The sequence below is a fragment of the Alligator mississippiensis genome, chromosome 2 (genome assembly GCF_030867095.1).
Source record: "Alligator mississippiensis isolate rAllMis1 chromosome 2, rAllMis1, whole genome shotgun sequence".
NCBI lineage: Eukaryota > Metazoa > Chordata > Crocodylia > Alligatoridae > Alligator > Alligator mississippiensis.
In genome coordinates, this window is record NC_081825.1 from 9,105,559 (window position 1) to 9,177,647 (window position 72,089).

Here is a 72,089-nt window from a genome sequence, read left to right on the forward strand (position 1 = left end):
ATTTGTTTCGTGCCATTCCCGGGTGAGGAAGAAAGCCTTCACATGTTGCGAATCGATTCCACTGCTGTCAGCATAATTTCTTCCTATTGATTTCCCTTCCTAGTTTCAGCCCTGCTCTTGAAAATCTGGGCTTTCTAGGACTGTTCACTATAGTGACAACTTGGAAAGACCAAAAACGAGAGTTACAATATGCCCATTTACAATTACGTTGTACCCCAGAAAATGCTTTCTTTCCTCCCCATCCCCCAATCTCATTCAAGCTGAAAATCTAAAATAATGTAAACTTTCTTACATGGTTGATTTTTCTTTTCCCCTTATCTGCAGTGAAAGCTCAAGGTTTATCACCTGGCCAAGAAATTCCTCAGCTGAGAAAAGCAAATATCTATTTTTGGTTTTGTTTACATGGCTACCATTGCAACCAGGGGGCGTTGAGGATAAAATGGGCACACGTTTGCTGCTGAACAAATAAGAGTGGCACATATTTGTACTGCTGCATTCTGCACTCCAGCACATGCAAATTGTCCCAGGTGGGGTAGGGGAGGCTGGAGCCAGCACCTTTGCTGGCTCTATAAGCCTTACGTGGGATTCTGGGGGCCTCCCAAGGAAATAGTGGCACCCATCTGGCTGCACAGAACCTCACCAGCATCCAGAGCATGGCTCTGGATGGCCAAGCTCTGTTTCTGGCAGCACACAGTACTGCCACATGCATGGCACTGCTTATTCTCATGGCATTTTTATTCTTCTTTGACATGGCAAATTAGCAGAGGGTGAATGGGTGCATGCATGTCATGTGTGGTTTACGTCACCTCAAACAGCTTTGAGGCACTGCAAACTTCATGCGCGTGCTCAACTGGATGCGCCCAGTGAGGTCCCTAATATGTGCCACGTGGCACAGATTTTTTGGGGATACTGGTCAAATTCTGAATTTATCTGCATTCCTGTAATTTGGTTACTTCAGGTTTCACTGGAAGGCAGATTTTATTGTAACCCAGTGAAAACAATTCAGATTTTCAAATTTCCTAATCAAGAAAGTGGAAAGATGTTTTGTGAAAAGCTTTACAAAAAAAAAAAACCCAACCCATTTTTTCCACCAGCTCAAATTAAATTATTTTTGCAACATAAACCTTTCCAAGAGAACCACAGAAAAAAAAAATCTCTCTCCTCAAACTTATGTTATTGTCCCAAACACTCTGGATGCTATCTGAAGTCTTAGAGCCAGATCATAGTCTACCTATTAGGTACTTAACCCTTTTCAAACCTGCTTGAGTCCCTGAAAAACTGTTTTTACAGAAGGTAGCTGAGTTCTCCTCATTAACACCACTGGGTTTTTTGGGGAGGCAGCAGGGTGGGTTTTGTTGGGTTTTTTGGTGACCTAATGTAAAGGCTAAGATGACAGCATGCTATAAATGTAGACTCATTAATGGATATTCAGGGGTTTGAATAGGTTGGAATAAGTTGCCCATTAGGTACCTAAATCCATGTAGACAAATTAAGTTCACATAAGGACCTATATAGGGACAATAGGATCTAGCTCTTAGTTCGTGTCTAAACTAAAAATGTGTTTCTTAGGGCTGGGCTTATGTGTGTGTGCTTGTTTGTACGTGCAGACAGTCAAGTGCTGGCACACACTAAATCAAGAGGAGGATGAGGAAGAAGAGCAATCTACTGAGCACCAGACATGTTTCTGCTTGTCACTAAACAGGGTTTTCAAGTTGGGCAAAGGTCTAGCGGGGGGAGGGGGAAATAATACTGTGCAAATAGGTTTGAAAAGTGTTGGAGAAGCAATATGGTTAATTTCTGATAAGATTTGTGTCACATGACATAGCTGTTGCCACTGTTGCTATGGTACCCAGCCATGACAATGTGTCAGACAAGTTAATTTTAGATAAAATAAACTCTTTCTGAAAAGTGTTGGATAAACAGATGGATTTTGTCTTAAAATGGACTCTTAAACATTTGCTTTTTGGAACAACTTACACATTGAAATAAAGTAAATACACATTTGCTTCACAGTAGCTTGTTCAAACAAAGGACTTGCTGCAGGTTCCTCTGGCATCTGAATTCCCCTGTCCTCTTCCAGTCAAGCACTTGCCTGCTCCCCTGAAAAGGTGCATTGCAGCCATTTACAAGGGATAAGATTGTAGAAAGATATGAATTCTGTGCCTTCCTGTTGCATTTCTTTCCTCTAAATCAGGGATGGTCAACTCCTGGCCTGCGGCCCAGATCCAGGATCATATCATCCAGCCTGCAGAGCTCCCTCCAGGTCCGTTGGGTGCCATGTAGGCTATGACCCTATGCTCTAGATCAGGTGTGCAGGGAAGCTCAGAGCCCAGTCCCAGCATGCAGGGCTGGGTAGAGGTGGTGCAGGGCCCCATACTGCCTTTTCCCAGTCCTGTGCACTGGGATCTGAGCCAATGCTACCCATGGGGCCCAATCGCAGCAGATGAGGGCCATCTGAGACTGCATGGGGCACATTCTAGACATCCAAATGCAATCTTGGTGCAAGGGGTCCAGTGTGGCCTGTGAACCAGCCCCATATCACTTCTCTAGCCCACAGGGGCAAAAGGTTGAGCACCACTGCTCTAAATGATCCATTTTGGTTGCTTTCATAGAAAGTTAAATTATCATAAAAAATTAGGGTTGTAAGGGACCTCGTAAGGTCATCTAGTCCAATGCCCTTTCAAACTAGCCTCCTAGTTACAAACAATAAATGTGGAAAAACAGCTGGAATCATAGCTACCTGATTTGCTCTGATATTCATTGGCACAAGCTGCTGTGGGATTATTTGTAAATATGGCCTACAACACTAGCCCTTGCTCATATCTTTAATCACTGGTGTTACTATTCCTGGAGTGGGCTGAAAACCTTGGTCTTATGTACACAACTGAAAAAAATTGTTCCCTCATGTTCTTTGACATATAAGTTCAATCTGTTTGTGACCCGTTACGTTTGAGCTTGCACTGGGTTACCTTCTTAGTACCGCCCCTTTGCTGTTATTTTATTGCCCTCCTGGCTTCTCCCACAAACTCAAGCATTAGCTGCCAAGCTTTTTCCTAATGCAACACACTTTTCACCCAGCAGGCTGTATTTTGGACCAAGCCGTGATGGATAACAATGAATTCATCACTCGACTGAATTCATTATATGATTTCCAATTGTTCCACTCTAAGGGAAGCTGCGGATACAGCTTTCCTAGGTAGCAGCATTCTGAACAGTCTTGTGACTGTTTCTAGAGTATGATGACTCGGAGTAATACAAGTGCTGCCTTTGAGAAACTCATCTCAATATGGATATCTAATACCATCAGAACGGGTAATAGGCTGGGTCTCTTAAATATCGATATACACAAGACACAGTCCTGTATTGATTGGAATTGGGGAAAAATTAACCTCTCTTCAAAAGAAGTGAAAACACTTTTAACGTGCACGCTTGGGTCAGATATTCAAAGTAAAATCGTCAGATAAGATTGGAGTCAGCACAGTTACCAACAGCTGTTTAGTACAGGCAAGAAGTAGCTCACCGTGGTTATATTCTCAGAAGGCCAGGAAGCCTTGTTTTCACAGCCCCAAGCAAAAGGAAGACAGATGGACCCAAAGGGACTCTTCACAACTTGTTAAGGAGTGAAGCAGCAACTCTGCAGGTTAAAAACTAGAGCAGAATAAGGGAACTGATCCAGGATGGGATGGAATGTGACAATTGACCTCTGCTTTATATATTTAATGATGTGAGAAGTGGATTGGTTTGGCCTGGATTGAAATCACTGTACTGAAAGTTGATGGTTGCCTAGGGACCAGCAATCATGACCTGCTTACATTCATTATGGACAAAGAGCAAACAGTCCCAACCAGTAATACACACACACACACACCCTATACATATATCCCTATACATATATACATATATATGTATATACACATATATATACACATATACACACACATATATATATGTATGTGTGTGTGTGTGTGTGTGTGTGTGTGTGTGTATATATATATATATGTATATATATATATATATATATATATATATATACACACACACACACTGGTTGGGACTGTTTGCTCTGTGTCCATAATGAATATATATATATATATATATATATATTGCTTCAAAAAGGCTAATTTCCGAAATCTGCAGAAACCAATGAAGGCAACTGATAGGAAGCAAAATATTAGACGGAAAAATGTGAATGCAAATTGGGAATTCCTTTAGACTTGTTCCCACAGTTGGAGAGGGAGGCAACTTTGGCTAAAAACTCCTGCTTCAATTGCAAAATGATACACAAAATAGTCATAAAATGTAACACAGAAAAAATGGAAGGGAGGAATAAAATAACAGTCTTATATTAATTAAAAGGTATGAAACGCAGGTAACTTATATGGGCAGCTAAAAACTTAAATGAAAAATTAATGGCTGCCAGGGTTTCAGAAAATAGGAAGTAATGTTTTACACATAGTAGCTACAAAATAATCCTAGTGATGTGACAGTCCCACTAATGAATGGAGAAAGTAAAATGGTAAATAATTATGCTAAAAGGGCAGCAGCATTCAATAAATATTAATATCCTGCATTTGGAAGGAAGCAGAATGAACCTCTAATGAACTCATTTGAAGTCCATTAGTAAATGGAAAGAATGTTCAACAAAATTTACCAAAGAGAAATACTTTTAAATCCAGCAGGCCTAGTGAACGTTCATTGAATCCTAAAAGACTTGGATGTGGAGATTTCAGGGCTACTGAAATTAATTTTAATAAATCTTGGCAAACGCAAAATCTAGAAGGCTGGAAGAGTGCTCCCCAGGGGTCTTTCCTGCCACATCTTTGATGGTAAGTAGTTTCCTATTGGGAGGACGATGTCTGGTCCTGCCTGGTACTTTCCCTCGGTCGTCCTTGCAGTTATTTCTTCTCGGAGCTCCACCCTGCCTAATGCCAACCGTGATGTTGTCTGTCAGGGCCGATGCTCTGACCCGCCGTGGCACTCGGTTCCTTAGGGGCTGTGGTCATTGGCTACTGGTGATACTCAAACTGTGCATCCCCCGCAGCCTCTCTTTACCATCAACTTACATGGCATCTGATTCCGCCTGGGCTTCAACCCCCCTTGACGTGTTGTTTCTTCCCCGGGTTTGGTACCTGCCACCTATTGTCCCTGTCAGGGTTCCTGCCGGGCCTTTTATCTCAGTGGTGGGCATCCGCCCAGGGAATCATCCCAGGCACACATTTGTAAAGTGCACCCAGGCAGACGCGGGTGCTGTTCCTGGCTCCTCCCAGCTCCACCATGGGTTTTTCCTTTGATCTTCGCCTGCGGCAGCTCCAGCCACTGCGGTTTCATTTTCTCTGTGATTGGCTGCTGGCGTGGCATCCTGCTATCTCTCCCCTGACTCAGGTCATTTTTCTCCAGATACTCCCCTGTTTAAGTTGCCTTGGGGCATCTCGTCATCAGTCCTTTTTCTCTCGGTACACCTTGACAGGAAATCAGCAATGCGGTTAGTCGTCCCTGGTTGATATTTCACGCTAACCTTAAATGGCTGTAGTGACAATGCCCACCACATTATTCAGGTGTTATTGTGTCTAAATTTATTTAGCCATTGTAAAGGGGCATGATCAGTAACTAGATCGAACTCTCGCCCCATTAAATAATATCTAAAATAGTTTACCGTCCACTTTATGGCCAGGCACTCCCTTTCCATGGTGGAATATCTGGTTTCCACGTCATTTAATTCCTGGCTAGCGTAGGCAAGGGGGCGGTCTATGCCCCCTTGCTCCTGGGAAACTACCATGCCTATGGTCATCTCGGAGGCATCTGTCTGCAGGATGAAGGTTTTAGAAAAATCGGGCATTACAAAGACTACCTCACTACACAAATCTCTTTTGATGTCTTCAAAACCTTGTTCCATCTCAGGAGTCCATCCAATTGGGCCCTGTACTTTCCCTCTTACAGCATCTGTTAGTGCTGCATTTTTTTTCTGTGAAGCGGGGGATGAACCTCCTATAATAATATACCAGTCCTAGAAAAGCCCGCATCTGTCACTTTGTCTGTGGAGGCGGATATCTTTTTGTTATGTCTATTTTACTAACTAGAATGCTTATTCTACCTTGCCCTAATCTAAACCCCAAATAATTAGTCTCTTGCACCCCTAAAGTGCATTTTTTTGGGTCGATCGTCATGCCCATCTGGTGTATTTCTTGTAACACCACCCCTACATGACATAAATGCTGCTCCCATGTCTGCGAGTAAATTACTACATCATTGATATATGTGACTGCATACATCATGTGTGGGGCTAGAAGGCAGTCCATCAACTGTTAAAAGGTCTCTGCTGCCCTGTGCAGGCCAAAAGGCATTCTCGTAAACTCGAACAGTCCCCAGGGGGTGCCAAAGGCCATTTTCTGCCGGTCCTTTTATACTACGGGGATCTGCCAATACCCCTTTGCCATGTCAGTAGCGGAGATACACCAAGCCTGTTCTAGCTGCTCTAGCAACTCCTCCACATGTGACGTGGGGAAGGCATTGAATCTGGCGACTTCATTAATCTTCCAAAAATCAATACATATTTTGAGTGTACCATCATTCTTCGGCACTATTACCATTGGGCTTCGCCAGGAACTGCACAAAGGCACAATGATCCCTTGAGCTAACATCTTTCATAGTTTGCCTCAGACCTTCTCTCACCAGTGATGGGGGATGGGCCTCCACCTTTCTCACACGACGGTCCCTTCTGGTGTATGGATCTCATGCTGTATCCTTTGGGCCCAGCCGGGCTTTTGGCCAACACTTCACCTAACCTTGCCACCTCCTCAACTGGTTTCATTGTCGGGTGTCAAGTTCTGGCCCATATTCTGGTTGGCCACCTGGTTCCTGTCCTTCCAGTGACTCCCCTACCTTGGGTCCTAATTCCTCCCACAGGTCTTCTGGGATCAACAGTCAACCCTTTGGTTCTCACCACACCTTCAATAAGTTGACGTGATAAATTTGTCACTCTTTTCTATGCCCAGGGCAATGTACTTCATAGTCCACAGGCCCAGCTTGCGCACAATCTTGAACAGGCCTTGCCATCGCGTCAACAACTTGTCACCTGTAGTGGGGAGTAGTACGAGGACCTTATCTCCAACATGAAAATCTTTAGTGCAGGTCCCTTTGTCATACGTCCACTGTTGCTTCTGCTGGGCCTCGGCCAGTTCTCCTGAGCAAGCTGCATAGTTTTTGCCAGTTGCTCTATCATTTCCTGTTGGTAGTGTTGTACCCCGACTTCTGGTCATCCTGTGTTTTTCCATTCCTCTCTTATCCCTTGTAACAGCCCTCGCGGCTTATGGCCATATATTAATTCAAATGGGGACAGCCTCATGGACGCCTGTGGGGTGTCTCTCAGCACGAAGAGGAGAGGTATTAGGATCAAATCCCACCTCCTCAGTTCATCCTGGGTACATCGCCGCAATAGTCATTTAATCATACCATTCAGGCATTCTACCAGCCCGTTAGTCTGCGGGTGGTACACCGAGATATGGAGTTGACAGATCCTCAACAGTTGACAAATGGCCTGGATAACTCTGGACATAAAATTCGTCCCTGATCTGCAGTTATTTCCCTTGGAACTCCCACCCAGGACACCCATTTTAATCATTCCTCCGCAATTCGTGGGGCCATTGCCAATCTCAGTGGTATTGCATCTGGGTAGCGCGTAACGTAGTCAATGATGACTAATATATATTGGTGTCTGGCACTACTCTTTGTTAAGGGCCCCACTACATCTAGCACTATTCAATTGAAGGGTACCTCAATGAGTGGCATCAGTTGTAATGGTGCCCGTGGAGGCCGTCTCTGTTGGACCCTCTGATATTCTGGACAGGCCTCGCAATGCCATGTAATGTCATCCCTCATCCCCGGCCAAAAAAACCACTGCCTAATCCTGGTCACCATCTTGTCTGCCCCAAAGTGGCTGCCCATAGGGCTAGCATGTGCCAACCTCCATACCCTCTTGTGGAGCCTTCTAGGGACTACTAGCTGTCAGGTCCACTCTTCTCGGAGTGGATGCTTCTTTACTCAGTATAACAAACCCCTATGCACCCAAAAATAAGCGTCACTTACATCCATTTCAGGCCATACGGTCTCTTCCTCTACCCAAGGAACCTCTGTCTCCTGGATCCTCTGTAGCTCATTGTCCTCCTCTTGGGCTGTTCAAAAGTGCACGCCCTCAGCACCTGTCCTGAGGCTAACCCACTCTTCCTCACTGTATGAAGCTGTATCCTCTTCCGCTATTGAACCTTCCCCCCCAGGGCCGTCTTCTACATCTTATCTCCTCTGTGCACACTTATTCTAATACCTCATAGAGTGGTGACAAACCGCACCCCACAATCATCTGGTCATCTAACTGTGGGGCAACTCCGACGCATAATTTGCCCTTGCAACTGGTGATTCTCACGTCCATGAAGCCCCTTTCATATTTTTCCATCTCACCACATATGCAGCGCATTCTAACTGGGGGACACCATTTGAAAACACTCTCAGGAATTGCCCCCACCGTATTAGTGTCTGGGAGCAACCGGTGTTCAGTGTGGCCTGAAGTGGCTTACCCGCCACCCACACTGTCACCATAGGATGGTCTCACCCCTCTACTTCTTTGCCATTCCCAAAACTACAGTCCATTTCATCAATCGGTTCATGGGTCTCATGTTGCTCTTTCGACCCCATAGCTTCTCCAGTGGGTCTCCATTTCTCTGAGGCCCCTAGTGTGCATTCTCAAGAAATGTGTCCAGTCTTGCCACATTGATAACATATGATTCCTTGCCTGACATGGCGCATAGGCCCCCACTGGGGCTCGTCCTCCTTCTTAGGGGTAGTCCCTGAACTTCTGTAGTTTTTTCTCTAAGCAGTTCCCCCTCTGCTATTCTTTAGGCTTCAGCAGCTGTCTGAGGAAGGTGCTGGTTCACCCACAGCTAAGTGTCCTTGTCCAGATCTTTTATGAATTGTTCAAGTAGGATCTGGTCAGCCAGGGCCACTTGATTGACCTTGCCTGGTGGTACCCATTTATCCAAGAGATCTTTCAATAACTGCATCAAGTTCCTGAGTCTGTGGTCTTCCTTTCTCTTTCAGGCCCAGAATAACCTGTGATAGTGGTCTGGGGTGAGCTCTAACTGCTGCAATATGGCTGCCTTAACCTTTCCATAGTCAAAGGCTTCCTCCTGCAGTGAGGCTTGATAAGCAGCCTGTGCCTTGCCCACTACTAGTAACCCATGCTGGCTAGCCCATTTTCACCTGTCCAGCCCTGTCTGAATCAACATCCTCTCAAATGATTCCATATAAACCTTTATGTCAACCTCAAGTGTCATATTCCAGAAAGCAGTCCAATTCCAACACATCCACTCCTGTTGCTGTTTGGCTTGTTGCTGTTGGACCTCCAGCACTTTAGATACTGCATGCAATGTTTGACCTAACAAATCAATCTGGGGGTTCAGGTTCATCTCCATAGCTGTATCGGCCTCCAGGGTCACCCTTGTTTCACCGTTCCTGCCCAATGCACCAAGTTGTAACCTTCCGTGCTTCTCCCCCGAGCGTTGTGTGTTTGGGTTCTTCTTGAACCTCTCCATGGCTTCTTGGGCTGCACGGCCAGGCTATTGGGAGTGGCCTCGGGTCAGTTCCTCAGGGGTATCTCCTGCCACGTCTTCTATGGTAAGTAGTTTCCTATTGGGTGGAAGATGTCTGTTCCTGCATCCCCAGGTACTTTCCCTTGGTCGTTCTTGCAGTTATTTCTTCTCGGGGCTCCACCTCCCCTACACCCTGCCTAATGCCAACCATAATGTTGTCCAACAGGGCCGATGCTCTGACCCTCCCTGGCGCTCCGTTTCTTAGGAGCTGCAGTTGTTGGCTACTGGTGATATTCGTACCGCATGTCCCCTGTGGCCCCTTTGCTTTCAGCTTATGCAGCGTCTGACTCCGCCCAGGCTTCACCCCCCCCCTTGACATGTTGTTTCCTCCCTGGGTTCAGTACCTGCTGCCTGTCATCCACATCAGGGTTCCATCCCCATTGTATCTACCAGTGTCCAAGTCACTACTGATGCCGACCTCAGTCCACGCCAGCCCTGTGAGCAACTCCTTGGGCCCTTGCTGGCCCAGTGTTCCCATTGTGCTCCCCTTCCAAGGGAGCCACCACATCCCCTCACCAGGATCATCCAGGTGCTCTGGCCCCTCTGGGCCAGTTGGGGACACTGCTTCTGGTCCCCCTGGCTTCCTTCCTGCCAGGCCTTTTGTTTGGGTGCTGGGTATCTGCCCAGCCAATCGCCTCCCAGCACGCTTTTATAAAGTGCACCCAGGTGGAAACAGGAGCCGTTCCCAGCTCCTTCTGGCTCCACTGTGGGTTTTTTCTTTGATCTTTGCCTGAGGTGGCTCTGGCCACCGCCGTTTCACTTTCACCATGATCAGCTGCTGGCATGGTGTCCCACCGCCTCTCCCCTGACTCAGGTAAGTTTTCTCCACAATGTGCTTCTTCACAAAAGGCAGTTGGGGAGACCTGGCTGATTTCCAGGCTGAGATCACTACTAGGCAAAATAAAGGAAAAGTTGATATGGCATTCAATCAGTAAAGAACATGAATATTACAAATGCAAATTAACATGTTTCTTTGGGAGATAAGCCCTATATTTCTGAGGCACTTACAGGTTTGGTTAATGAAAGGATCTATTAGATGTAACAGACTTTAGTCAGGCATTTGAATTAACTTTTTTTTGTTTTTTAGAAAATTCTGATTAAAAAACTAGTAATAGAATGATATCGATAGGTTGCAAGTAAAATGCATTAAAAACAGGTTAAATGACAGATCTCTAAAAGCAGCTGTCTGTGGGAGTCATTTCCAGTGTAGTTTCATTAGAACAACATTACTCAACATTTATATCCATGACTGGAAGTAAATCTGCTTCACTACTGATACCATAAAGACCTGCATTTGATGCCAAAGGGAAGAGAGAAAGTGGAAGTGGTATAACTAGGGGTGGGTGAGCATGGCACCAGCCCCAGGTGCCAATGTAGGGGCTCAAAATAGATGGCCACTGCCATCCCAGGCACCACCAGTACTCAGGGAGCAACATCTATTTGTTATACCTCCGGAAAGAGGAGCAATTCGATGGTTTCTTTTTTTGTGAGCTTTTATAGACATGAGGTCAGAATACATCATGTAAAGATTTTCTTTCACCTTAAACTCTAGGTACAGGAGGATTCTATTAACACCTAGCAGAGACCTCTAGAAATGATTCACTTCTTCCTAAGAAAGGATCTGGAGGATTTCACAGAAGATACTAAACTCTTACAGGATCTATGAGGTTGTCTGTTCCACCCTTTGAATGCTGGACCGATCCCTGCCACATGAGATATTAGTAAGTTTTGCCCAGAGAGGATTTGCATATCCCAATTATGTCCAAAAAGTTTCCTACAAACCTGCTGCAGTGAAAGATGAGCACAGTACCTTTCCAAAAGTACCATCAAATCCCTACATTTCACCATCAGAAAAGATTTGCTCCTGATATTGCTGGGTTTTTCGTTGTTGCCTTGCCTGCCTGCTCCTGATGTTGAAACCTATATGTCTTAATTTGACCCACTTTTCTACTCCTGCCCCTATGAGTAGAGTTGTTTTGTTTGCTGATTCTGGAAAAAAAAAATGCATTCTCATTTTGAGTCACCGAAAATTCAAAAAGGTTTGATTTCTTCTCATCAAAACAAATTCCCAACACAAGTTTTATTCCGACTAAATCTCTTGGCTGGGGGGGGGGGGGGAGGGGGAGGGGGACGGGGGGTGTCATCCAAAAACAAAACATTTTGTTTCTTTAAAAAAAAAAAAAGTTGTCACCAGTTTCATCTCCAAAACATCATTTTGAACTGAAACTCAAAATAATTCATTTGGAAAATAGACTTTTAACAGAAAAAACAATTATTTTTATTTTTATTTTTTTTACTGAAGCCAGTTTCCAGATTTACTCTCTGCTTACAAATAGTCAGCCTCAAAGTTACATTTTTGGGTAAATACATTTTTCATCCAAAATATTTCATCCAGATTAAACAACTCCATTTTGGGCATTTACTCATCAGATATTAACAAAAACATGCCCTTCCTTTACCTCCCCATTCGTGCTTCTGATCTTTCCTCCCAAGTCCATCCTTTCAGCTCTCAAATAATTTTTCTTTTTGGAATTCCCTCCAATGGGTCAACATCTGTCTGCATTGGAGATGCTTCGAAGGTTATATGTGCCATCAGTTGCACTGACTACCTTTTATAGAAGGCTGACATTTGCTTTTTTTTCCTGCAATAATAATTTCTGCTGCAGATTTATTATCCTTACCAAACTCCTTCAGACACCTTTCAGGCTAGCAAAGATTTCTTCTGCTCCTTTTCTTTCTGGAAATGTAGAGATGGCTTAGCTAAGGGAGTATGTTGAAAACATATGTACCTTTGACACTACAACAGTCAATTGCACACCTATACTTTCTGAATGATTTACATTTCTCTGAGCATTAAAGCACCTTTTCTTGCCCATCTCAAATATTCATCAGCTTCGACTCTGGCAGTGACTTAAAACAAACACTTGGGGATGCTTCCTACCATTACTTATGAACATCTCTGCATGTTTAGACACCTGTAGCAGTAATAAAACTTAACCTGTCCAGGTGAAATATTGCTGTAGCAGAAAGGGCATAGGAGGGACACCAGTACTGAGAAGAGGAAAGGAAAAAAAATCCTTTCCCAGCTTGTTAAAATGTCAGCTGTAGTCTAATCCCCAGATTTACCCAAGCAATCTGATAGCAAATTGCATTTGTAAATGATGGGAGGCATTTGAGAGATGCAAGGAGGGCTGAGGGAGGAGAGAAATCTGTGTGGCACTTGTTTCCTGGGTTCGTAATTTATTGGAGTGAAGCAATATTCGCTGCTCCTCAAGGTGAACCAACAGCCCATCTTGCTGCCAACATTCAGCTCTTGCAAACAGCACAGTAGCAGTAGCAGTGAGAATACTCACCCTATTGGTATTTCCCCCCACTTTCTGACTCTTTCATTTACAAATATGTTATACACAATTTTATCTATTATTCATGCTTAATTGATTTACATTGTATGCACGTACCTTACCTGAGTCCTTAAACCTCATTAGCTTCTGCTGAATATCCATTTAAACTTGAGTTTTATTCATAAATGCTAATTTGCAAACATCCTTAATTGTATGTCACGCGTCAGTGTGATTAGAACTCTATTTCCTCTGTTTTGACATAGTGTAGATTTAATACTTGTCTAAATCACTGGCCTAGGTAATGCATAATGACTTAATGCTTACACAGAGGGCAATGTTTTTCATTGTCTACAGATCTGGTCAATACCTGCTGCGAGAAAAGACATCTTGTAATTAGCAATAGCAAACTCTTGTAGCCCAGCACAAGAGCAGCACAGCACCGACTTCAAGTCAGGAATCAGACAGGAATCCTTTGTAAAGGAACACAAATGCAGCCAGACCTAGATGAACTTTATTTTCTATAGAGTCAGGAATAGAAATTCTCTCTCAAAACCTTTGCAGTGTTGAATATCAGAAGTACAGAGACAAATAAAAACAAATGGGGAGAGACTGGGAGGTCCAGATTGTGTCACTTTACATTGCTGGCCTGCTTCGCAGGTTTAGGAGCCCCGTACCAGACTATACTGTGCCACTCTAGCCAAAAATTGGTGCCCATGCTGCATGCATGGCAAAGTGGTGGTCATCTATATACTAGCCTATTTTTTCCTCTCTGCCCTGTGCTACTTGGCTATAGCTGGCCAGGATGAATGAGGGTCAAGGCAAATCTGCATGCAATCCTGTTCTGGACAGGGAGTCTCTACATGCAGAGCTCTGCTGACTCTGCTGTGCTGAAGAGTCGGCAGGGTTAGCTCTTCTGGGTAGTTGGAGCTCAGCCCAGCCCAGCCATGTGTAGCCTAAGCACTGTAGGAAGGAAATTGCTTCAAGAAGTGCATTCCCTTCTCCAGCTCCCCGGGAACCACAGGGAGAGTGTTCTCTGTCATACTTTCAAGTGATGCAAGCTACACTTATGTGCTTGAATGCACCCTACATGTGCTGCTTGTAGGTGTATTAATGCTGGTATGGAAAATCATAGGCTGGGAAGAGACCTCCTGGGGCACTAATTCCAACCCCCTGCTCTCACAAGCAACTGTATCCTGTACTACCTTTCAAAAACCAAATGCAAGCTAGTTTGGAGCATTGTGGTCAAACAGAAGGGTCTTTCCTGTAGAAAGGGCACTGGGGCCTGGGGACAGCTAATCTCTCTAATAATAAAGGTGCTCAAGTGGGGATTATTCATAGATTCATAGATGTTAGGGTCAGAAGGGACCTCAATAGATCATTGAGTCCGACCCCCTGCATACGCAGGAAAGAGTGCTGGGTTCCAATGACCCCAGCCAGATGCCTATCTAACCTCCTCTTGAAGACCCCCAGGGTAGGGGAGAGCACCACCTGCCTTGGGAGCCCATTCCAGACCTTGGCCACTCGAACTGTGAAGAAGTTCCTCTTAATGTCCAGTCTAAATCTGCTCTCTGCTAGTTTGTGGCCATTATTTCTTGTAACCCCTGGGGGCGTCTTGGTGAATAAATCCTCACCAATTCCCTTCTGTGCCCCCGTGATGAACTTATAAGCAGCCACAAGGTTGCCTCTCAACCTTCTCTTGCGGAGGCTGAAGAGGTCCAGGTGCCCCAGTCTCTCCTCATAGGGCTTGGCCTACAAGCCCTTAGCCATATGAGTGGCCCTTCTCTGGACCCTCTCCAGGTTATCCACATTCCTCTTAAAGTGTGGTGCCCAAAACTGCACGCAGTACTCCAACTGTGGTCTGACCAGCACCCAATAGAGGGGAAGCATCACCTCCTTGGATCTGTTCGTCATGCATCTGCTGATGCACGATAAAGTGCCATTGGTTTTTCTGATGGCTTCGTCACACTGCCGACTCATGTTCATCTTGGAGTCCACCAGGACTCTGAGATCCCTTTCCGCTTCCATGCTGCCGAGCAGGTCATTTCCTAGGCTGTAGGTGTGCTGGATATTTTTCCTCCCTAGGTGCAGCACTTTGCATTTCTCCTTGTTAAATTGCATTCTATTGTTTTCTGCCCATATGTCCATCCTGTCCAGGTCTGCTTGCAGCTGTTCCCTGCCCTCCGGTGTATCCACTTCTCCCCGCAGTTTTGTGTCATCTGCAAACTTGGACAGAGTACACTTCACTCCCTCGTCCAAGTCACTGATGAAGACATTGAAGAGTATCGGTCCAAGGACCGAGTCTTGCGGGACCCCACTGCCCTCATCCTTCCAGGTCGACACCAACCCATCCACCACCACTCTCTGGGTATGATCCTCCAGCCAATTCGCCACCCACTGGACTGTGTAATCATCCAAGTCACAGCCTCTTAATTTGTTCATTACTATGGGGTGGGATACCATATTGAAGGCCTTCCTGAAGTCTAAGTAAATGATACCTCCCCCTACTCCCGTGTCCAGGTGCTTTGTAACCCAGTCATAAAAAAAGACTAGATTAGTCCGGCATGATCTACCTGCTATGAACCCGTGCTGGTTTCCCCTCAGCATAATTTTTCCTGCCGGGCTCTCACATATGTGAGCCTTAATAATCTTTTCAAAGATTTTACCAAGGATGGAGGTGAGACTGACTGGCCTGTAGTTGCCTGGATTCTCCTTCCTCCCCTTCTTGAAAATAGGGAAGACATTGGCCCTTTTCCAGTCCTCCGGGACCTGGCCCATGTGCCACGAGTGCTCAAATATTCCTGCCAGTGGCTGTGCAATGACATCAGCTGGTGCCTTCAGCACCCTCGGATGGAGCTCATCAGGGCCTGCTGACTTAAACACATCCAGTCCTTCCAAGTGACTCTGCACCATCTCAGGGTCAACGCTTGTTGTCTCTCTACGATCCTATTGTGACATTTGTTGTGCCCCTTATTTAGGAACACTGAGGCAAAGAACTCATTGAGGAGTTCAGCCTTGTCCCTCCTGTCCATCACCAATTGCTTTTGCCCATTCAGTAGTGGTCCTATACCGCCCTGGGCCTTCCTTTTATTCCCTATATATCTGAAAAACAATTTTTTGTTATCCTTAAGTTGGGATGCCATCCTCAGCTCCGAGGTAGCTTTGACCTTTTTAACTGCCCCCCTACAACTGTAAGCTGAGGAGGCGTACTCCTCTTTAGTAATCTCTCCCTGTTTCCACTGCTTATATGCCCCCCTTTTTGCCCTTAGGCTGTTCTGGATTTCTCTGGTCAGCCAAGGAAGCCACTTGGCCCCTTTCCCCCTTTTCTCCCACATCAGGATCATCTCCCTCTGTGCCCGAATGATCGCTTCCTTAAGGCACAGCCATCCTTCCTGGGATCCCATCTCGCCAAATCTCTTACCCTGCAGTGCATCATTGACTAAACGCCTGAGCTCGCTGAAGTCAGCCTTCCTAAAGTCTAGCACTTCCACCCTACTAGCTACCTTTCCCACTCTATGCCTTATGGTGAATTCTATTATTTGGTGTTAACTGTCCCCCAGGTGACCACTGATCTGTAGGTCCCCTACCATGTCACCCCCCATTGCCAATACCAGGTCCAGTAAGGCATTCCCCCTAGTAGGACCATGTACCTCCTGCGTCAGGTGGAGGTCCTGAACACAGGATAGGAACCGCATGAACTTGGGAATTTGCTGTCTGCATCTCCCAGCAGATGTCCGGGTAGTTTAGGTCCCCCATGACTACCGCTTCTCTAGTCTTTATGGTCTCCAAGAGCTGCCTCAGGAGTTCCAAATCTAGTTCTTCCCCTTAGTGTGGGGTCCAGAGCAGACCCTTACCACCAAATCCCTTTCTCCTTGACCTCCATGTATCCTAACCCACAATTCTTCTACTTTCTCCTCCTCCAATTCCATTTTGATAAGGGTCGATGTATAATGGTCCTTGGCACAGAGCGCAACCCCTCCTCCTCTCCTCCCTATTCTATCCTTTCTGTACAGTTTATCGCCCTCAATGTGTACTGCCCAGTCATGGGTAGAGTCCCACCAGGTTTCTGTTAACCCCACTAAGTTGTAGGTGTTTTCTGCAAGCAGGAGTGCTAGTTCATCCTGCTTGTACCCCATGCTCCTAGCATTAGTGTATAGGCACTTGAGCCCTCTGACTGGCGCCTTTGTTGCCCCCTGGCTCTGATGCCCAATGGGCCCCTTATTGCTTACCTGCTTATTGCTTACCTGTTCTATACTGTTGCATGTCCCATGGATTGCAGGTTCCTGATGTTCTCCTTCTTCTGCCTCCTCATCCCCCATCTGAACTAGTTTAAAGACCAACGTAGGAGATCAGCCAACCTGTTGGAGAAAAGACTTTTACCTTTCGCTGAGAGGTGAAGTCCATTTTGCCCCAGGAAGTCCATTGACAGGAAGTGTGGGTCATGCAGGGCTGTTGGTTGTGGCTGTGTTGATCTAAGCACATAGGCAGGCAAAGTGCTTTGGGCAGATGTGATGTCTCTTATTAAATCAATTAAATAGTTGGAAAACAGTTCTTTGCAAGCTTTCAGGCAAAAACACCCTTCGTCAGGCATAGGGAGACTCTGGTGGTGTCACCTGGACAGTAGGGCTAGTTGTTAATTGGGAAGCTAACTTCCACTGGTGACATGTAGGGGGTGCACGTGCACGTGAGCGTAGTGGTGGCAGTGCATCCCCTGCAAAAAGGCACTGCCGACACTGCTGGTGGCACCTCCCGGCAGTCGCCACTCACCACCCCCCTCCCGCCCTCGCTGCCGACACTGCTGGTGGCATCTGCGGGTGGTCTGCAATTGCCTCTGGCCACCGCTGATGCTGCCAGCAGCATCAGCAGATGGACACCAACCACCAATCGGTGCTCACCCCCCACCCCCACTGCCAGTGCCACAGCGCCAGCTTCTGGGTGCACACGGCATTCATGCTAATTTCCTATGTAAGATAAAATCCAGGTGTTGGGGGACTCCTTGGGGTAGAGAACTGAAGGGAAGGGATCTGCCTAAGATAAGAACTAGAAGGGATGATGGTGACCTGCTCCACAGCCCTGTGAAAGCAGGCTCTAGGTCCCTTAACCAGGGTGAAGCATTATGAATGCAGGGACCACGGTAGGAAGTGTTTGTGAAGAAGGAGGTCAAGAGGTACAGTACAAGGAGCCAGAAGCTTTGGAAGAAGCCTAAACTGGAGCTGAATCTCCCCTGATGTCTGGGTGAGTCCTTCACCTTCCACCAAAGACTCCCTCATCTTTTTTGCCCTTCTTTTGGGCACCTCCTCACCTGTCACACACACTGACACACTTCTCTACATGATGGCTGAGAGAAGAAATCATTGTTAAATGACTGGCAGTAGCTTGAAGGGATGTTGATAGAGATATGGTTTTCAGTGAGCACACTCCAGAATTTAAACACGGTATGGGATTTCCTCTTAGCTAAGATGACAGCTGAAATATCCCTCTTCCCATTTTTTGCACTAATAAATACTCTATTTACAGATTTATAGTAGGTATCTTGTCTTTTACAGTTATGGACCTATGGAGATTTGAAAGTAATTAATCATATTGAAGAGGCTCACTGCCAAGAAAGGAGAGATGTGCAATTCTGCAGGCTAACAGTCAATAAAAAGAGACTTTTTAGGCATTCTTAATTGACTGTCATTTGTTACCAGGTTAAATACAGCAAAGCTCTGCTAATGATCTCCTTATAAGGCATACTTGTGAGTCATGATGAAATAGCAATTGGCATCCCGTAAAACAAATGGTTTGGATTCCCATTCCACCCCTTTCAGATTAGATTTTCTTCATGTGAAGTTGCCGAGAAGACAGGCTTAGAAGAAGTAAGAAACCAAAGGCCATTTTAACAAAAGTGAAATAAAACTTCAGGCCCAAGTGAAAGAACGACAGAATAGTATATGCAGAGGAGATGGGGTAGTAACAGTTGTGAAGGAAAGCAGAAAACTACCGGAACCTAGTAAAGCCACTGGACAGTATTTGTGGAACCAAACTTTGTAACAGCAAAATTGTTGTAGAGGGGATAAGACCATCTACAGACACATGAGGTAAAACATTAAAGCCTAGAATGGAATAGTCATCTTCATTGTGTAAAGGAACAAGGTTGGAAAAAACCCTAAAATAAGGCAGAGGAACAGAAAATGTAGAGCATGCATTGGAAAAACATTTCCAACTTGGTAAGATTTGCTAGACTTCAGTGTATTCACTTGAGGAAACTAATGGGAACCACGTTACTTGAAACATTTAAAGCTGCATGGCTACAATAGTTTTGTGCAACTTGCTGTTCTCACAAAACAACAATAATATAAAGAAATCATCTAGTCAGAGCTGGGGTCCAAAATAACTGGCGAACTCACAAATTGTTTAAAAGGAGATTTTCCTGTTCTTAGCCAGGACAACAATGTGAGGTCCTGCATTGGACAAATCCTGTAGTAAGAGGCAGAAGGTGTATGTGACTCACTGAAAGTATTCCTATTCTGGTATCTGTGATCCCACGTCCTGTCAAAACAGAAAGTGTGAGCTCTGGCTCTGGGACTTTTTTTCTTGAGTTTCTTCCTGGTGGCTATTTGCAGTCTGGTGCTTGCAAATCAAGTCATAAGCTTTGGCTAGGCCATGCCCCAACATGAAGAATTGACTCCCCTTCAACTTCCGTGTAGTCATCTTCTTTACCCTCAAACCATTTCTAAACTGGTATTTTAATCAGTAATATTTAGCAAGGCCTATTGTGGGACTGGCCTGCCTTTCTATTGCCTTTTTTCGTACCTGAATTTCTGGTTTCTCTAAGAAGGTGCAACCTCAAATGCAACAAGAATGGGTAGGTAGAAATCAAAATTTCTTGCCCGAATACTAGATCCCCCTGAAAATTTGAGATTTCTCAGCTGAATCACATGCCTCCCAGTCTAAGATTTGAAAAATGTTGCACTTTGTACACAGAGCATGAGAATGACTTATTAGGTTGGAGAAGACATTTTAGTTTCCATGAACTAAATTATTACAGACGAGTGCAGGAGAAGATGAGGGTAGAGCAACAGCTCTTATTATGAGGCCCATGGGGGGCTTGCTGAGACCGGAACAGATGAAAGACAATGGCTTAGGGAAAGATGTAGACTCTACAGGCAGGGTGAACAATCTTATGCCAACAAGGGCCTAGTTAGGCCCATAAAACCTTCTTTTTTTTTTAGAAATTTGAATTCTTTCAGTTGGATTTTGTTAAAAGGGATTTAACAGGACAGGTGAAAATGAGGGATTGAGTCAGCACAGGGGATGGAATAGTTAATATGAAAATGGCAGAAGACATTTTAACATCATCAGCACGGGTCAATCCCTGCTATATCTGCTTCCTGGCCCCTGATCTGTAGCCTGGCTCTTCTATGATCTCTTTCCTCACAAGCCCGAGACCAGGGGTCGGCAATGTACAGCTCATGGAACAACAGAGCTTTGCCTGTGCTGATGGCCATGGTGGGGATGAGCATCAAGGAGCTGCACCAGGGCTGGGGAGCTGGGAGCTGTGCCTGTGCTGCTGCCACTTCTTTCCACCTCTCCATCATCCTCTCTCTCCTCAAGGCTGGGGTGTGAGTATAGTTTCCAGCCAGGGAAGAGCTATTCCAGGGCCAGGTTGGGTAAGGGGGTTGAGAGTGGGAAGAAGTGAAAGCAGCTTCTAGCTGCCTGGCCCCAATGTAGTTCCTCATTGTCTGGAAGCTGCTTCTGTCCCACGTTGTTCCAACCAGTGGCTTGGAAAAAGGTCACCGGGCCCTGTCCTAGAGGATGGGTCTCCCCTGCACAGTTCAGAGCGGAGACAGGAAGGTTACTGGAAGGAGTGGGCTCATTTTACCCTTTCCTTGGCAATGCAGCAATCCCTGATTGAACTATTTCTGCAGCTGTCTCTTACACATGTATGTTGGCTGCAAAGTTCTGGGCATGGAGGGAAAAGGGAAGCCATATGCATGCTTCTTCTGCCATCAAGCAGGCAGGTGGGAGTAGGCATGAAGTAGAAGGAGCCTTAGCTGTGTTTTCCCTGTTGCTGGCCAAAATAACAGAGAAGAAGTTCCAGCTCTCTAGACAATTTTAGCACATTTAGTGTGGGGAACCAAAAACTCCCTCTAATTGGCTTCTGTTCCCACCTAACTGACTCCTTGAGTAAAACAGCCAATCAGAGACTGTTCAGGAAGTAGGTGGAGCTCTTCATCTTCCCACAACCCAGCACCATCCTTGAAGTAGGGAGCAGAGAGCATCCAGAACCCAACAGTCTGCTGCCCTCTCCTCCCTCTGTTGAGAAATGGGATAATTCCTCCACACCTCCACACTATCTTCATGAGGAGGATCAGGAAGAACCTAAGAGGAACAGAGGTGAGGCAGGAAGAGTCTTGGGGAGGAGGTGTGGGATGCTGGGGTGGTGATGAATGGATAAACTAGGTGGGAAGCCACTGGGTGTGGGTCCTGAATAATGGGGAAAACTGATAGAAGTGAAACAAGATCCAGGGGCTGGGGGACACTGGAGGTTTGAAAGGGCCGAATGAGGTGGTAAGCCATTGACTAAGGCATTAGAGAGCTCTTCCAATGAGCTTGGGAGAGTGAGTGGGCAATTTTTCTCATGGCCATGTACTCACTAAAGATTTGCAGGTTATATTAAAAAAAAAATCAGACCAGAACCCCATTTCACTAATTATTTTTAAAATATCCCCCCAAAACTCGTGCTTTTGGGGGTCAAGCTCATGATTCCTTTAGATTCACAAAACCCTTGTTTCTTAGCACTGTAGGCCAGTTGGTAGTTTACTGCCCTCTTGGACCAAGGAAAACACAATATAAAATGGTATCTTGGAACAATGTCCCTGCATTACAGTGTCCCTAGGGTAATTCTTGCATTGGCACAGGTTCAAGGTTCCTCTGGGCTATACCCAAAGTCCCAGTTACTGCATGTCATATTATCTGGCACATAATAGGCAATGGTGTTCACAGACCTCAACCTTCATACCGATTCCTTCTATTTGAATGTTTACAATATATATATATATATATTTTATCTGCACAATAGTGAAGCTTGGGGGGGGGGGGGTTTCCAGGGGGGTTGTTCTTTTTCTTTTTTTTTAGATTTTTCAAGTAAAAATCTGCAGGATGGGATAATGGTCAAGGTACAGTAAGTTCAATGTTTAGTTCTAACAGCTTCCCTTTAAGTGTCACCAGAGAGAACTTTTAACATAATGATCTGGAAAGGAGGTTGTGGAAGCAATTGAAGACATGGCTCTTTGGCTCTATTAGGAAGAAATCTGTCAAACATTGCAGGCAGAAATGGCTGAGGAAAAGTTCTGAGTACATTGAAAATTGCATATGGGGCACAGGCACTGCAGGCAGTTTTAATGCATATGGTGTGACATTAAGCCCCTTAAGGTCACTGTAATCTATTCAACCTGGCATGGGAGTTGAGAAGCACTGTGCTGCAGTTTATTGCTGAAGTGCTGTGCAAAGGAACTTGGCGGGGGAGGGTGGTCTGTGTGTGTTTGCAGGCACAGTGTCATAGCAGTCCCCTCAGGCTGTTTTCCCCTTCATCAAGTCTCCAGCTTTTAGACCCAGGATCAGTTAATTTTGAAGGGAATGAGCACAGCTGCATGCGGCTAGTGGAGGTGAAGTGAATTCTGATCCTGCTTCCAGAGCTTCAGAAGTTGCCTTGGCAATGGGAGCAGTGTGAATTGGGTAATATGGGGGCTGGGTAGGTACGGGGGGGCTTGCCAGTTTGAATCAACAATCTTCACCATTGGCAAGGGAGCGCACAACTTCCTGACACCAGTCCTCTTTCCATCATGCCCTCCATATTGCCCCAGCACCCAGCTCTTCTGCTTATGCAGGGTGTTTCGAAGAGGATTTCCCCAGTATTTGAAGATACTTGTGCATGCAGAACCAACATAGTTGGATGAGTTTTTATCAGGATTTGCTTAATTGAGATCGATCAGGGCAGGGGAGATTCTTTCTTCCTTTCTTTCTTTCTTTTCATCTCCGCCACAGCAACTTCTAGTCTCTGGAGTTGATAACGAACCTTTCCTTTTCATAGGGAAAATGCTGTTGAATGTGCACTAATGAAGTGATTTCCTGACCACTTATGAATCTGAATGATTGAACATGGCTCTCCTCACCAAATGTGATTAGTGATTTTCTGATGATTCTGGTTCTACAACTGCCACCCGCTAAATCACCACTTTCTCTTCATTGCCTGGCTAGTGTTGTTCAAAAGACTGCTGTTCAGGTGTTAACAACATCTGGCTCTGCTTAGTTTAATTTGAGGTATTTGTCTGCATGCCCACCCATGCCACATAGAACAATAAACAACGATAAATGCAAGGTTCTCCACCTTGGGAAACCCCCCCCGCAGCATCCTTATAGGCTCGGCAGTGCTATGTTGGCTAGCACTATGCAAGAAAGAGACTTGGGGGTCACCATTGACCACAAAATGAACGTGAGCCTGCAATGCGATGCTGTGGCTAGTAAAGCGACCAAAACGCTGGCTTGCATCCATAGATGCTTCTCAAGCAAATCCCGGGACGGCATTCTCCCCTTGTACTCGGCCTTAGTGAGGCCGCAGCTGGAGTACTGCGTCCAGTTTTGGGCTCCACAATTCAAAAAGGATGTGGAGAAGCTTGAGAGAGTCCAGAGAAGAGCCACGCGCATGATCAGAGGTCAGGGAAGCAGACCCTACGATGACAGGCTGAGAGCCCTGGGGCTCTTTAGCCTGGAAAAGCGCAGGCTCAGGGGTAATCTGATGGCCACCTACAAGTTTATCAGGGGTGACCACCAGTATCTGGGGGAACGTTTGTTCACCAGAGCGCCCCAAGGGATGACGAGGTCGAATGGTCACAAACTACTACAAGATCGTTTCAGGCTGGACATAAGGAAGAATTTCTTTACTGTCCAAGCCCCCAAGGTCTGGAACAGCCTGCCACCGGAGGTTGTTCAAGAGCCTTCATTGAACACCTTCAAGATGAAACTGGATGCTTATCTTCCTGGGATCCTATGACCCCAGCTGACTTCCTGCCCTTTGGGCGGGGGCCTGGACTCGATGATCTTCCAAGGTCCCTTCCAGCCCTAATGTCTATGAAATCTATGAAAACAACAGTCTTGCTATCTTCCTCCACATACAAAAAGCAAACATATTTATTCAACTTGAATAAATTTATTTTCTATTAATGGAAGTAGCAAAGAATAAAAGAACAAATAATATGACCTGCTGGGTGGCACGGAAGTGGAAAGGGATCTTGGAGTCCTAGTGGACTCCAAGATGAACATGAGTCGGCAGTGTGACGAAGCCATCAGAAAAGCCAATGGCACTTCATTGTGCATCAGCAGATGCATGACGAATAGGTCCAAGGAGGTGATACTTCCCTTCTATCGGGCTCTGGTCAGACCGCAGTTGGAGTACTGCGTGCAATTCTGGGCGCCACACTTCAACAGGGATGCGGATAACCTGGAGAGGGTCCAGAGAAGGGCCATTCATATGGTTAAGGGCTTGCAGGCCAAGCCCTACGAGGAGAGACTAGAGAAGTTGGACCTTTTCAGCCTCTGCAAGAGAAGGTTGAGAGGTGACCTTGTGGCTGCCTATACGTTCATCACGGGGGCACAGAAGGGAAATGGTGAGGTTTTATTCACCAAGGTGCCGCCGGGGGTTACAAGAAATAATGGCCACAAGCTAGCAGACAGCAGATTTAGACTGGACATTAGGAAGAACTTCTTCACAGTTCGAGTGGCCAGGGTCTGGAACGGGGTCCCAAGGGAGGTGGTGCTCTCCCCTACCCTGGGGGTTTTCAAGAGGAGGTTAGATAGGCATCTAGCTGGGGTCATCTAGACCCAGCACTCTTTCCTGCCTATGCAAGGAGTCGGACTGGATGATCTATTGAGGTCCCTTCTGACCCTAACATCTATGAATCTATGAACCTATGACCATGAAAAAACACTGATATATAATTAATTCTGTAATGACTAGGGACCTACCTAATAGGGATGTGCAAAGCAGGCAGTGTTCAATTTGGATTTCGATTCGGCCCAATTCAGGGGACAGTGATTTTATTCGCTCATTTGGATAACTGTCCTGATTCAATTCACCCGAATCTGGAGATTCAATTCTAATTTGGAGAATCGGTGATTTGGCCATAGACACAGCTTTATATGTTTTTGTATGTACCTCGAGGTACCAGGTGCAGCTCATGAACACTGAGACAGTGGGGCAGATGGAGCGTCTCATAGGATGATAGACCAATTATTGGCCATGGGGGGACCTGGGATGCCACCCTAGACCCAGGAGGCACCATTTGCTGAGCTGGATGCAGGGGGGTCAGACCCAGCAGGCACCAACCGGTGCCTTCCCATCTCAGGTGGGCTGCAAGGCTGGCCTGGAGTGGCAGGACCACTCACTTTCACTGGAGAGCCAGCATTTTATTTTTATTATGGGGGGGGGGGGGCATTGGTTAATTTCCTGGTAAATTGTGGCCAATGCCATTTTTCATGGAGATTGCTTTTTTCGCAGTTTCTGCAAAAATTGTGAAACCACAATTTAAGTATGACCCTAGTAATGACTGCTATCTTGAACTGAAACAGTTCTCAGAAGCAGAGGACCAAAAAACCAAGGGGAAGGCAAATACCATGGAAATAAAAAGGCCCAGCCCACAATATTTAAGTTGGTATAGCTTCAAGGTTTGTTTTTCTCCAGTTCTCTTCAGGATTCTATATAAGCAAGAACTTTGGGGAGGTCTACAGAAGAATATAGACTCATAAATTGGACTTTTGGCTGCAAAAGTTCAAATGTGCTGATCTCAGACCCGAAGGCCTACTCCGGAAGGAGCTTAGGAGGTGCCTAAAGTCTGTTGGTGGCTCACTTGCTTGATCATAGCAATGCCTGGTGCCATACATTCTGCTTTTGGGCCTGTCCAGACAGGCTTGAGTCTTGAGAGGACTGAGCTGCTTAGTAGGGCTGTCTGAAGCTTTGGTCACTTATTGATTTGGAGAAGATTTGGCCTGATTCAGTGGACAGATCTCTGAATCCTAATCAAATTGGGGGACACATTAAATGGTCCAAATCAAATCCAAAGCCTCCAAATAAGTTTGGAAAAGATTCAGAGAAATTCAGAGATTTGATTGCCTGGGAAGAGGCAGGCACAGCTGGATGGCTGCAGTTTCTCCCATGGTTTCTCTGGCTGTGCCTGCCTCTCCCCAGGCAGAGGAAGCCATAAGAGAAACCCCCATGGCTGCCCTGCCTGGCCCCATCCCTTGCTGAGCCCCAGGCTCCCGGCACTTAAAAAAAAAAATTGCCCTGCACTCACCAGCTGTGGCAGTGGGGACCAGGGCACCCATGCCAAGGGGCAGCTGTCATGCAGGTGCCAAGTGGGGGGGGGGGGCAATCCCCACTGCCCCATGGTGCATGGGAGGAGGGAGGACTCTGCCACAAGCCCTCAGAGGCCCTGATCTCTGCTGGTGCAGCTCATGAGTATGGGGCTTTTTTTTTTTTAAGTGCCAGGAGGCTGGGGTAGGGCAGCCATGAGGGCTTCTCCTGTGGCTTCCCCCACCCAGGAAGATACAGGCACAGCCAGAGAAGTTGCGGGAGAACCTGCAGCTGCTCAGCTGTGCCTGTCTCTCCCCGGCCAATCCATATCTCTGAATCAGCACTGAATATCCAATTCTGATTCACCTGAATTGAATGAGGACAATGATTTGAATCACTGAATCAAATCACTGTCCTCCGAATCGGCTGAATCCAAATCGAATACTTCCCTATCCGCACAGGCCTAGTGCTTAGTTCCTGTCTCAAGGGATAGACTACATCTGTTAGGTCTTTTCAGACATCATCAAATGGATCAAGCTTCTCCCTGTACCCTCCCTCCCCCCCAAAAAATGGTGGTGGTTTTCCTCTTAAAATGGGACTAGGAGATTTCCCTCTGCCTTTATTCTATGCTTTTACCCAACATACTATAGGCTATGTGGGCAAGTTTGTGGCTAAGCTGCTTGCTGACACTGTTTTGCTTTGTAGAGAAGAATTAAATATTTACTGGAAGTGAGAACAAATATAGTGGTCTAGGCTAGGATTTAGGTCTCTTGGAGGGCGCACAGAGTCCCAGGTTCTAGTCCTTGTTTCCAGGATTGTTTCTCCCAATAATTGTTCCATTTAAAATCCACGAATGATCCCTGAAGCCAGGGCTGGAATCCAACATTCCCCCTCCTAGGTGAGTGCAGGGACCCCAAGACTGCACACCAGGCAGGCCAGTGAATGCAAAGTTAAGTGTTTTGAACAGGAAGGGGAGGCCCCCACGCCAACATACCTCATCCATGTGGTTCAGGAATAAGATGTGGGCTTGAATCTACCCGGGCAGAGCAAGACATTGAACCCCAGTCTGTCTCATGTTGGAGGCATTCACCTGTGCCTAAACTGCAGTACAACAGGCAGTGACAACACCACCTTTCTAGTGTTTTAGAAGACAGCAGTGGCTCCTCCTTAGTTTCATGACCACAAGGGGTAAGGTGCCTGTCTTCATGAGGAGAGTTCGGAGCTGTGAGTTTCCGGGGATGCCAGCCAGGAGTCAAGCATCTAACCCCCTGAAGAAGGGTGGGAATTAAGATGTGCCCTGTCCTCTGCATTTCCACTCAGTGTGTGGACTTGAGTTGGCTCCTGGATCAGCATGATGAATTTCTGCACAGCCCATTTGGCCTGCCTCTATCCTGTGCCCTGAACACAGAGCATACACACCTCTCAGGACCATGGGCTATGCAATGGTAGCCAGGTGACTAAACCCTCCTGTGGACCGGGTGCTCGCATCCATTCTCTGCCTCTCTGCCTCATGTTCACAAACATAGCTGTTTCAGCATATGCTTGAAGTGCTGCTCAGCTTCCACACACAAGCTCTTGCCTACTAATTTGCTACTTTGTGTTAAAGTCAGCCTTCATCAGAGTTTAGCAGCAATTTCAAGGGCTAATATATATTAATAGGGGAAGCAGCATTCCTGCCTTTCTTTCACTAATGTGCACAAATAAAATCTTTAGTCTATTATACCCCTCACCAGGAACGAAAGCTACATTTAATACAACCACTGGATAGCTCATCCATGGGAACACAAAACATGAGCCACTCCCACTCCAGCTAAAGGGCAAAGAGGCCCAAGTCGAAGCCCCCTGAATTCAAGGACAGTCTTTTCAGGACTCCAATTGGCTTTGGATTGGGAATGGAGTCCATTAACTGAAAGTGGGAGGAAATGGCTAACTGCTGTAAGTGCACCACCTGCTAAGGAGGAACAAAGGCCCAGAGGGTGGTAATGAGAACTGCATACTCTCGAAAAGCTGTTTCTGTTGGACACCTCTGTCTTTAGCCTCTCTCAATTCTCTGTGAAGGCTTTTCACTCAGGGTGGAAATTTCCACCCTTGATATCAGACAAATGGTATTCCCTTTCCTGAATGTTTGAGGCAATGTCATTCAACCAATTGCAGGTTGTTGGGGTTTTTTTTATTCCCACTTCAAAGAGAAGCTCTACCCACAACCCCGCCCCCACCTCTTTTTTAAAGTCACAGACAAAACAGAAAAAGTTTGAAACTTTGGCCTCCTTACTTTTTTTTTTTTTTTTTGAGAACTAGCATTTGTGCTATGAAGGGCCAACAGAAATTAAATATGAAGATACCTGATTTGCATAGCACCTTTCTGAAGACGTCTGATTAATAAAAAGTAGCCTAGTACAGCCTTGTGCAAGGGAAATGACGGCTGTCAGTTTAGTCATGGGCTGCATGATTTTTAAGATAAAAGTCCCACCTTACTCCCATCTTAAGTATCTGCATCCAAGATTGTAATCCACAAAACTCCAGCTCAACTGCTGTCTAATCCTGCAGCTGCAAAAGTTGGTACCTCTTGCAAAGTTGGATAATGAAGTTCAAAGGTTCTCAGCCAGCAAGATCCCTACCCCATTCCAGCCTCTGTACTGCAAACCTCCCCACAGATTGCCTTGCTCAGGGCCCTCTTGCCACGTGGTCCTAGTTCCAGAAAGGAAGAAGTGTACCCATGTTCATGTGGCATCACACCTTGGCTAATTAGTGCTGACCCTCAGCAGTGTTAATTAGCCACCCACAGGACTGCATGAAGATGGCCTGTCCTGCTTTCCATTCAAGCAGTAGCGTGTGTGGCACCCCAGGAATGTTGGAGGTCCAAATTGATTCACATCTTCCTCCCACTAAATCTGCCCGTGAATCCCATCTCTGCAGCCAACTGGTTGAGAGCTCTTGCCCTCGATGCCTGATCATCTGTTTGTGGGCACACACAGAAGTGTCTCACTCTCGACAGTGCTGAAGAGCTTAGCACCTATCTCACACTTGCATCCCATCAGCATCCCCAAGCCAGGCATTCCTTTGTCTGGCACCCAAAGGGCTTGATCCAGTAGGTATGCTCCACATACAAATGAAGCAACAGGAGGTAGCACCTTCCTCATGTATCTAGTAGTTCACCCAAGATACCAAAGACTTGGGTTCAAAGTGCTTTAACCAGCAACTACTGACGATTGTGGGAAGGGAACTGAAAGACCCTCTCAATTCCTCCTGTTAAAACAGTGCGCATTGCATGAGCAGATAGAAAAAGGAGTTAAAAAAAGGATAAAACTCATAGGCCAAAGATCTGGAACTGAGTCGTAAAGATATTATGGCTGGAATTGAGGTCCCTCCTGACCCTAGCATCTATGAATCTATGAATTTTCAAAAAGTCCATGCCAACAAAAGTTTAGATACCCGGTCCCTTAGCCTCATAGAGTCATTTAAGGTCACAGAGGAAGGCTGGGGACTAAAACAGAGGCTTCTTGAGTCTTCATCCAGCACTTTTAACTCTGTTTGATAGATGAGAGGATGATTTTCTTTTTTTACTTAGCCTTACAGAATGCCACTTCCTGTCAAACATTAGCAACAAACAAGGCCGGAAAAATCTGGACAATATTGGCAATTATGCTCGTTCCTCATTAAGTTACGAACAAACATTTTGCATATATAGACATGTGCTTCACCATGCTATTTTCTTTTCTCTCGCTCTCGCTCCTGGTAAGTGAGACAGCAGGAGTGAGTTTGCAGAAGAGGCTTGTGTGACATGGTGAGGGAGGCGATGTTGGAGGAGGGGTTACAAGCAAATGGAAGCCTAAAAAGGGGCATAAATATGTGAAGATGCGTTGGTTGTGAAAAATGACATCACTGAGAGAGTGGAGGACATGATATGATTTTGAGCACATGATGTAAGCAATAGCTAAATTGTCACTTTGCCTCTTTAAGAGGGAATTGTTGGTATACTAATTGTGCCATATTGCCGTCAAGTTGAGGTTCTTGCAGAACAACAAGGGATAGCCCCTGCATGACATTTTTTGCTTGAAGGAAAAAATGGAAACACTTTTGTTTTGAAACACATTCTTCCATGGGGAAGCTCTGATCGTGGCTGAAAATGAGGCCTGGATTCTCAGTCTACTTCCAAACATGCATCTTCGTAAGAGCCCAATCCCACTGAACGTCATGGAAGTACTCCTGCTGATTTCACTGGGATTTGGATCTGGCTTTAAGGGCATTAGACTTATTTACAGCAACTGTAGGCACCCATGGATTCTTTGATATTGCCAGGGCAGTGAGAAAGTGGTCTTTGTGTAAATGAAAATTGAGCTACAAGAGAGAAAACAAAGAGACAGAGAGACTCCTCTGGAAATGATCCCGCACCCAGCGAGGCTCCAGTCTTTCTTGGTTTAAAACAGAGCAGCTGCCATGCATCTGGCCTCCAAAACTGTCCAAAACCCATCCAGGGCAGACATCAAGCTAGCAGGGTGCATACAGGTGCACAGTTGTTCATTGTCAGCTTGCTACTTTATTCTAGGCTTATGTTGAATAAAACCCTGTGTCTCATGCAAGTCAGGTTGAAGACTTATTCCAAAACCCTTTTCTTGAGTTTATATTTCCCTCACACAGATCCCATTTAGTGCCAAAGAGAGAATGTGCTCAAAGCAGCAGAATTGGCTGCTGAGTAATCCCAGCTTCAAAATAGGAAAGCAATAGCTATTACCCAGTTGCATGTTTTGCTCTATGGGCTTCCTCTACAGGGTGGTATTAAACCACTAACCATTCTGCCTAATGATAATATCCACAAAATGAATTTCTTCAGACTGGCACATAACATTAAATTTAACTGACAGTCTGACATGATTAATGACACCTTGGAAAAAATTCAATTCTTCCAGTCCTAAAACACAGATACACAGAGGATGATCTCCCTGCTGTATGGGTCAAATCCCTTACAGTATACTTTTCTACCATAATGGTTTATGATGATAATCAGAATTTGTCAACTTCAGAGCCCCCCACACACACTTTTAATAATATGGAAATTTTGTTTAAGATGTTAGTCATCCGGAGAGGAGGAGAAAGTTTCAAGTTTAGTACAGAATAAATTAACTGGAAGGCTAAATAGATCAAGTGGCTAATTTCATCCTACTGACGCAATGCAGTATGTGCTAGATCATTTCTGTGTGGGATTATTTGTTGAAAGAATAATACACTGTGATATCCCTGATGGCTGTGGACCAAACCCAGAGCCCATTGAAGTCAATATAAAGGCTCCCGTTTAATTCATGGGTCTTTGGATGAGACCCTTCAACATATCTCTCTATTTATATGCAAATCAACCCTATTTGCAAGTTTCCCCATAATACCGATGTGACCCACAATCCCAGAATTCCTGGCCAGTTAAGAAATGCCACTGTTAAAGTAGCTTGTGCAGTCTTAGTTGTCTCCCTTGTGAATGTGCATTATGATGAGAGCTGTCAGGAAAAATGAAATTATCTGAGAATACAGCAAGCAGAGCGCTGAATGGAATTGAGTTCAGCAGGCTTTCACTCAGATGCAGAAGCCTGCCTCTTAAAAACTTGGTCCCTGCTGGCATTGGTTGAAAGTTGTTAGCCGCTGAAAACTAAGTATTCGCTGGCCTACTTGACAATGAGTTTAGTAGTCTTGGTGTAGCTCTTCCATCGTAATCTATCAATATTGCCATGGTCTTCAAGCACCTTGTAATCCTTAGTGCAATTTTTTTTGCAACACTTTGGTGATCCTTAGTGCAATTTTTTTGCAACACTTTGGTGAGGCTAGGAAGTACAATTTAACCTTGTCTTACAGAAAGAGGAGTCAGGCACAGAGAAACTAAAGTCAAGTTAAGTACTTCTCAACCTGTGGCTCGCGACCCAAAAGTGGGTCACAAGAAAACATGAAAGGGTCGCGAACAAACTTTAAAAATGGATTCTTCTTTAAAGGAGAAAAATGTGGGAAACTCAGTTTTTGCTTGCACACTGGCAGAATTCCAACGTGCAAGGGGCTGTTTGGGCACCCCCAATGCCCCACACATGGAGAGGGAAGGGTTGGGGCAGGTGGCAGGGGCCAGGAGTGAGGGGCACTGAGTTGGGACTGGCCATCCATTTTTACAAATGGGCCAAAAAAGGTTGAGAACCAGTGGTCTAGATCCACAAGGTGAACGGATGCTCAGTGTTGCAGAGCCTAATTCAGAGATGTTCATGCACTTTGGGGAATTCATAGCTTTATCTAGGGCTTAAGTTCCAGGTAGTTCAGTGCTGTCAGGATTTGGGTGGTTGCATGCATGTCCAGAATTATAAATTAAGACTTATAGGGAACTGTACAAATGCTAGTGGAAATCTAGGGGATTTAGGCACATTTGAGAGTTAGGTGGCAACAGAATGCTGGTTTTGAGGCTGCAGCACCCATTTTTTGACTGAATCCCTTTGGGATCTAGTCTTAAATGACTTCTCCAAAGTCACCCAGAAGTATGTAGTAAAGTAAAGAATGGAGCATCAGTCACCTTAGTCCCAAGCTAAGTATCCTAACCACTACACCAGCCTGTTTTCCACAGATTACCCTTCCAGTTAGCATCAAATTGGCAGTCCCAGAAGAAAGGCCAAGCTATAAATGGGTCATGGATCACTTCACCCCAAAAATGATACCTCCAGATCAGAGACACTGCGTTTGTCATATACATGTTGTCCTTCGTTTGCCTTTGCTCCTCCTGTTCTCTGGATGAGAAGATGAATTTATTCTCTAGTGCCATGCTGTCAGTGTAGCATCCTTCATAAATACTAAAATTCACATAAAATGAATAACTACAACAAAAAAAAAAGGTTCTATATCGAATGTCCAATGTTTCTCCCTTAGCGGACATGTGCCTATTGAAAGTGCAGGTTTTACGTGTCATCCCTGTGTAACATGACAGCATAATCAGACTTGACAAATCATCAAGTTGCCATATCAACCCAAGGAACCTTCAAGGACAATGTGCTTATACAACCTGTGGCTTTTTTCCCCCTGACTGGCTCAGAAATTTGATGCTTAAGCTAGACATGTAGGATTATTTTTTTCGGCCTCCTTTGATGGCAGAGAAGGAGAGTCCTTTGAACCTGGGTCCAGGAGAAGAGGAGAGGATATGTCTTGTCCTGAAACATGGACAAGAGGCAGCCATTTCCCAAAAATCAAATCCTGAAACTGCCAAACCTTTAGCTTTATTGTATTTATATCAATAATAAAGGCAAACCCCGGAAAGTAGATAGGGTAGGACAATATCCAATGGTCAATGGTTACAAGTAGCAGGGTTGGCCAGAACCCAGCTCCCCACAGTTTGACTTCATCCCTCATTTACTGTATATAGTATGTATTAAGCATAAGGAAATGACACAATTAGTATAGTAAGAGTATTTAATCATTGTCAGCTGGCTGATTAGACCTGCTATCGGAGGGCAAGTGTACAGGGGTTATATGTACTTAACATGATAGAACAGTTGCATCTTTTATTCCTGTGTTATACATCGAATAACTATAGATCCGAATCAGATTCTAATCAGCAAATAAGAAAACCAATCACCAGCTACTACCCAGTCATTTCACATGTATACTATTTCACTATTCTGGAGCGTATATCAGTTACAGAATCATAGGAAATGAGGGTTGGAAGGGACCTCAGGAGGTCACATCTAGACCAACCCCCTGCTCAAAGCAGGACCAGTCCCAACTAAGTCATCCCAGCCAAAGCTTTGTCTAGCTGGGTCTTGAAAAACTCCAAGGATGGAGCTTCCACCACCTCTCTGTGTAACCTGTTCCAGTATTTTATCTCCCTCCTGGTGAGAAAATTCCTCCTAGTTTCTAACCTGGACTTCCCTTGCTGTAACTTGAGCCCATTGCTCCTTGTTCTGTCATCTGCCACCACAGAACAGTCCAGCTTCATCCTTTTGAACCCCACTTCAGGTAGTTGAAGGCTGCTATTAAATCCCCCAGCAGTCTTCTCTTCTCTTAACTAAACAAACCCAGTTCCCTCAGTCTTTCCTCACAAGTCATGTCCTCCAGCCCCGCAATCATTTTTGTTGCCTTCCACTGGACTCTCTTCAATTTGTCCACATCCTTTCTATAGTGGGGGGCCCAAAACTGGACACAGGACTCCGGATGTGGCCTTACCAGTGCTGAAGAGAGGGGAAGAATCACTTCTCTTGACCTGCTTGCAACACACCTACCAATGCAGCCCGGGATGCTGGCAACAAGAGCACACTGCTGGCTCATATTCAACTTATTCTCCACTGTAAATCACATCCTTATTGGTTAAACTCTCCTCAAACCTCCCCTTTTTCCCTGGAAGATGTGTCACTTGACTTACCTTCCAGGTGTGGTCTTCAAGGACCTAGAAACCCCTTGCTTGTTATCTTTTTGGCAGCCCAAGTGACCCTCGTGCTGTTTTCCAGGAAGGGAGAGGGAACTGGAGAAACTTGAGACCTCATTAAACTAAGAAGAACAAGGGTGAAGGGGAATCAAGTCTTGCTAGAAGCTGTGACCTTTGCTGAGCCAAGGTTCTTCTCTGGTTGAAGGGATTAATTTATTTAAATGACACAACAGAGTATAGTGCTTGTGTGATATATGGCCCATGACTACTTCAGGCCATTACCCCTTGAAAGCAGTCATTTATAGTACGAATGTCCAGCAGAACATTGCTTTTGGACTCTCTTTCCTGTGTTCTGGGTTTGCACTGGTTGTACAGCAGTCATGCCAGTGGGGTCAATGATTGATGCTGCTGTGAGGGGCAAAAGAATCCTCCTATCTAATTTCTTCTATCCTTTTTCCATGTTTCAGTCTTGTCTCTTTTCCCCCTTTTCTTCCCTCTCTGCTGGTCCCATTTCTTTGTCTCCTAATTTTCTCCATGCCATTTATGTGGGTTTTGTTCACCTTCTTACATAATTTGTTTGGAAAGGCTTAAGGTAAGCACAGAAGAGCAGCCTGATAAACAACTGCTGCAAGAAAGCCAAGTACAATGAAAGATAGCAGCATGGAGCAATATTTGGGCGGAGGATGTAATTTTAAAGGTCAATAATACGCCAAGGAAATTTTGCCTGAAGCACAGCTCACATTGATAACAGTGAGTTTGGTATCCTCAGATTTGTCTTTTTTTAGCTACTAAATGAGTTTAACAGCCTACCTCTGAGTTTATCATTCTAACTCCCGAATTTTGCTTCAAGCTAGCTCCCTCTTTTCTTTTCTTTTTTTACCTCTTCTAGATTTATCATCTTGGCTTTTAAACTCTTTTAGAAAGACCCGAAGTGCATCTGTTAAGTGTTTATTAAAATTATTTTTCATTCTCCGGGCCTGTTGGAGTCCACGCTTGCAAGAGTCGCAAATAGACACAATAGCCAAGATGGGTTTTGGCTTCAAATCGGGAAACAGGGCATCTAATGGATGAGGACTGACGCTTAATATACTTGGGATCCTTTTTCAGCTCTGACACCATTCACTGTGACCATGAATAATCCATTTCACTTCTCTGTGCTTCTGTTTTCCTGCCCATGCTTTGTATGTCTTGGATATTTGTACTGTAAGCTCTTGCAGGTAGGAACTTTCTCAGTGTTTAGCACAATGAGGTCCTGATCTCACTGGGGCCTCCAGACACTCCTGAAATGCTAATAATAATCTTCAAAGCAAGCAACAAAGGGAACCCAAGAGAACAGAAGGAGCCCTGAGGTCTTTTCGTTTAAAGTTCTCTCTCAAAAAAGAGAACTCAAATGATATTTAAATATGTTTAAATAGACATTTAACTGTTGCCTTCCATTGACTCCTCCTGCTGCTCACAAGGCAGAATGAAAACCCAGGCAATAAATATATCACTCTGGCCCTGATTCTGAGACTGGTTACAGATTTGGGGCAACTTAGTTCTTTCACGTTCAATTTTAGATGCTTTAAAGAGACCTGTTTTGTTTGTCATCTGCCTCTTGGATAGGGAGATTGAGTACCCAAAACTTGAAGCAACCGAAATAGCAGGTCACTTCAAAACGGATCAAAACACATGACATTAAAGAAATGTGCCATTAGGTCTAAAATAGTAATTTTTTCTTTCCTTTTCTTTTATTGGAAGAAATTTGAGTGCTTCACAAAGGCACAGGCATGTTCTTGTCCCAAGTGTACAGACAAATAACCTGAGGCACAAACAGGTGATATGAATTTTTAAGGTCATATGGTTAGGAATGTATCATATAACAACTTCCTACCAGACATTTTTGGTTTAGCTAATAATTACAAACATGCACTTGCTAAAAATTGTAAATAAATTCATGAACAATAAAAATCAACATGGTGCATATTTTGACTTGGTACAATAGTTTGAAACACAGGACCGTATTTTTGGTTTAGATGACAGTGTTCTTTAGGCAATCAATCATAAACATTATTTCAAAATAAGATGTACCTTACAGTGACTCCAGAGGTCAGACTTTCAAATGCCACCCGCAGTTTTGCAGATACATAGATTCATAGATGTTAGGGTCGGAAGGGACCTCAATAGATCATCAAGTCCTACCCCCTGCATAGGCAGGAAAGAGTGCTGGGTCTAGATGACCCCAGCTAGATGCCCATCTAACCTCCTCTTGAAGACCCCCAGGGTAGGGGAGAGCACCACCTCCCTTGGGAGCCTGTTCCAGACCTTGGCCACTCGAACTGTGACGAAGTTCTTCCTAACGTCCAGTCTAAATCTGCTTTATGCTAGCTTGTGGCCATTATTTCTTGTAATCCCTGGGGGCGCCTTGGTGAATAAAACCTCACCAATTCCTTTTTGTGCCCCCGTGATGAACTTATAGGCAGCCACAAGGTCACCTCTCAACTTTCTCTTGCAGAGGCTGAAGAGGTCCAGGTGCCCTAGTCTCTCCTCGTAGGGCTTGGTCTGCAAGCCCTTAACCATATGAGCAGCCCTTCTCTTGACCGTCTCCAGGTTATCCACATCCCTCTTGAAGTGTGGCGCCCAGAATTGCACGCAGTACTCCAACTGCGGTCTGACCAGAGCCCGATAGAAGGGAAGTATCACCTCCTTGGACCTATTTGTTATGCATCTGCTGATGCACGATAAAGTGCCATTAGCTTTTCTGATGACTTTGTCACACTGACGACTCATGTTCATCTTGGAGTCCACTAGGACTCCAAGATCCCTTTCCACTTCCATGCCACCAAGCAGGTCATTCCCTAGGCAGTAGGTATGCTGGACATTTTTCCTCCCTAGGTGCAGCACTTTGCATTTCTCCTTGTTGAACTGCTTTCTGTTGTTTTCTGCCCACTTGTCCAACCTGTCCAGGTCTGCTTGTAGTTGTTTTATATATTTGCATAAACAGTTTCCTACATTTGCAGGTACAAATGAAAAATAGCCTAGCAAAACAGAAAAATGAGGGGCCTCCACTGCCCTCTCATTTGCATCTGCTCAAAGTGAATATACAATTTCTGATTTGGTAACTTTTTAAAACCTTTGCACTCACTATTCAGAAGTGTAAATGAGGGTACAAAATGGCAGGCAGTGGAGAATCAGCTTAGGTATCAAATCACTCACTTTTGTGACTACATTGTGATAGTCTTCTCCATCTTCTGAATGCTCAGAGAGATTCTATGCAATTAGAACTGTCACTAAGGGCCTGGGACTGGGCTAGGAGGATGATAGCTATTAATTTGCCTCTGAGACTAATTGGCCTGTATTCATAGATTCATAGATTCATAGATGTTAGGGTCGGAAGGGACCTCAATAGATCATCAAGTCCGACCCCCTGCATAAGCAGGAAAGAGTGCTGGGTCTAGATGACCCCAGCTAGATACTCGTCTAACCTCCTCTTGAAGACCCCCAGGGTAGGGGAGAGCACCACCTCCCTTGGGAGCCCATTCCAGACCTTGGCCACTCGAACTGTGAAGAAGTTCTTCCTTATGTCCAGTCTAAATCTGCTCTCTACTAGCTTGTGGCCATTGTTTCTTGTAACCCCCGGGGGCGCCTTGGTGAATAAATCCTCACCAATTCCCTTCTGTGCCCCCGTGATGAACTTATAGGCAGCCACAAGGTCGCCTCTCAACCTTCTCTTGCGGAGGCTGAAAAGGTCCAGGTTCTCTAGTCTCTCCTCGTAGGGCTTGGTCTGCAGGCCCTTGACCATACGAGTTGCCCTTCGCTGTACCCTCTCCAGGTTATCCGCATCCTTCTTGAAGTGTGGCGCCCAGAATTGCATGCAGTACTCCAACTGCGGTCTGACCAGCGCCCTATAGAGGGGAAGTATCACCTCCCTGGACCTATTCGTCATGCATCTGCTGATGCACGATAAAGTGCCATTGGCTTTTCTGATGGCTTCGTCACACTGCCGACTCATGTTCTCATGATATCTTGTTATCTCATGCTCATGTATTGTGCGAGAGGTCAGAGTAGCTGATCATAGTGGTCCTTTTTGGCCTTAAAATATGACACAATGAACTCCCTAATTGCAAGGGTATGTATTTCATACATCACAACCAAACTACACTGCTCGCTCCATGTCCTATGTGTTAGATGGAGAGAGATTTGTAAGAAGAGCTGAATTCAAGTAGCACTGAAAAGAAAGCACCTCTGGGGCATAACATGAGCCCCTGTTAATCAGTATTCAGTAGTAACCTAGAATAGCTTGATAATAGCACTGAGCTTTGCGCATGGCTGTTCTATAAGATACATAGATACTTTATGATCATTTACTACCATTACTATCAGATGTTTTACTATCCCTAAAATATTACCAGCTAAATCTTGCGTTCCACGGAGAATGTCTTTTAATGAAGAATTTAGGTAGACTCCTATTCCAATAAAAAAAACGAACAAACAAAAAACCACTCCATAAAATATTAAAGAAAAAAGCATTATTGTTATACAGTTGTAACAGTAATATTGCAAGTCTCCTTGGGGAGTTTTCTGAATCTTTTCCTTTTATATAGCTGGCATGATCTCCACTCCCTCATACTTGTCTGTATAAATTAAGATAGGAGGAAAATTGCATTTGCAACTGAGCTCACTGCATCTGACATACAGAGCAATTAATACAATCGGCGTCAATTAATAGGGCACAAGAACAGTATCCAGGAGCCAGCCACATATGGGGCTTAATATAAGAAAATGATCTTAACAAGGAAGACTTTCTTATGTTAACTAAATATTAGAGGTGCACTAAATGTGCAGTATTCGATTCAGATTCAGCCTGATTTGGGGGGCAGTGATTCGATTTGCTGATTTAGATCACTGTCCTGATTCGATTTGGCCAAATTTGAATCTGAAGATTCAATTTTGATTCAGAGAATCAGTGATTTGACCATAGACACAGTTTTATATGTTTTTTCTACATACCTTGAGGTACCAGGCACAGCTTGTGAACACTGTGATGGTGGGGCGGATGGAGGGTCCCACAGGAGCATAGGGGGGTCCCCCTCATGCTCGGTGGTGGACCCCACCCTGCACCCCTCCCAGATCAGCAATCGACTGGCCCCAGGTACCCCCCCAGACCCAGGAGGCACCAGTCAGTGAGCTGGAGTGGGGAGGTTCCCTGTGCACTCTGTCGCAGACCCAGAAGTGGAACAGAAGTACTTCTGGTCCACTTCCGAGTCTACCACCAAGCACTTGGGGGGCACCCCCATGCTCTCTTGGGAAGCTCCATCTGCCCCAGCATTTCAGCATTCATGAGCTGCCTGGTACCTTGAGGTACGTAGAAAAATCATATAAAGCTGTGTCTATGGCCGAATCATTGAATCTCTCCGAATCTCTCTGAATCAATTCAGAGGCCTCTGATTCGATTTGGAGAGATTAATAAGTCTCCTGATTCAATTTGGATTCAGAGATTCAGCCATCGAATCAGGCCAAATCTCCTCCGAATCTAATCAGCGACACAAGCTTTGCACACTCCTATTAAATATATGATGCTCTAGGTACGCCGTTCCTTAAAATGTGATACATTTGTACAACCAAGCAAAGAGGCATCAAGTAGGACACATCAAGAGATCTGAGACCATTATATTCGTACTCATGGACTGCCATGGCAGCAGTTGGTCAAAGTCCACCTGGGCTGAAGGGACCATTGGGCCAGCATGCTTAATATACACTAGTTTCTCTGCCCAAGAGAATGACATGGCGAAGCTTTCTCCTGTCTGCCTTTGTCTCCCCAGCTTGAATAACCAGGCTGGGTCTACTGGGGACATCCTTCTGCACAAGTCTAAAGAAGGGATTGAATTCATGCTTCTGGAGTCACAGTGGGAGTCCTTAACTGCTCTGTTACAGGTTCCAGTACTTTTAGCAATTAACTTTATATTAAAAATCTGAATTACCTGTGTAGCAATGCAGTGCTGCCTTCTCATTAAAATGTTGCTGTATATTTATAAAAAGTATATACACAGTTGGCTCAGAAAAATGCAGCAGAAAACGTGTTCCAAATTTATAGAGCTTTTTTATTTCCCTATAAACTCGCAGAGTTTCTCAAGAAGGCGAAGGCTTTGCCTTGCTATATGATCTAATGGAGACAAAGCATTGTAGTTCTTACTCTGAGATAGCCAGACAAGGTCAATACTATATCCCCATTCTTTCTTGACTTAATATAGTGCACATCATGGAAAAATTAGAGTGTCTTTTTTCTACTTGAATTTTACAGCACATAGCTATTATGTATTAGTTACCCAATAGTAAAATGCTCCTTTTTTTTGGACAGTGATGACAAAGCTGGAATCAATAACTCCCCTCCTAAATAGGTCCCCCATGTTGCAGAGCAGCTCTTGCAAGAATATTAGGTGAACACTGGACCCAGCTAGAGCTGCTCAAAATTATTCACAGATTCACACAAGTTTAGGGCTGGAAGGGACATTCTCAGATTAGTCTTTTTCTTTTCTTTTTCTTTTTTTTTTAAGGAAAACAACTAAAAAGAGTATTCTGATAAGACAGAATGTTTCTTGGAAAAGAAGAATCCATTTTCTGTTGAATTTTTTTTCAGGTTTTCAATGAGAACTTGTTTATTCTCATTTTTCACTACTGCCAGCCAAAAATGTTTGATTTCAAACAAAAATGGAATCTGTCTGTAGTTGCTTTTCTTCTTGTTCATTTAGGTTTTCTCAAGGCGGGGGTGGGGGAGAATCTAACAAGGCCTGCTCTATGAAGGAGCTAAATGGCACAAAAGGCAGGGAGCAGACTTTTAGGAGATAGGACACTTCTCTCCGTACAGGAGTGGACAGAAAGTGGGTAGAAAGAGGCAGTCTGTTCAGCCCTAATGCACTAGCAAACATTCAGGGTAAACTAAAATGTGATAAGTCATCATGAGCTTCCTCCCCTAGGCTCATGTGGTAAAGTTCTCATCCTCTGTGTGTCTCCGCAGCGGTGTATACTTTGGGTCTGGTAGCAAAATAACACTCAACCCCCAGGGAATTTCCACCTTCCACCCAAGAGATTCATTTAACTAGAATGAACACCCAAGATTATAGGGTTTTTTTTTCCAAATCTGACATGGATTGTGACCCTTTCCAGTCTTTCCATCACAAAGAATAGTGTCAAGTATGCCATAACTATGTCTCCACTTCTCAAATGCCTCTACCTTTTCCTTACTTTCATCTCATTCCTTGCACTGCTATTCCTTCAGCCCTCTTACTCAAGTTACAACTTTTCATTTTCTCTCAGTCAGTCCCTTCCTGTCTGATAATCGCAGATCCTTCTATCTGAGCTTCCTCTACTGTGTCCATCTCTGTTCAAAGACAAAGACAGTCACCTCCCTGCTGCTCAGTGCTATTCTGCTGCATAAACAGGTCCACTTCACAGCCTTATGCAGCCAGCAGTTTCTATATTGAATGCAGGTTTAGATTCCATGTGCCTGCAGATTTCTCTTAACCTTATTAAATACTTACAGCCAGGTGCATTGAAGTCAATAGGAGTTTTACAATTGAGTTTGACAAGCCCACGCTTTGGCTGTTGCTTGCTCGATACAAGCAGTATCACATTTTCAAAATGGAATGACATAAACCTGCTGTTATCATACAGCTTATCTTCCCCTTCCCCACTCGGTGTGCTCTTTATGTAATAGGTTCTGCACCAGTCTGCAAGTCTAAAGCAAGATAAATAGAGCAGGTGTTTAACAAACATGCAGAGCTGTTTCCTGCTACAGTAAAACAGTGAAAAAGAATGGGAATTCTCAGCCAATCAGATGTGGCTTGATCATTTCCATTAACAATCAATATAAATCGCTTCTCTTCCTTTGTAACTTAGATAGGCATTTTCCACAGCCGGCATACTGACTTTTTTTGTACAGCAGTCCTTACGCCTGGAAGAGCCTTGCTTTTCTGTTATTATTGTTGTAGATTGTGGATTTGCAGAAGAATGGAGAGCAGCAGATTACCCAAGAAGGACTCAGAGCACAAGTCTGTAGTGAGTGCAAATGATCTGGTTCATGTTTCTGTTGGGTTTGTTTGAATTTCAGTAAGACGCACTGTGAGAAACCTCTGTGAGCCCCTGTTATGCAAGAAAGGGAAGATGGAGACCTAAAAGGAACGTAAGACATTGTCTGGATCAGTGCCATAGCAATGAAGTTTGGCACCTGAGGCAAAGGCCGCAGCAGCAGCTCGTTCTCACCCTGCACACAGGTCCGGGGGGGACACCCCCCCATGCTTGCCCAGGAGTGTATGCAGCGGTAGGAGCTGTGCTTCCCCATCTCCACACCCCCATAAAACAGCTGCTTGTGGCCCTGGCTGGGTAGTGCCTGTTAGCGCCTGTCAGCGCCCCTTCACTTCAGCACCCAGGGCAGTCGCCTTGTTTGCCGCCCACCTTGCTATGGCACTGGTGTGATGGCCAGAATCAAATAAATTAATAAGCAATAAATATATGCTTCTTGGAGGCATTTGGAATTTTTGCATAATATAAAGCTTGTATTTTTGTATCCCGCAAATGTAACTTGTAACTGTTCGTGGAACTGACTGGGCCTCAAAGGCAAAGCTATAGCTGTAAGATTAGCCGACCTAATGGTTTTTGCTCAGAGTTCAGCCTTGATGATAAACTGGATCCAACCGCCTGGCACACCCAACGCATTCCAGAAAAACACATCCCAAGAAAGCATATTCTGAGAAACCTAAAAGGGGTTGGATTTGGGCGGAGTAATGTTCATTTCAAATCTGAAGATGCTGCATTGTAATGTGCTTGTTGGATAAACCTGAGTCTGGGTAGTAAACTTGTATAATAATTTTTAACACCTTTCAATCCCATAGGGAAACAGCTATAGGGCAAGATTGTGAGTGGCTCTAAAGCCAACAGTTTAGCATAAAATGAGGTATAAAAAGCATGTGTGTCAGGTGACCAGCAGGAAGGAGGGAACAGAACAGTTATTGATTTTTCCAGGCCTGGACTCCGAACTCCCGGTGCGAGTCAGGATCGGATCCTGATCAAGAGAATTTCCCCGGTAACCCCTCTGACAGCGTCAATCGGGGACGCCTGACTTCGCTGGAATCACTTGGCATGTACCTAGCATTGAGGGACTATTGATAAGTGCCAACTCATGTCTGTCTATCTGTTGTTTTAAACAGCCCAGTGACTGATACCCTTGCAGTGCCCAGCTGGCCTGCAACAGATTAATCCATTTATCTGTTATTATTATCTGTAATTATTTATTATTAGCTCTTTAATACTGCATTATACGCTTATCACATTTATCTTTTTGTTAACTGTTGTCTGTGTGTAAGCTATAATAAATTTGCCTTTGCTTCACTCCCAACTCTGCCTCCTTGATCCCAAACCAAACAGCCCAGTGGCTGATACAGTTGCAGCACCCAGTCAGCCTGCAACTAAACTGATACGCTCACAGTGTCCAGCTGGCCTTTGACACAACGGTGTGTATTATCGGTATTTTGTTGACTTTTTAATGTGTAGGACACTGGTTCCCCAGCAGAGGTGAGAGGGATCTGATAAATTAAGTAATGGGGCAGGAGTGAACAACTGCAGGGGTATAGTTCATCTGGGCAAAGGCATACAAAGGGCCATTAGTGTAGTGAATTGTGGTTAATGAGGGTGCCAGTCCTGGCTTTCCACTTAGATGAGACACATGAATGACAGCCGCCATCGCTACTGACCCCTACTCTCTCTGTCATCCATGGTATGGACCCTGGCTGTTGTGTCTTTGCACTATCAGGGGACCCTAATAGTCCATGTCTAGCCACCCAGGGGCAGGCTAAGCTGCAAGTTCTGCTCTGTCAACTCCGACATTGAGGGTGTAGAAGAGATTTAAACATGTAGAAGTCTGAGGCCCATAAGAAGTGGGAAGTTATTCTCTGCATATTCTAGGCTGTGTGCAGAAAGGTATGACAGGAAAAGGGCTTCAAAACTATCATCCTTGGCAAAAAAGATCTGGCAGGGGAAAATAGAAAGTGACAAGGGCTACTGTATATGCTGTGGGAGAATTATTCTAGGCCTGGAAGGGAAGACTGTTAATTTACAGGCAAAAGGAGAGGAAGTTTGTTCTTATGGATGTCTTATGGGCAGCATTTATGCTATGTGTGTCCTGAGAGAGTTGCCTGTTATGGTGACCAATATTATGTCATTAGGTCCTTATCCTCCTTGTCTGTCTGCTGGAATAAATCCATTGTCTCTTTCTGTGCTCAGATTATGAATTGTTTTCTTCTTTTTTTCTACAGCACCTAGTACAATGGGTCACAGTCCAAGACAAGGATTTCTTATAACAAGAAAACACTAGCCTAGGACTTGAGTGATCAGTGCTTGCTTGGGCCACAAATTCCCTGTGTGGTGTTGAGCAAGACAATTTTTTCATTCCTTAGTTCTCTTGTTTATTTGCAACGTAAGATTTGCACTGCTATCTTTGCAAACAGTGATGATCCCAATGAAGCCCTAGTCTGAGATGAGGGGTGTAGGTTGTAGCCATGTTGGTCTAAGGACATAGGCAGACAAGTTTCTTTCGGTGAATCTGATATCTTTTATTAGACCAACTTAAATAGATGGAGAACAATTTTTAAGCAAGCTTTCAGGTTCAAAACCCCTTCATCAGGCTAAGGAAGTTTCAGCAGTTGGTGTGTGCTCTTCCTGGCTCCTTTACCTTTCATTCCATCCAGGAAGAACACACATGCTGAAACTTCCTTAGCCTGATGAAGGGGTTTTGAACCCAAAAGCTTGCTTAATAATTGTTCTCCAACTATTTAAGTTGGTCTAATAAAAGATAGTCTGAGATAAGGAATCTAAGGGCTACTGTTTTATTAGTAATGATAATAAGTGCTTACAGACACATTCTAAGAGGAAAGCAATATAGTCAGACCAGCAAGCTAGAATGAGCACAAAGGCTGTGTGAAGCTTCAGTCCCTGATTTGATCTGGTGGAGATTCGGCCCAATTCGGTGGCCAAACCTCTGAATCCGATTTGAATCAGAGGACCTGTTAATCTCTCTGAATCGAATCAGAACTTTTGGAACCGATTCAGAGAGATTCAGACAGATTTGGAGATTTGGACATACACACAGCTTTAAATGTTTTTTCTACATACTTCTAGGTAGCAGGGGCTCGTGAATGCTGCAATGCTGGGGCACATGGAGCATCCCACAGAAGTGCAGGGGGCTCCCAGTGCACTCGGCAGAAGACCCAGAAGTGGACCAGAAGCACTTCTGGCCTACTTATGGGTCGGCCGGAGAGGCACTGGGGGCCCCCATGCCCTCCCAGTCTCAGCGACTGGTGGCTCCTGGGTCTGGGGAGGCACCTGGGGTCCCCCTGTGGCTGATTGCTGAGCTGGGGGGCGGGGAGGGGCACTCCCCAGAGGACCCAGAATTGTACCGGAAGTACTTCTGGTCCACTTCTGGGTATGTCATCGAGCACATGGAGGGCCTCCTGGACTCCTATAGGATGCTCCATGCGCCCCAGCATCACAGCATTCACAAGCCACACTGATACCTCGAGGTATGTAGAAAAAACATTTAAAGCTGTGTCTATGGCTGAATCGCTGATTCTCTGAATCAACATTGAATCTTCAGATTTGGATTCAGCCAAATTGAATTGGGGACAGTGATCTGAATCAACTAATCGAATCACTGTCCCCGATTTGGGCCGAATCCGAATCTGAATCGAATAGAGACCGCTTCACACACCCCTAATGAGCACTCAAATAGGGAAAGGGCCTGCAGGCAGCCTGGATGATGTTTAAAAATACTATATTAGAGGCTCAGATCAAGTGTATACCGTAAACCAGAAAGGTACCAAATGGTTCAATTAAACACTGACATAGTTTAATAGCAGAGTTAAGGAGGGTATCCAAGGCAAAAGGTCATTCAAAAGTAGATGTGTCCAAATGTGGAAAACAAGGGAAAACACAGAAACTGGCATGTTGTATGTAAAAAAATTAATAAATTAGGTCAAAACAAAAAAGGATTTAAGGAGTGTCTTGCAAATGATGGTAAAGTTAAAAATAAAGTTTACAATGAAAACATTTTAAAATAAATCAGAAGCAGGACGGCTGATAGAAAATCAGTGGAACTATTAGATGACCAAGGTGTAAAAGATGCACTCTGGGATGATAGACCACTAGCAGGGAAGTGACATTCATTCTTTCTGTAGAATTTCTTTTTACTGCAGAAGTTATTGCAGTGATTCCCACACCCAGATCAATTCTTCCTAGCAGATAGGTCTAAAAAGTTGGATCCAACTGGAGTAACAATCTAGGAAGCTTTAAAACAAATTGACAAATAAAATAAACTCTAATAAAATGGTCTAAATAATCTGTAACAAATTGCAGGGACCACACAATATTCACCCAAGAGGTCTGAAAGGATTCAAATGTGAAATTGCAGAACTGGCAATAGTATATAACCTGTCATTAGAAATGGTGTCTTGCCAGAGGACTGGCATATTGCTAACATAACACCTATCTTCCAAAAGGGCACCAGAGGTGATCCTGGGACCTGCAGAGTCCCACTTCCACTCGTGGTAAGTTGGTGGAATCTACAGCAAAGAATAAGTCAGCAGCCAATGAACAGACATGATATGCTGGGGAAGAGTCAGCATGGTTTTTGTAAAGGGCAATCCTGTCTCTCAAATTCACCTCCTAGGGTTCTAATAAACACGGGGACAAAGGGGAACCAGTTGACATAATATATTTGGATTTTCAACAAGTTTCACAAGGTCCCTCCCTAAAGGCTCTTTAAAAAAACCTGAATTTCCAGAGGATTGGAAGGAAGGTACATTTGCAGACTGAAAGGTCTGCAGGGACAGGAAGCAAGGAGAAGACCTAAATAGTCTCTTTTCAGGATGGAGGAAGGTCAATCGCGGGATCCCACAGGGATCCGTGCTAAGCCTGATCTTCAACATTTTCATCAACAACCTGGAATAGGATGTGCACAGTGAAAGCTTACAGATAACACTAACTTATTCTGCATAGTCAAACCCCAAGCTTATGTTCAGAAGATGCAAAAAGATCTCACAAAGTGAAGTGAGTGGGCAAAAAAGTGGCAGATACACTTCAGTGTCAACAAGTGCAAGGTGCTGCACACAGGGAAAAGTAAACTCAGTATGTACACAGTGCTGGGCTCTGAACTAGGTGTTACAGCTCAGGAAAGAGACCTTGGAGTCATTGCAGATAGTTCTCTAAAAACACTAGCTGAATTTGCAGTGGTGACCAAAAAAGCCCATAAAAAAGTAGACACCATTAATAAACAGTGTTGGAAGGTTGTTGTAGCCATAAATGGTGCAAGCAGTGTAGGAGGCGCAAGGGTTTTCTTATGATATTTTTTATTGGACCAAGTGTGTAGTTGGGAACATTGTCAGACAAGTTTTCAGGCATCAAGCGTCTTTCCTCAGGCCCACCGCTCTTCCAACTGCACAGCCGGTCCAATAAAAAAATATTAAGATAGGAATTGAAAATAAGATGTAAAACAGCATCATGCCACTATATAAATCCACAATGTGCCCACATCTGGAATACTGCATGTGGTTCTGGTCTCTGCGTCTCAAAAAAGATGCAGGAGAATTAGAAAAAAGGTATAGAGGAGGAGAATTAGAAAAGGTACAGAGAAGGGCAATCAAGATGAATTGGGGCATGGAGGAATTGTCCCACCAGAAAGGACAACAAAGGCTAGGATGCTTTAGTCAGGAAAACAGAAGGCTAAAAAGGGGATATGATAGAGGTCTATAAAATAATGAATTGTCTAGTCCTATAATAGTAAAACTAGGAAACACCCTCTGAAATTAGTGGGAGACAGACTTAAAGGAAACAAGACAATATTATTTTTATGCAGCACCTACTTAACTTGATCACGTGTGGCACTTCTTGTGGATTTTGAATGGTTGAGAAAAGCGACTTGGGAATTTAAGGAGGCTGTGGAGGATGAGGTTAGAGGAGTAAAGAAGAGCATGGATAAGCAAGCCCTTTGTGAAGAAATATAGGGAGGTTTAGGTTTTAGGTGTATTAGGGGCTGGGGTGGTTTGAAAGGGTTTACAAATTCTGTAGTAAGATTAAAACATGGCTACTAATTTCCTAGGCCTTTGAGTATTCTGAGGGGAAATCCACATCAATTAATATTAAATATCAAGCCTAGAGTCCACCTCAGCTCTCAAGACACATTACAAATATTGGCAGGAAGGATCATTAAAACCAGCACCCAGTGAGTGTTTGGCTTGATTTGTAAAGTGCCTGGAAGCAAAGGCAGCATCAAGATGGATGGGTTTGTTAAAAGGCAAAGAAGATTTCAAATATCACTTGGGGAAAATGAATAGCTCCTTCCTAGTCCTGTGATGTGGCCACAAATATTTAAAAAGAGGGGGAAAAAAAAGGAGAAAGCTTTTTCTTGTTATTATCGGAAGCCCACAGGCTGCTGAAAAATAGTCTGTCTGGCATTGCAAAATAGACGGTCTCTTGATAGAAATCTATCAAGGGCTGTATCACAATTATCTCCATTTCTCACACCTACCTATCATTTTCCCCAGCCCACTTATCTCTTCACCACCCCACGCGGCTTTCTTTTCATCTTCTCCTCACAACTCTATTTGGCAGGAGAAAATACAAACAACGGGATGTTGGAATTTAGGAAGCCTTGCCTATGACACATGTACCAGGTCATCAACGATCTCCTCCCCCGCCCCCCCCCCCTCCGGCCCCCATAATCAGGAAATAAAGTTATCCTGAACATTAACATGTTTTGAAAGGGCCCAATAAGGACAGTCAAACATGCTCCTTTTACAGTTAAGGTAGAGTGACCATACATCCTGGTTTGGCTGGGACAGTCCTGGATTTCATAGGCCAATCCCAGCCAGTTGGTGAAAATTAAAGCAGATGTCCCAGAATCACAGGCGCGGGGCACTGCACAGCAGAGAGGTAGAGAGGCATGGTGTGCCAGGCAAGTTTATGGTGTGCCAGGCACCTGATCCCCACCTACCTACCTCTTCCTCTGCCTGCAGCAGTCCCACTGACTTAGAGGCGGGGGGAGAGGAGCAGTGTCCCAGATTTCTTTTAAAATAATATGGTCACCCTAAATTAAGGGGATTTAGGCTCTTATGACCCCTATATAACCTTGAGATTCTCCTTCTAAATGAATGGGACCTTGGTGAGACTCAAGAATGGTCTTCTTTAAGATCTAAATGGACTTCCCTACTCAATGTCCTTTCCCTAACTGCACCACTTACAAAGATAATGTTGCATAGGCCCCTGCGGCAGCCCTTACCATTGGAAAAAATCATCTGAAAGTCTGGATCTTAGTCCCAAAAGGGCTAGGGTTATTTTTCTGTTATGTGGAAATCTCTCTTCCTAACCCTGCTTCCAGTCCCATGACTTGCTTTCTTCCCTTCAGATAATAATATCTTGCCTAGTTTAATTGTAAATTGACCTAACAACCTACAGCATCTATACACATGCTCTGGGGAGGGTGTATGGGCACTTTAGAGTGGCTCCAAGAGCCGCTCTAATTAAAGCGCCTGCAGCATGAAGCGTCTTGCACTTCAAAATGGTGGCAGGGGCTTCAAAATGGCTCATTAGACAAGCTTTGTTTCAAGTGCCCCCACCGCCCTTTTGAAGCATGGGGACACTGAATAGACATGACATAGAAGCTGCTGGAGCACATTAATTAACATGCTCCAGCTGACTTGATTAATCAAGCCTGCTATGATGCGTGCTAATTAGCATGCATCAGAGCAGACGTCATGCATGTGTATAGGTGCCCCTGTAGTCTGTGAAGCACTCTGAGGATGAAGTACTCGGAAATGTTGGCTGTTTTGGTCTTCCCTCTTACATATATTACCTGTGTAGAATTAATTTTGTCATTGGAGTTACTCTTAGATTCACAGATTGTTAGGAGGCTGGAAGGGACCGTGGAAGATCATCGGGTCCAGCCCCCTGCACCAGGCAGGAAAGACAACTGAGGTCAGGTAACCCCAGCAATGTGACCATCCAGTCTTCTCTTGAAGATTTCCAGGGTAGGCGATTGCACCACCTCTGGAAGGAGCTTATTCCACAGTCTGGACACCTTAATTGTGAGGTAGCTTTTCCTAACGTTGAGCTTGAAACAGTCTTCCAGGAGTTTGTGACCATTACTTCTAATTTTCCCCAGGGGTGCCCTGGTGAACAGTTGCTCACCAAGCCTTTGATGTACACCTTCAACGTAGTGGTAAGCTACTACCAAGGCCCCTCTCAGCCTTCTTTTTTTCAGGCTGAAGAGTCCCAGAGCCCTCAGCCCTTCATCGTATGGCTTGCCACGCAAGTCTCTGATCATACGGGTGGCCCTTCTCTGGACTCTCTGGACTTCCTTCCTTAGGACTTAATTTTTTCACCCTTGAGCTCCATAACAAATTTCCCATTGATGGCAGTGCTGCAGCAACTGTCAACAAACTAGGATACTACACTATGGAATAAGAGAAGACTAATTACACCAAGGACAACATTTCAAGGAGAGCTTAAATGTCTATACAGGCAAGATTACAGCCTATATTTTAAGGCCTTACACAAATAACTTCCCATCCTGCCCCTCCCCTTCTCTCCCCAGTAAGCTGTGAAATACAGTTTATTTATGAAAGACAGGCTGACAGACCCTAGTAACAGCTAAGAATTATGTCTGGGTCCTGCAGTACCTACAAGTAACTTAGGTGTCTAATTGCTATTGACTACATACAATCTGTGTTCGTATCTCTTTTCCTTCAAGTTAATCTCTTTTTGTGAAGGATTTCGTGAAAATGCTATAGTGTATAAAATTAATATGCATTTTTACTAAGAGCTGAATAGTATTTCCCTGCACTTTGTATTGCAGCATACATCCTTCCAAAATTGTGCGCAATGGTGTAAATTTTTAGATCAGTGGTTCTCAACCCTTTTCATACTGGGACCCATTTGCGAAGATCAATGGCTTGTCCTGACCCCCACCCTCTGGCCCTGCTGGTGCCTGACCCATAGTACCCTGCCCCCCCAGGCCAAAGTTGGGGTGCCTCACTCCCAACCCACAGCCTCCTGCCCTGCTAGCCCTGCCAAAGGGAGTTCCCCATTGACCCCATCCTGCTCAGGTCCCAGTGTGGTGGCTGAAGTGGCTCTGGTTCATGCAGGCAGCAGCACAGTGAGTCTAGACCAGCACAGGCTGGAGGAGGGGAGGCTTGTGGCACCCCCTGCCCTGGGCTGGGGCTTCTGCACTGCACCAGATAGCTTGGTCATGGTCCCTCCTGCCCCTTGAGCAGCATCTCCTGGCCACCCCACCCCTGAGAGTATGGGTACCAGCCCTGGTGTCACCACCCCGGCCATGCAGTTCCCCTCTTCCCCTTCCCCAATGAAGGGGCAGGTGCCTTTCCCACACCCTCTCCCTGCCCTGCCACAGCCTCAGAGCCTGACCACCTTCCCCTAGTGCTGGTAGGCACTTGCCTTCCCACACATACCCATCCCCTCCACACGTGCACACACACACGTACAAAGTTACACACCACCCCCCGCTACCCCTACAGTCCCCAAGTCCTGGCCTTCCAACCCCTGCTCCCCATTCACTTACCTTCATCTGGCTGCTGGGGTTGTTCCCACAACCCTGCCTGGGTGCATGCTGACCATGCCCCCAGCAGCCCCTTGCAGGCTGGAATACTGCCAGTCCACAAAGGGAAACCCACACTTATGCGCATTTTTCTGGCACTTGCTCACGGCCCATTGAAATATTCTTGCAACCCACTTTTGGGTCATGACCCATGGGTTGAGAAACGCTGTTTTAGATGACACTCTTGTAATAGCTGAGTTCTTGAAGGGGAAATACCCTTGGGAAAGCAAATGAAATCTCCATTACTGAAGCATGCTCATTGACTGAGAAGATACTTTTTGCTTTGATAAAGATGCCTGTATCTGATGGTGAATGTTCCCCACCATATGGAAAATGGACGTGTCCATACTGGAGTCTTTCTACTACGGCTGCTTTGTAATACATTCATAGCTTTGAAGGATTTGCCAAGACTAAATAATCTGCAACACCTGAAATGAAATGCTGAAATCAAACACTTCAAACCAATGCTAGCTGTCATAGTTATCATCATGTGATCACATCCTTGTAGCTCCCATGGTATGGAAAATACCAGCAACTTCTTTAAAGAAAAAAAAATACTTTCAATAGCAAAAATGGGGCCAAATATTTTGCTGGTAACATGGTGCTTCATGTGTAGAGTTCAGTGAAGCAATGTTGAAGAGCAACAACACCTCTACTTTTACAAAATGAATTGAAGCCTATGAGTCAGAAGTGCATAGTGATGCTAAAGGTACTCTTTTCCTAAAGTGGCACAAAAAACAGGGCCTTCATTAGTTGTGGTCACTTAAGATCCCAAGTTAATTTTGCTGGAGCAGAAGTACAAGCTTTAGTGTTCTGGCTAAATTCCAAATGGGTAATTACATTCCGCCAATCTAAATTCCTTTGAGTTTATATAGGATAACATATTTTTCACTTAGGAGTGTTGCTTTTTTCACAACCATTCTCTGCCTGACCAGAATTCAGTGCTTTGCAATGATGAGTGAATTCCCATTTTAATGCAATTTTAATGAGTTTAGAGTGCTTCGTGTGATCTTTGACTTCAAGGTGTTATGTCCAGTTATGTTAATGTTTTTTTTTTTCACTTACTTACATGATTCAAAAGCAACCCCACATTGAAAAGAAGTCCACTCAATGTGTAATCTAACCACAAGCAGTGGGGAGAAAATGCCATTGGCAATTCACATTTATGTTCAAAACTAATTATTCCAACATTCTGTTCATAAAGAACTTTTAGTGAAATGATATTTAAACCGTGTATGTTGCATATAAAAATTTAAAAAAGCCATTCACCTGCTGAAAATCCCATTAGCAAAAATCCAAACAATGAACTGAAATTAATAAACCTGTGAACTCCCTTGTAAAAAGTCCTCCAGTTCAGTAAATAATTAATTGGTTTGAGTCTCTGCTTCAGTTCAGAAATATAAACTCTTGCTGGATAGCTTAAATGTGTTTTACTTACTAATCATTCACAGTGCATCAAAGCCTAGAGGCGTCGGTAGTGGCAAAAGAGCTGAGAAGAATGTGTAAAATACAACAATAAAACTGACAGAAAGGATACATTACAGTGCTTGTGGATCGAAGCGTTCTGGGCAAGCGTTCACAAGATATAGTTCATGGAACTGTTGTGAAAGCTGCGTAGAATGCTAGTGAATACCATGAAATTGGCTGTTGTCTTGACTCCTACTGGTAAGCCATACTAAAGGATATATTAAATACTTTTCTTCTGTGGCTTTTCCACAGAGCCATGAGAAAGTTACTTGGTTATCAGTGGGAATGGATTCTCTCTCTACCAAGATGTGGTGGACCCAAGGGAAAAGGAGTTTGAGAACTAAACGAACAAAAACTAAAAACAAATTCCTTTTTCATGGTGGCTTGGAACTGGCTTCCAGGTTACCAAGTAATGTCAAGGCTAAGTCAAAGTGCTTACAAATGCCTGTTTTCTGGCTTTTCTGACATTGATTGTTAGCCTCTGGTATTCCCATCACAAATCCATCTGCACAGTTGGTAAGTTTGATACATGTATTAATAAAGAAGTCAAAGACTGACCACCAGGGGTGTCCAACTTCTAAGCAGCTGGAGGCCGCATGCTCCGTGGGCCACACTAGCAGGGACGATATGTTGTGGGGGCCACAGGTCCCCAAGGCTAAATGCTGAATATGTACAGGTGCCTTCTCCCCCCCTGCTGCCCTGCACGTGGGACCACCCAACACACACACTTTTGGCAGCCCAGCTATGGGTTGTCCTACTGTACCATGGGGACCCCTGGTCACCAGCTCCCCTGGCACTGTGGTCTGTGCTGTGCTGTTTGGCCCTGCTCCATACTGCCTGCTGGGGCTGTCAGGCAGCAGAAGCCAGAGGAGGGAGGGGGAGCCCTAAGACCCTAGCTGCTACTTCAACCAGAGCTATAAGGGCAGGGACAGGTGGTTGAGAGCCAGGGGCTTCATATTAACCCTTTACAGGCCACATGCAGCCTCCAAGCCACCAGTTGGACAGCTCTGGACTACCCTATGGAGCAAGGCAGAAGCACCCTGGTGGGATGCTAGCACTGTGACAGCATGTGCTATATGTGTATTTTGGACACTAGAAGACTGTTTTAGGACTCTCATTCTGTTACCCATCCTAAGCACTGAACTTGCTATTTGAGCTATATTTCGGGACAGGGGAAAGATACCATTAAGCTTAAGCTGCAAGTTAATAGCCAGTCAAAGGATCAAATTCAGCTCTCTGTGTCTGAGTACTGTGCTATGGGGATGTACAATGCCATCAAAGTGTTCAGGGACCCTATGGTGTAAGAGTGTAACAGGATGCAACACCCAGAATTGAGAAAGACAATGAACACCTTAATTCACCAGGGTCTTCAATTTCCTTGGCTTATGTTCACCATTTTTTTTTATATCTGCTCTGGAGCGGGGGGGGGGGGGGGGCGCTCTTGAAGCCACTCTAATTAAAGTGCCCCCAGCGTCTCATGTATCATCATACCCACACTTCAAAATGACAGTGGGGGCCCTTTAACTAAAGCTCGTTGAACAAGCTTTAGTTAAAGCGCCTCTGCCGCCATTTTGAAAAGTTGGGATGCTAATACATGAGCACAAGACACAGAGGCTGGCTGAAGTACACCAATTAGCACATTCCAGCAGATTCCATTAACGAGCCTGCTCCAACATGCTGTAATTGCAGCACTTCGGAGCAGCCTTGCCACACATGTTCAAGCACCCCATGTTCCTACACAGAGCTGCTTTCATTAAATAAACGTTAGTTTTTCTTTTGATGGTACTGTTAGGATATAGGTATCAAGCTTCCTGGGATCTTTTAAAGATGTTTCTTAGTTAAAAAAAAGTATTTCTAAAACAAAAATATTGCAAAAGTCTCTTGATTTGCAATTTGGAGTTGATTTTTTTTGTGGGGGGCACAACTAGCAACCGATAATAAGTAGTGGTTTTTACTTTTTTCCATTGGAGGGGAGTAGATTTAGGTTTTCTTTCCTCCTCTTTCTGTCCCCCTCCTCAATTTTTTTTTCCTATTTGGAAAATTAAAAAAGGGATGGAAGCATAATGGTCAGCCCTGTACTTTACTTGAAACTGATGTAAACATGGCCTCAGGAAATCAAGGGTAAAACTGCTAAATTCTGCATGCATTGTGTCCACAATTTACCCCAGAGCACCCATTTGCTGAAATCACTTGCTCCCTGCTGCGTAGTAGTAGGGTGTTACAGTAGTTACCTACTATGTGTAGTTACAAAACCAATGTAAGTCACACCAGTGCAAACTTCTGTGTCCAGACACTGAGTACAAAAAAAAAAAAAATTATGATGGGTATAGCTTTTGTCTTTGCTTCCTTTTTTCCAATTCTGTAACTTTTTAAAAAGCTGCTTCAACATTTACAAATCTATATTAACAAAAAGGACAAAAATGTTAGCAAAACCTTCTGGGCATCATTAATTTTATTGCACTGAATGGCAAAAAAGGGAGAAAAGAGAAAGTGTTGAAACCCATGGGATGATAATCACCTGAGAACTTTTCCTCTTTCTTCTCACCTCTACTCTCCCCCCCCCCCCACCGCCTTTTTGACGACCTCACTATATTTCCAATATAGGAAGACTTGCCTTTAAACAGTATTAGGCTTAACCAAGGTCTCTAAAATCTATTGGCTCTTGTCTTTAGAGTTTTCCCCAATATCTGCATTCGCTACAGCTTTATGTACCCGTTAATACCGATATCCAAACCTTAATCCTGTTCCCTTTCCTTTGACCTGGAGGTAGTACAGTTCCCATTCAAGTTGTTCTGAGGCCAGGAGTGAGCTTCCTGTCTGCAGGCATGTCCAAAACTACCTGCTTAGTTCCTCACTCCTTTTCTGTTTGGATAAAACAGTATTTATTTAACTGAGAAAATACAAAGCTAACCAGGGCAACAGCTCGTGTTAGGCCAAATCTTGTAAATACAAGTTATTGATTAAACAGGATTAAAATTCTCACCTCCTAAAGGATCTTCTGTCATGTAAAGTAATTACAGTTACTTTATAACTAGTAACGTGTCTCTAAGCTCCCTGGGTGTAATTCTGGCCCCATTGAAGTCAAAGATAACAGTTCCATTGGCCTTAGTGGAGACAGGAGACAACTCTTTTTTCAGTTAATATATATATATATATATATATATATATTTACTTAAGGTGTGTACTTAAGGTACAGTATCTGAACAGCAGTGCTTATATAAGAAGCAGGATTTCTCTAGTAACTCTCATATTCCCTACAACGCTACAGCTCCGTAACACTTCTGAGAGCTTTTGTCCTGATCTTCCAAAGTCCTTTATTGATATGTCAGACTTGGGAGCAAATAGCTATGAATGGTGAATTTGTAGACATTGTGTAATTTCCGATTCTGAAGGAAGTTCCTCCTCCATTAGCTTTTGAACAGTAATAAGAAGATCTCAAACGTTCTTCTGATACAATAAATTTTCCTGGGAAGGGATTGTGTCTTCCTGTGCCTTTGTATAACGCATGCCAAAATGGAACCCAGGGTCTTCTGAATAATACTGCAATATCTATAATTACTATTATTGTGGTTGTTGTTGTTACAACAACTGTGATGATAATAATAATAACAACAAAGACACTTTTTAAAATCAGTGTTAGAGTTCAATGTATATATGAATTAAGAATTTCTCCTTACAAAATTACTTTCCAAATGACTAGCCGTCCCCTGCTGTGACCATGAGCAAACATGCCCTTTTGAATAAGGTATATTAGTTTTGTAATCACCTCTGCATCTCAGGAAGTGTTTCTGTTTCCTCTGCTTAATTGTTGTGCATATTTATTTTAGATGCCAACTTAAGTGTGTAATCCTTTTAGGATAATCACATTTTTTTTTTTTATCCAACAATCAAGGCTTAAGATTGTCACAGTAAGGAAGTTTATCTAAGATGCAAATTTCTGGCACATTCAATCTATTAATCTAAATTACAAGTACTGACATTAGGCCACTCTTTGGGAGAAATTTTAGGTATCATTGAAATGAAATAAGAATGCCTCCCAGCTCTGGGCCTAATCCAAAGCCCACTGAACTCAATGGAGAAGATTTGCATAGACTTCAGCGGGCTTTGCATCATCACCTACAGAATTGATGCAGTGCTTATTGCTGTCAGAAGAAATCTTTCCATTGACCTCATGTGGGGCCTTAGGTGATGTCCATTGGTCAGTGCCTCCAGCTCAGCTATTTCAATGGCAGTTTTATGACAAGTACATTATGGATTTTTCCATGTGAGTGTTGATGGGTATGGTGATTCTGTATAGTAGAAAAATTTATACCGTCTGATATTTATGTGAAAAATATCCACAGATACTTATCTGTTCTTGTTCTGAATTTTCAGCTTTAAAACCTGGACTTTTCTCTGAGATCCATGAATATTTGCAGTAGGTCAGGATCAAGGGTTCCTAAGCCTAGCCCTGACTCCTGGTGTGACCTTGGGCAAAGGTCACGCTAAATTATATCATCCCTTAGATTCTCCATATCTCAGATTCACCATCTGCAAAATGGCAATAATAATGCCCACTCTACAGGACTGTTGTGGGTCTTCATTAATGTTTGTAAAAGCACTTTGAAATCCTTGAATAAAAGGTTCTGTAAAAGGGCAAATATAATTATTGCTATTGTAGTGGTGCTACTATAAAATATTCATGGTATAATGGCAAATCCAGTGAGCATTCAGGAGCTTGTAAGATCAATTGCTGTGCATGAATGCACAAGAGCATTAGCACATTGTATGAGATGCATGGCAATTTTGCTCTGACATACCAGACCTCTGTTCTGCAAGGTATTGAGACCCCTTATCTCCCACAAAACTCAAAGGGAGACTTTTGCAGTCAATGGAAGCTGAAGGCCTTAGGATTACATTTAACTCTACAGCCCCGTTATAAAAAAGGCCACCGTGTTTTTCTCAATTGGCATGATCATAAACTTATCGTGAGCTATAGCGCTCGTAACTATTGCTAACAAATACTGGGTTCTCCAGCTAATGTAAATCATTGGAGCTCCTCTGAAATCAATGAATCACTGATGATTTATGCCACCTGAAGATCTGGTCCAAGGTATTTTCATTTAAACAAGGACTCAGGGGAGACATGCTTGATATTTCTTCTACCCAAATTAAAACATCTTTGTAAAACGATTAGAAGAATTTTTTTGGTTTGCATTTTAAGATTCATTTTCCAGGCAGTTAATTAAAAAGTGCCATAATTAGTTTATTATTGAAGTAGATGTAAAAGTTAATACTTTTTGGATTGTAAACAGCAATTGATTATGCTATCAGTTTAAATTATTACTGCTTCTCCTGTCCTTGGATGCATTTTCTACCTAGAGGTTCATGGTAAATTGGGCTTTGTTTTGATTAAAACATAGTTAATTGCATTTTAGTCAATTACAGGATGGGAAGAACTGACAGACTTGTTGCATAGCATGGGCATTCAGGACTTAATTTTACTTGCACTGAAGAGAATAGTAGAAGTCAAATTCATTTTAATCACTGAGCATTCAGAATCATAGGGCTGGAAAAGACTTAGGCTCCTGCTACATGTTAGATAGATAGATAGATAGATAGATAGATAGATAGATAGATAGATAGATAGATAGATAGATAGATTGCGATTAACTGGTTAATCGCACCATAAATTTAGGGCAACTGCACGTGCAAAATAGTTATTGTGAGATAAAAATGACTTTCCAGCTACAAAAAGAGCCAGCCAGATATAAAGTTAGTGCTTGACAATGTGTAACAGCTCTATAGCTTGCTTCTGTCCGGCTTTAACTTGAATGTGTAGTAGTGCTCGCATATTAACCAAATTTCAGTCTTCTGGGACCATACCTGTCAACCGTCACTGCAAATATTGTTGCCAGTGAGTCCAAGATTTTTTTTTTCACCTAGTTCCTCCAGCACCCTGGGATCAATTTAATCGAGCCCTGCCAACTTTGTTTCATTCAAGTTTGTCAAGACCTCCCTGACATGCTGTTCACTCTTGACTTGCAGCCCTTCTCCTTTATCTACATTACATTGGTTAGCTCCCTGATCACAGTTTATCTCTGCCACGAAGGCTGAGTCAAAGTAGTCATTGAGCAGCTCAGCTTCCTCTGTGTCTATTGTTTCTCTGAATTGGGTGAAGTCTGCCCTTTAGGTTCAGTATCATTTGTTTTGCTAATTTCATGCCTTTTAGTAACAGAGCTTAAAATTCAGTTGTATCATGATCGCTTCATTGCAAGTTTCCTATCACTTTCATGTTTACAAACAATTCTTCCTAAGTATCAAAATAACTGACACTCTCATCTATACCATGATGATCCCATCTTAATGCAGCTTCCTTCTTTTCATCATCCCTGTATTCATACTGTCCTTTTCCAGCCAGGGGAAAATGCAGCCAGAAGTTGCCTTCCTTGCCATCTATCTGACCATGTCACCACCTCTCCACTCCTTTACAGCATTTCTTCACGGTCTCCTTCACCTCCTGCTTTTATGCTTTGCAGTTCCCTGATTTTTAAAGGCTGCATCTTTTAGTATAGATTAATGCCCTTACCCAACTTACGGTTAAGTCAGTGGGAGTTTGACTTTAAAAGGAACTGGGAGAGAAAATGACTACATTTGAAGACATTTTTTTCCTGCCCCGCTTTGTGGCTGTACACACAACTCAAATAGCTGAGGGAAAACTCAAGAAAAGGGAAGTGGATACAGTCTCCTCTGCTCCAGTACCTTTTAAGCCCAGCCAAAGAAGAACACTGACAGCGGGCAAGTGTGTCATCATGAAACATCATGAGGGCTGAATCTGGCTTTCAAGGGATTCATGTGTACACACAAGCTTCTGCCCAGATGCCCACTGATCTGGCTGTTGCAGCAGCAGGGGCTGGAGTCTCTGAGGCAGGATATCATGGCATGAGGTGCACTGAGCTCATTGCCCATGCAGCAATACTAATGGGGGGAGTGGATGCAGCAGTGGGAGGTAGGGGCTCACGCTGCTTAAGCAGTAGTGATGGAGGAGGGGATCACCCACATGGCAGTAGCAGGCTGCTTGCCCATGCAGTGGTGGTAGGGGCATGGGTGACTGGTGCCTCATGAGTCTGGGGGGGCACCCGCAGAAGCTGGCAGCAGCATCGGCGGTGGGGACGGGGCTGGCAAGCACTTGCAGAAGCCACTGGTGGTGTTGGCAGTGGGGACGGGGCTGACAAGCATCCACAGAAGCCACCAGTGGTGTCAGCAGTGGGGACAGGGCTGCCGAGCACCCACAGAAGCTGACTACAGCATTGGTGGCAAGAATGGCCCTGTTGGGGGGGCATATGCCTCCCCATGTCCCCCCTACCAGTCACCTATGGGCCGGGGTGAGGGGAGCTCATGCAGCAGAGTGGGTAGGAGCTCACACTGCTCTCACAGCAGGAGGTGCTGCACATGGCAGGGGTCCTAGTGAGCCCATGCATCCCCCATGGCCTACAGCCTGCACGGTGTGTGGCCCAGGGCCCATGCTCTGTATGGCATGTGACCCCTGTCTGCTCCATGGTGGGACAGCTCTATTATAAGAAGTTGCTTTGGAGATTGTGGATGCAATAAGAGTTGGGCAGAGACCTCCCAGTGGATTGCTTTCCCTTCAGAAAATGCCCATTAGTCAACATTAAAGATTTCTGCAGAGCAAACCAGTTGTGATGGAGGCCAGGCTTCCAGGGTGTCGGCTCCTCTTGGCAGGTTGTGGGCTCCCAAAGAGCTAGAAAAACTAGAAGCCCAACCCCATGTGCTCCTCAGGTCCTTGAAGCTCATCTAGGAGGCTGCCATAGAACCACATTCCAAGGGCACCAAGTGCTTTCCAGGTGCCCTCGCTCTAGGATAACCTACCTAACGGAGGCATTCATTCCTAGGCTGCCAGCTCCTGCGCACCAATTTTCCAGGATCTTGAGAACTCTGCAGCAAATGTATGCTTGGGTCCCAGACTCCATGCTTGGGTCCGACTGTCCATGATTCTTCAGCGGTTCACCTCACCCATGACTGCAAAGCAGAAGATGACTTCCAGGCTTCTGGTTTTAGGTCAGCCAACTTGGGCAGGTAACCTGAGATGGTGGAGAAGCCTCATTCCATTGTGAAGGAAGAGACGTTTCCCTGCTGCACACTTATTATTATCCACACAAAAAATAGAAAAAGTCAAACATTTGTCTCAATTCCAACTTTTGCACATTTGCTGTGAAGTAGACTAGGCTCCAGGGTTGCTGTATCTTATGACAAGTGCTTCCTCTGTTCCTAGCCAGTGTAGCATGTGTAAGGTGCAAAGACGATTTCAAGTTACGCTTGCCCTTCTCCACTGCCGTGGGCTATGTCTTTTGTACTGGCCCTCCCAAATGGTGCCACATCCAGTCAGTTCCAAGATGCATATACAAAAACAAAGGTTCAAATTCCCTAGGATAAGTATAAAAGAGGGAAGGGGAAAAAAAGAGTACAAGCATTCAGAAAGAAAGCTTCCAAATTCCTTTTTCTCAAAATATTGATCGTGGAGTTATTCGTCATAAGAGCATGATAAAACGGTCACTGTTCCATATATTAGCACCTAATGAAAACACTGTCTTCGGAGGAAGATCCTCAACAGTGTTAAACTCAGCCCCTACAGCTTTTAGTAAGAACTTCATGACTTCAATATATTTTCCTGCAAAGTGTTTGTGAATCTTTTCTTCCTCCTTACTATAGTTTACATTGATTTGTTTTGTTTTATTTTTTAGAGATTTTTCAAGGGGAGAGGGGGCATATTTGCATTTCCATTCTGTGTGGGGGTGTTGAGTCATATATGAATTATTGTGGGAGGTAATAATTTCTCCCTTCATTGACTTTTTTTTTGTCATCATCACTACTATTATTATAGCACCTGCAAGTGTGCTGCAATCTTCACAAAAGACCTAACACAGAGATTTTTCAAGGTATTTAGGTGCCTTATTCCTAGTGAAACATAGGGCCAGATCCACAGCTGGTACAGGGGTGCCTAAGTACCTTTATCAATCTGGGACATAGTCCCTACCCCAGAACTTGAAGTCTTAAGGTCTTGATTCCACACTATCAAGCAAATGTCAAACCTTCCTGCCATGAGTTATCCTGCTGAAATCTGGAGATCTGCTGGTGTTACCAAGACTAGAGGTGCATAAATGTTTGAAGAAGCAGGCCCTAAACATCAGATGCCTAAATTAGGGCCTAAATAATCAATTATATCAACTGGAAGGAGGGAGTAAAGGTGAAGAGAGAACATAACTGCCATGCTGGATCTGACCAGTGAGCCATCCCAACCCTACCAGTACTGAGCACCAAAGGCTTCAAAAACAGGTGCTGAAAGGCAGGGAGTTTGGGAAGAATCTGCCACAAGGAAACTTGCTTCTTATTCTCCAACCTATTGCTTAGAAGTTGGTTTATGTTCTGACCATCTCACTCACAATTCCTATGGGGATATATGTGTGCGCGTTTAATCCTTTTGCTTCTACTTTTAGATGTTGTCACCAGCCATATATTTTTCTTGTTTTTTTCCGTATCTTCAGAAGATCTTTGCCTCAATGTTATATCAGTGAGGTCCATAGGAACCTGTGCACGGACAAATTGTAACCTGTCTACGCAGTGACAATTCAGTAAAGATTTGGTTTTTCTAAAATAACAACGAAGACGGTATTAACGGCAGATTCTAATGTGGGAGGATAGGGATGCTCTGGAGCATTTAGAAGATAGAAGGCAGCTGCCTGATGGAGCAAAGCTAGGAATGAGTATGACAAGCAAAAAGCACAGACATTTAGGCCGTGAGGCTTCAAGGCGGGCCAGAGTAGAGATAAAGGCCCATCGAGGGTTTCTCACAGATGGGGACATGAGGGGAGACTAAGTTTGCCAACTCTGAATCTATTCTGGGGGGTTTCCAAACCGCCAACGTGCCTGCAGCGCACAACGCAAATGTGCCCTTGTGCTTGTGTATACCAGTTATGGGTTATGGTGCGTAGACTTTACATTAAAAAGGCAAATGCACATTACTATGACACTTTAAAAACCCACTGGACTGCTGTATAAATCATATTCAACATTCGATATTTATTTTGATGAATGCTGTATTATTTATCTCCCTGGTGACTCTTAGCAGGCTCCCAAAGAATTATATCTAATTCCTGGAGACTCCAGGGCAATCCTGGAGGGTTGGCAACCCTAGCCCAGGAGACTGAGGGAAGGCAAAAATGATTCTCTAGTTAGGAACTAGGGATGTGGAAAGTGCTGCTGCTGCCGATGTGGATGAAAAGGAGGAGGAAGATTTAAGATAGAAAAGTAGTGGACTCAGTTTAAGCTGTTGTTAAGTGGAAGATGTCTGACAGAGACTGAGAGCTGGGGCAGGGTCAAGGAAGATGTATCTAAGGCTCTGAGGCAGAGTTCAGGGGTTTCAAAAGGGAGCAAATGCTTTACATCTTTCATCCAGGAGCAAGGGACCTCCCCATTCTTTGTTTTTTGTACAGGCTGTATGAGGATGCCATCATCCGCTATTAAAATACAGCCACCTCTCAGGTGGGTTGGCCCATCCATCCTGTGCCACCTGCACTCACAAAACAGCTATGTGAGCAGAAAGGAAGAATAGTTTCCCCACTGCAACCATAACAGGAATTTATGTAGGCAAAATGTAATTACACAAACCATAATTTTACCAGCACACCGTTTTTACAGTTCATCTGAAACAAATGTGCCTGAAATACCATTGAGTCCTCCTAGCACCAAGCTGCGGTACAGATTCAGTGTCAGTTCAGGTGGGCGAGTGCTCCATAATGGACCGAGCCTGGGGATCCTGAATGACGCTCAGCTACCACTGCAGACCAACCGGTGTTGTGCTCAGTGCATACACCATTATCCTCAGCTCCTGTAGCAGCATTTTCTTTCCAATGAGGGACAAACATGCTCATCCCCTTTCAGGATTCTGCCCTCGTGCAGTTTGGAGGAAAATTTAATGTCATGATATTCATGATAACCCCATGTCAAATCGACAAATCTTGCTTCTATAATGACACGGGCTATGCATTTGGGGACCCACATTCATAGATTTGATCCTGACCCTTTTCTACCACCCAAGTGGTGGGGGCAAGAAGGAGGCCCGTGCACCTTGGTCAACTCTTTGCTAGCTTTTCTGTAGGGCACTCAGGCTTTTCACTTCTTCCCTAATATTTCCATATTGGTTGTGGTAGGTAGACAGTAGAGATTGCACTACTTGCTGTGGCCGCCTTTCCCTTAGTTCAGTACTGGGGACCATCTATCCTTTTATCATTAAAAAGTAAAATAGGGCACCCTAAAGCAGGCCTTCAGCCACTATGTCGCTTTACGTTTTGCCATGTTTCATTATATGTATACAACAACCTATTGAAATGATTGAACTGCTGCTTACACCATTATTTCATTTGCAGTATCATCATCTGGAAAGATGCCCCATTGTAAGAGGAACATGGTTGCGGCTGCCTCACTTTATGGGCTGGTGGCTGTGAATCTGTCTATTGAACTAGCCCATAAAATACTTTCTTTGGCGAGTAGAGAAATAAAGTGGAATAAATGAAATCCATCCTATTGCCGAAATTGTTCACATGACTATCCTTACCTGCTCTATGCCACAGGGTGTTGTGGTGACTAATTAGCTAGTGTTCAGGAAGTCATTTGAAGATGAAAGCACCACATAAGTGGATTACATCTGTACAACCATTTCCCTTTCCAGAGGACTTGAATTATCTGCACCTACCTGACCTCAAGATTGGATTACCAAAAAGCCCTCTACATAGGCATACCCTTGAAAACCATCCAGCAGCTCTAGCTCAGGCAACTGCTTCCTAATCTTGGCCAGAAAAACATCCAGTTTTCCAAACACCAGACTGGATTCCCTTTTTGTTTCCTTCTGTTGTCCTGGCTCTGCAAACCCTGTTCAAGGACCTTCTTTCTCTCAGTGGTTGAAATGAAGTCTACTGATCTTCAGCAATCCATTTTCCATCTACAGTCTTGTTAACTCTTGCGGTTCCGTTTCTGGTTTTAAGAGGGTGTTGTGCTTAAAGCTACATCTCCCAGAGTCTGTTGTCTCACAGGCCTTAAGAGCCCATAGCTGCCTTAACTACAGCCTTCCATCTCCTCCTCTTGCATGATCTCCTTCCCCCTTGTCATATCTTTGCCTATCCCTCATAGGCTATTTTTTATGTTATCTTCCCATCATGGCCTTGGTCTAGCTCAAGGTCCAAATACCCTCCACTTCAGCTTCCTAGATCTGCCTCGTATGCCTTCTGTCATCAGTTCTCACAATAAGTCCTGTCCCGTTCATTCTCCGTGCTCTTATTTTGCTCAGGACATCAGGTCTTTGGAAAGGTCCACATGCTCTTAATTATGTCTTCCCCTCCATACTCCCTTTTCTTGTATTGCCCCAAATAGTCCCTGTAACACTTTGTTTTCAAACACAGGCCCCGGGGGAATCCCAGAGCTGCTCCTGCCCTGTTCCAATGGCAGGCTGTAGGGAGTAGCTGTGCAGGGAGCTGGGCTCAGCTGAAGACAGTGGCAGCACCAGTACACAGGTTCCTTCTTCGAGTGCCTGCTCCTGGCCAGTGGGAGACACCTGGCAGGCAGGAGGCACTAGAAGAAGGAAATCACCACCGTCGCTGTCCCTACATGAGCCTGGCTCCCTGCAGGCCCTCCTGCAATGGCAATCCCTACCCCCACCCCAGCTGGGAACAGTAACTGTGCTGAGCGGGTAGCCTCGCTTTGTACATCTGGTTCCTGTCTGGCTCCCTGGTATCTCCCGCTGGCCCAGGTGCTCCAGCCACATCTTACCCCTGTCCCTTCACAGTCTGAAGGGCAGATCTCTGAGGAAAGCTTCTCTCTCCCCATGCTTAGCCATAACGTGTAACAGCAATTACCTTTCTGAGTGAACAGTTTTGTCCTGGCCACAGGCTTAACGCTGAGAAATGCATAGTCTGTCTAACAGGACAGCTGTACAACACTGATTCATTTTACTTGCTACTAGCAGTAGCCATCCGTAGAAAGACCAAAGGACAAGCACAGTTCAGGGCTGCACGGCTCCTTTAATTCTTCAAGGAAAGCTGTGGCTTTAGGGATCTTTTCATGCACTTTAATAAAATCTAAGTTCTCTTTGGAGGGCACTAACTGCTTTGTTTTTTTTCATTCGGCGCTTGTTATATCCTCGAGATAACACTGTACATGCACACTGTGATGGCTTCCTTGATAGAGCTCATCTATCATGGGCGCTCATTGGTTTGCTCCCATGATCAGTAGTTGAAATTCACAATGTACAGCTCTGAGATGTTTTAGAGGTACTAATAAAAATAACAACTATCTCACAATAATATCTTGCATCAGTCTTGCCTTTCCAGCTGCCTCTACGACCTTATTTTTTCAGTGCCCGAACATGAACTCTTCTTAACTCTACCTTTTATGTTAAGCTCTACAAGATGTCTGCTGCATTCTTCTTGGGACAGATTCTAGCCTCTTTACTCATATTGGATAGTACTTTATGCTACAAACAATTTCATGCTTCAGTGATTCTTGTGTCATAGAACTTGTAATTCAAAAAGCTAGATTGCATGTGTGAGTGTTAGTGTGTGTGTGCCTGCCAATATACAGAGAGAGAAACAGCCTTTGAATTAGAAAGATCCAAGTTTCCCAAAATGATACACAAATAAAACAAATAGAAAAATATGAACCTTTACCTTTGCCAAAAATATTCAAAATTCGGACTGTTGTTTTTGTTCTGAGAAGTGAGACATGCTTTATTTTGTGCTTTATTCCAAATTGTATATATGTTTTCCCCCAAAGTATAAAAAAGAGTTGTTAACGTGGTTATCACTATATCTGATTATCTGAAAATCTAGGTTTTGGTAATTGATAAATGTTGTTAATCTTTTAGATAATTGTTTTACATTGGAAAAATTAAAAGGCACAATATTTGTGTGAAAATGAGGGGGGAAATAAAGCTGGCATTTCACATAAAAAAAAAAATCATTAAGAAAGGCTATTTTTTTTAAATGAAAATTTCACCCAGCTACTCATACAAGCAGAGGAAATAGAATTTGTAAATCTATCGTTGAAGCAAGCGCAGCATCACTGAGGTGAAATGTGACAACTATTTAATGCACAGGAACTATTTAGCATGCAAGAAAAAAATAATCACACATCAAATTGAAAATTCAGGCTGAGTGTAACTAGGAAAAAAATTATTATATACATTTGAATTTGTCAAGATAACACAAGCGTCTTTGCACTCATAGGTATTGCTTTGAGATGATTGACAAGATCTCAGGAGCTCTCTTATATAGCTCCTTTATAAAGGTAAGATCCAGATGTGAAATAACCCCAACTTAGTTTTGAAGTTTAGTCTCAGGACAGACTCAAAGGAAAAAGTTGCATTAGTCACATGTTGGTGACACTTCTTTTAACATGTGGTTGTGCCTTGGAGGTCTTATCTAAACCATGACTTAGGCCAACCCACTTCTATTGTGAAGTGAAGTGAGGTGTTTAGGAAGTATAAAAACACCAGTCATGTTAAAGTCCATTTGATCATGATGGCCTATCTTGACATTTTGTTATAGTCTGTCTACGTGGGTTTTTTTAAAGCTTGAATTGTATTTTTGCTCTTTTCTCTAATGGAATCTTGTCTGCTGTCATGGCTCATTGCTTTGTTTGTGTCTTGATGGAGTTTCTTGCTACTAGGAGTGACAAGTTGAAGCCACGAGGGATGGATGACCTGGTATATTGTTTTGGTTTTGCTCTTAATTTTTATCTGTACCAAAAAAAAAAAAAATGACTTTTGTCCAGCAAAGAACATACAATGGGAGAATAAAATAAAGCTTCAATTCATCACATGCATATGTAGAATAAAGGGCTCCCTAGAGCGAAGTAACTTAAAATTAAGCACCAATTCAAAGGCCAAGAGTTACTGTAATGTCTTTATTAATATACAGGGGAAGTGTTCTCCAAGGGTTAATGAATAATCTCCAGATCTTTATGGCAATCTTCAAAGTCCTAAAAGAATTCGTGAAGTTAAAGTGGTTTGTTTGTTTTTTCCTCGGGACATTAATGGGGATCAGGATTATAATTTCAAAGTGCTTTTCCAGAAAAGGCAAGAAAGTGGGGTTAGCAAAGGGATACATTTTTTAAAGCTATTTGGATGCCTAAGCATACAGATAGGCACAGATTTGAAGCATAGAGTCCCTAGTACCTAGTCACAGGGACTCAGTGCATTGGCTTTGCTGCAAATTTAGTCATGTGTTGCCATAGGTGGAGTGTATTTATATATGTACATATATGTGTCTACATTTATGTGTGTGTGTGTATATACACATGCCCACACGCACATGTTTGCATCCTTGAATGAAGATGGTTATAAGTACCTTTAGGTCAGGATTCATAGCAGCCATCTTACTATGTGTTGGGGAGGCATTCATTTGGCCATTCAGAAGAAGGATATATGGCTGGAATCCCATTCATTTCATGGAGTTAGGGAGCATTTAATACATTTCCAGCAGCCTTGAGTTACATGTTGTTGTTAGGGTAGGATTTGTAGTTTGAAATCCCTGACTAAACGTAAATCACCTTAAAGCCTTAGCCATGTTGGCTGCTTGCAGATATTCAAAAATAAAAGCAACCCAAAAATGGTGCTTTACTTTAAATTGGCATGCTCCCATACACCAAGCCCAGCACATGCCCAGAAGAGGCAGCGTGTTAGCTGGACCTGGCTCATTTAGCATCTGTAAAGACCAGGCACTCTGGTGGGGCTTTTTGGTGCTTTTACCTAATAGCTAATTGAATCAGCTTTACATAAAAGTGCCAAAAATCCCGGCTGAAGCACCTGATCTATATAGACTCTGTGGAGATAGGTCACAGTAATGTACTGCTTCTTCCAGTCAAGTGAATTTTTTGTCATTGTTTTTTTTTAACGTCTGCAAGCAGCCATCAAATCATGAGGAGTGAAGCAGAAGCTCACCTACTTGTTGTCAATAGCTTAGTGGTTAAGCCTCCCAAGGGGATGTAATGGAGTAGCCTATGTGCTATCAATAACTTCAAGAGCAATGCCATCTAGAGTAGTGTATAATACTCTAGATTGCATTGATGGCACCATTGGTGGCAAGGCCAAGAGCCAGCTTTTCAGACTAAAAAGTATCCAAAAATAACTAAAGAGCAGGTGAATGAAGGAAGAAATAATACTTCATAATGTCTGCTAAGGTAGAAACCTCTGGTCGCTTAGGTTTCCCTTGCCATCAGATTAAAATCTACTTCCTGCAAAGTATCATGTGGTCAATGACACACAACAGCATCGCCACATTAAAAAACGGCACATGTGGGCATCTTCCTTCAGTAGCATGGTGATGGGTGAGTGGTGATGGGGGCAGGTGCTAGTGATGACCAGAAGCACCCAGTCATGGACTTACATGGAGGTAAGGATCATTTTGTACATGGAACTGAGACAGGTATGCAATTTGACAGCTATAATCATGTCTGAGCAGACTTATTTAAGATCCACTTTGCTTACCCTAACTGGGGAGGAAGCTCAAAAAAATGCCCTAAGCATAACCTGCTTTATTTCACTTGACTGGAAAACTGCATCCAGTGGGAGCATTGTCTGCAGTCCAAATCAAGTAATGAAGTTTGCAACCTGGAACATCCACACCCTGATGGACACCCCTGATAGTGACTGACCTTAGCAGATGGACCTTAGCATACCCTGTTGGACAACCCTGATTGTGACTCACCGGAGCCAAGAACAGCGCTGGTGGCCAGAGAACTTGCATGATTTGATATTGACCTTGTTGCACGTAGTGAGAATGCATGTGCAAGAGAGGAGCTGCTCTCACAGCATTTTGGTGGCTACCGTTTCTTGGAATGTGAATGCCAAAAAAGAGAGATATATCCGCAGAACTGGTTTTCCTATCAAGACCAAGATTGTTTCTCACATGCTGGAAATGCTAGTTGGCCTCAACAAGTAACTCTTGACCCTGCATCTTTAACTGATCAACAGACAATATGCAAGAGTAATCAGAGCCTTTGCATTGACCCCATTCTAAACTCAACCAAGTCCTACCATTTGTTTCAAGCAAAGATAAAATCATTCTTCTTGTTAATTTCAGTGCTAGAGTGGGCAGGGACTTTGAGCTATGGAAAAGAATATTTGGAAAGGAAGGGTTGGGGAAAGATGATTTAAATGAAATTCTTTTCCTAAGTCAGTGTTTGGAACATGATCCCGTCATCACAAAGTCCTTATTCTGCCAAAGCAAAAAATGAAAGACATCATAGATGCACAACTGCTCAAAACACTGGCAACTGATTGACTATACCATAATGCATGGTCGGGACCATTGCTGTGTCTATATCACTAGAATTATGAACAGTAAAGATGACTTCTGGAAGGATCATCACTTGACATGTTTCATTATGTCCATTTATGCCAGCCCAAAATGACATAAACAAAATAAGCAACCAAGGAAGAAGTTCAAAGTTGAGTGCTTGAACAATAATATCCAGCAGTGCCTCCGAGTGAAATTCTCTGACCCTCTTGGTGATCTTGACACCATGGACCACTGGGAGAGCCTCAAGAAAGGCATCCATGAGGCCTGAAAAGAATCATTAGGTTTCCTTGCAAATAAACATCAGGACTGGTTTAATGAGAATGGTAGGGAAATTCAAGCTCTCATTGACAGAAAAAACAAAATTTTCAGCGCGTGGCAGAATGACATCAACTCCAACAAAAGCAAGATATTTATGGCCACATTAATGCTGTAACCCAGAGGAAGATCTGAGGAAAGAAGAACAAGTTATGGGAGGACAAAACAAAAGAGATTTAAAAATTGGCTGACTGCCATGGAATGCATAGTTTCTTTAGCACAACCAAAGCTATCTATGGATCAATCAAAAAAAGCGGTGTCCCTCTGAGGTCCAAGGATGAAACAATGTTTTTTTCAAGACAGCTCCACCATTAGTGCATGGTGGAAAGAGCATTTCCAAGAGCTCCTGAAGAGAGTTCATAACATTGAAAACAATACCATTGAATCCATTCCACAACACCCCATTAAGGACTACTTTGTAGATCCACCAACATATCAAGAGTTCTTGAATGCAGATGAAGAACAACAAAGCATGTGGTTCTGCTGGAATACCAGGTGAAGTTTATAAGTGAAGTGGGAAAAAGATCTCTCACCAACTACCTGTTGTTAGTATGAAAATCTGGGAACATGAACAGCTTCCTAGTTAGGTGAAAGATTCCAGAATCACTAGAGATAAGTTGGATTGCAGCAATTACCATGGTATTGTA

The 72,089-nt window shown here is 44.1% G+C and overlaps 1 long non-coding RNA gene across 1 annotated transcript; it reads right to left on the reverse strand.

Annotated features, from left to right (window-relative positions):
• Positions 1-11,936: 11,936 nt before the first annotated feature.
• LOC109285150 (uncharacterized) lies at positions 11,937-56,608 on the reverse strand. Its single transcript, XR_002092810.2, has 3 exons — positions 56,514-56,608; positions 17,221-17,334; positions 11,937-12,375 (listed from the first exon to the last, which is right to left on the reverse strand). It is a non-coding gene; the product is annotated as an uncharacterized LOC109285150 (long non-coding RNA).
• Positions 56,609-72,089: the final 15,481 nt, after the last annotated feature.